This window comes from Abramis brama (assembly GCF_963993115.1).
Source record: "Abramis brama genome assembly, chromosome: 4".
NCBI lineage: Eukaryota > Metazoa > Chordata > Actinopteri > Cypriniformes > Leuciscidae > Abramis > Abramis brama.
In genome coordinates, this window is record NC_139966.1 from 9,196,010 (window position 1) to 9,263,597 (window position 67,588).

At 41.2% G+C, this 67,588-nt stretch overlaps 1 protein-coding gene and 1 long non-coding RNA gene across 5 annotated transcripts in view; both read left to right on the forward strand.

Annotated features, from left to right (window-relative positions):
* LOC311081633 (NACHT, LRR and PYD domains-containing protein 3-like) overlaps window positions 1–27,142 on the forward strand; it is a 172,653-nt gene extending 145,511 nt beyond the window's left edge. For all 3 annotated transcript variants that reach the window (XM_084112219.1, XM_084112220.1, XM_084112218.1), the window contains 2 exons: window positions 25,664–25,710; window positions 26,620–27,142. In XM_084112219.1, coding sequence (XP_083968345.1) covers window positions 25,664–25,710; window positions 26,620–27,140 — 568 coding nt within the window. In that variant the 3' untranslated portion in view covers window positions 27,141–27,142. The remainder of the gene's footprint in view (window positions 1–25,663; window positions 25,711–26,619) is intronic.
* A 23,717-nt stretch (window positions 27,143–50,859) lies between these two features.
* LOC311081704 lies at window positions 50,860–54,940 on the forward strand. 2 transcript variants are annotated; one of them, XR_014605975.1, is made up of 4 exons: window positions 50,860–50,888; window positions 50,966–53,739; window positions 53,817–53,950; window positions 54,043–54,940. It is a non-coding gene; the product is annotated as an uncharacterized lncRNA (long non-coding RNA). The 2 variants fall into 2 exon arrangements; XR_014605976.1 differs by lacking the exon at window positions 50,860–50,888 and having other exon boundaries at window positions 50,924–53,739.
* The last annotated feature ends 12,648 nt before the right edge of the window (window positions 54,941–67,588 follow it).

Sequence of the window (67,588 nt, forward strand, 5' to 3'; positions counted from 1 at the left end):
GGAGATTTAAAAAAGAATGGCTTTTAGATGGTTTGGATTTATTTACAACACAACATAATCCAAAGATACACAACAAATGACAAAAAAACACTTATTGAAAACAATGATCCAAAGACAGAGACCTTTCTGCCATTCCTAAAAACATTGTACATACCTTTCATTTCCAAAGTGTTTGATTTTCACTTTACCATGTTCATATACAGAGACTCATGTGAATGTTGAAGACAGCAGGACTCATCTGGGCCCTGAAAAAAAAAAAAAAAAAGTGAATATACTGTTATCAAGAGAAAGGCCTGCACGATTTTGGGAATAAATTTGAGATTTTTCTGGTTAAAATTGCTTTTTAAAATTCACAGAATACACACACACACACACACACACACACACAAACACACACAAATGTTTCCAACAATATATAATATAATGAACACCAGGTTTGTTGTGCCTTGTAGGCATAGGCTATGCGCAGTGCTGCATAAAATAGCAATAACCTATAGCAGCCTGTAAATCTTCCAAAAGATTTCAGTAACAACTAGAGAAAAATATATTGATTATCATATGTTACTTCAAATGTTTCCATTCGTTATGATGATATGAAATGAGATAATAGTAAAAACATGAAGCCGTTTGGTGCGTTTTGCTTTTCAAACGCGATCGCGTTTGAATGTTTCATATTTTGAAACGCGATCGTGTTTGAAAAGCAAAACGCACCAAACGGCTTCATGTTTTTACTATTATCTCATTTCATATCATCATAACGAATGGTCTCAAATATGAAACATTATGGTTACCATATACATATCTACGTTTGAGCAGATATCCACAAACACAGTAACAGTAAACACGGGTCTACATATTATAATATTCACCATATATCTAGCAACAGTTCAACTGCAATGTGAAATTTATGCAACAATAACAAACTAATATAAGAATTTCTTACCTTACATCTTTCTTGTCTTCAAATCGCGTTCTTCTTCTTCTGATGTAAATCCAATGTAAGCTCACGGCACGTCTTTCAAACTCGATGAAAAGCAGAGACTTATGAAGTTTTTTCGTGCTTTGTGTTTGAGGTAACGAGGGCGTTCGCGTTCCATGTGGAGATTTGCATGTCAATCTCTTTTGCGCGCGTGGTCAAATGAAAAATAATTAGGAAGCGTTTGAGAAGCTGGACATCTTGTTGGTTTTATACAAATTACTTAAACAGAGAATATTTGTTTTCAGTTTGAATCCGATCATTTAAAAGTACACACTTAAATGTTTATAAAGGTATATGGCTCATAAATGTGTGACAAGTATTCGCTGAGTTTTGTTTCAGTTTATAGTCGTGCTCAAGAAAAAAAAGTTCACCGCGACGGGGAGGCAGAACGCACACCCTGTTTATTTTCTTTATTTTACAAAAGCACAATGTTTTGATTTGATTGTAAGTGGACACATACAAAAGTAGAAATATCACAGACTATTTTTTTTATATTTCTTTTTTCTGTATGACCATAAATGATGGAGTAATTTAAGTTTATTGTGCTACAATGTTAAGAAAATCCAGCAAAACGCACCGGCGCGTTTGCCGACCTCAGAGGGTTAACAATACATTTGTAACGCAAGTAACTTAATTTTATTGACATCAGTAACTGTAATCAAATTACATTTATTTTAAATGTAATGAGTTACATTACTGCGTTGTCACGAAAAGTAATTAGAATACAGTAACGCGTTATACCCAACTCTGCTGACAAAGACACATGACAAACATGAGGGCTTAAATACACAAGACTAATGACAAGACAAGGGACACCTGTGAACAATGATAGACAATTAACCAATGACAACATGACACATCAGACAAGGAAACACATGGCAGGATCACATGACTAACAAGGAATCACATGACAAGGACATGAAACATGACTGAGATGAAACAAAACCAAAACAAAACGTGACAGATTTGTAACAAGAAATGTCACCTTGCTTTTATCCACTACAAGCCTGTTGTAGCAGAGAGACCCTGTCCATATGATAGCCAAAACTTTACCTATCAGTTTTATGAAGTTTATTGTACATCACAGTAAAAGATGAAGCATCCGTTTTCACTCCAGAAAATCACTTGAATAAATCATAGTGCAAGAAAGAGAGCATTAAATTGTTATCCATAAACTCTCTCTCTCCCTTTCATTATCATCAACATCAAGAGCCATTTACCCTGCCTTTTCACAAGAAATTTCTGTGATGAATGAATACTAAAACTAAAATGGTTGAATTCATTTGTGTGTGACTCTTTTTGGTTTAGCATCCCGAATGCAATTTTCCAAAAAATGGGGGGAATTGATTTTATATTGTGGTGTGACTATGATTTAAACAAACTACCTGTAAAATTATCTGATTTCCATCAGCATGTTCTTTTGTACTGGAACCTAATGTTTAAACACAACTTTACACCACATAATACACCTCTGTGGAACAACAGGTAGGCTATATTCTGAGTAATAGAAAATCCTTATTTTTAGGAACCATCTTGGATGGAAAAGGAATATGGGCGTTAACACGTTTGATGGATAATTTTGGTAATTTGTTGAATTACAGAGATTTTTGTGTTAAATTCAATTTCCAGTGCCCAATTAGAGAGTATAATAAAGTGTTAAAGGCCATCCAAGCACCCCTGAAAATGATGATTAAACAGTTTGTAATGTACTCGAACTCTCGATCAGAAATGAGACCACTTTGTATTGAAGACATTAATTTAAATAGTAAACAGTTTACAAATAAGTTTATTAGAAATGTGTTATCCAAACAGTTTTACTCTGGTCAACTGAAAAGAAAATAAGTTCTAAAAGATATCAGTGATGATGAAGAGGCTAAAAAAATAAGGAAGCGGTATTTATCTTACCCAATCCTTCCTAAGGCCAAAGAAGTGACATTTAAAATCTTCAATGACATTTATCCATCTAATTGCTTTTTAGATGAAAGATTCAATTGGGAAAACAATTCATGTGGATTTTGTGAGAAAGAAATTGAGATGTAGAACATTTTCTTTCCATGCGAATTTGTACAAGAAGGTTCAGTTTGGAAGGAAGAAGACAGGGTTGGCGTGACTGGGACTCGTACAATTTTATTAAATAAAAGAACAAACAAAAGGTGCGCCCACTGCGCGTTCACTGTAGTTCACTACAGCTAGTGATGTGACATTTGAACCGAGGCGTCGGAGCTTGTGTCGAGAAAAAATTGGCGTGCCAGATGAAGCCGCGATTCGAGGCTTGTGTTGTTAACGTGAAAATCACGTGACTAATGACAAACGAGGCCTCGGTTTGTGTGGATACGTCATCGGTTCGGTCTGAGTGTCGCTTCCGAAAAAAGGGGGTTCGAAACTCGCGCCACCTTGTGGGTGTTGTCAGGAGTAGTAGAAGCAGTTGTAGTAGTGTCAGAGAGTCAGAGAGTTAGATAACTATCATTTTCATTGTCGTTATTGTGTCATATGTGTTAGGGCTGTATATTATTATATTATCAGGTTACAATAGTTGTAGTATATTGTTATTATTAATTATAGTAGCTATATTATAGTCTTGTTATATTAATTAGATACGATTATTTGGATTGCTTTGGATTTTTGGATCTGGACTGGATTGCTTTTTGATTTGGATTGCCCTTTTAGATTTGTTTGCTTTTTGTGACCTCTTCCTTTTTCCTGGTAATGGAGCCAGCAAGAAAGAGGGAATCCTCCCCTGTCTGGGCTCAACAGAAGCATCAGTATCCTCATTTATACCAGCTGGCACTGGCATTTTTATGTTCCCCTGCATCCTCTGTTCCTTGTGAAAGGATCTTTTCCAAGACTGGAGAGATTGTGTCCAAGAAGAGAAATCGTCTAAACCCCAACAACACTTGAAATAATTCTGTCTCTCAATAAAAATCTATTGTAATCCTTCCTCCCAGACTATTCTTTTGCAGTTTATTTTATTACACTCCCTCCAACATAAGCACTGCACTGAACACAGTGTCATTTTTGTTGTTCATATTGTCACTATCCAAACAATTTATGAATAATTAATTAACTGTGTGTGTGAGACTCTGCACAAGTAAATTCAGACAGAAAGATACATATTTGATATTATACACAGGTAATGGACAAATGTCTGCTCATGTCTTTTTATTAATGCAAATGAAAGGTTACAGACATTAACAGTGAGAAGAAAATAAATATTTTTGTTTATAAAAATATGTTATTAATATTTTTCTAAAATATAACAAATTTCTGGTTCAGAATGAATTAATTTGTTCTCTTTCCGCTATATCAGCTCTCTCTTTTCACGTCAGACAACTCTTTCCACTGACTTTACTTTTAACCCTCCTCAATACTACATTTCTTCATATCCTATTAAAAACCCCTATTTCTCTTAAGAAAGTCATAAGAATTCTAGTCTGAACCCTATCACTGCTCAATAACCCTTTTCAGACTGTTCTCATGAAATGGCGTATGTATGACACGCCAATTCGTATTTCCATTTTTGGCGTGTTATCAACACGCATAATCGCTTTTCAGCGTGTTTATCAACGCCGTTGACTTAACGTTACATTACTGTATATATAAATATATATGACCTACCCCAACCGCATCCCTAAACCTACCCGTCACTGGGGTTAATACCATTTAGTGTTCCCCTACCATCCTAGGAAAAAAAATATTGCTCCCCAGATGTAGATAAACATTTTGCTCCGTTTCGCTCGGACATTTAACGGCATACACATACACGCGGAATCACTCTGACGTTTAACGGCGTAGACATACACGCGGAAGATGACGGTTCGTTTCGGCGTGGACATACACGCGGATAGCTCAAAATGCGTATAAATAACACGCCACTTGACTTCAAAGTGGCGTGTATGTTTACGCAAAGTCATGATGTCATGTTGCCCTTTTAATGTAATGTTCTGAACTCCCATCTCCCTCAGCTTATTCCTCATCATCTCTCTCTGAGTTCCATATCTACTGCATCTCAAAACAATATGCTCTACAGACTCCTCTTCCTGGCACCCATCACATAGTCCAGTATTATGTTTCCCTATCAACTTAAGCGGTTTATTTAATAAACAATGTCCCAATCTTAACCTAGATATCACCATTTCTTCTCTCCTATTTCCACTTCCAACCCTTGTATCTTTAACTTCCCTTTGAATTTGATATAAGTGTCTCCCTTTCCCCTCTCTATCCCACCATTCTTGCCACTTTTGATTTATTTTCTCCCATATCACACTTTTAACCTCTGCTTTACTAATACTAACTTGCATTTCTATATTTCCTTTTGTTAATGCCCTTTTTGCTAATTTATCTGCCATTTCATCCCCCCTTATCCCTACATGTCCTGGTACCCATATAAACTTTACCTGTCTACCTTGATTTACTATTTTTGTTACTGACTGGAGTACTTCAAACAGAATATCTTGACGACTTTTGGATTTGAATGACCTTAAGCTTGTTAGAACTGATGATGAATCTGAGCATACCAAAACTTTGTTCTGTCCCGTTCTTTCTACCCATCGTAATGCAATTAATATTGCCAGCATTTCCACTGTATATACCCCTAATTTATTAGATGTTCTCCTATTGATTCCTGTTCCTTTATCTGGTATCACCACCCCCAATCCTGTCGCTTCTGTCTCTGGATTCTTAGCTCCATCTGTATAAATCTGGATATATGCATTATATTTGTCCAATAACCGATTTTTGAACACTCTTTCTAAATTAATATCCTCCTGATCCTTCCTTTTATCTTGTAACACAAACTAGTCTATCTCAGGACAAACTATCTTCCATGGAGCAATCTCTAGATAGACTATCGTGGGACTTATCCTTAAATTATACACTTCTAATTCTTTGGCTATATCATTTCCAATTCGTCCAAAATTTTCCTTTTAATTTTTTCCCATACTCCCAACTTTCCTGTAGTACTGCTTTTGTGAGATGAGTATTATTATCTCTCTTGTCTCTCACTCCACAGCGGCTTATATCCGGTCTCTCCACGCCAATTACTGCAACAAGACACAGGTGTTCGTCATTTGAACTTGATCTACTTACGCACCACTCATCTCCTTTCTCTCTCGTTACAGACCTTGCGGAACCACGCCCCCCTCACCACACTTACATTTTTTGATAAACAATCTGATTGTTTTAGGCAAGCACTTCATCCACAGATGTAAATATTTAAAGATCAACCCCCATTTCAATGGATGGAAGAATGACTTGAAGCCATCTGTTAAATCTCTTCATTGGATGACAGATAGAAATGCCCTAAAACTTCTTTCCGTTTTGGATTTGTTTAGGTTATTGGACTAAGACCCTCACCCCTTTGTTTTTTTGTTTTGTTTTGTTTTTTTGTTCTATCTATCATCTTAAGTGATCTATCAACACGAATACAAATGTATGATTGTTGATTTATGCCTTAATTGTTTGTACTTATTCTCTATATTAATAAAAAATAAAATAAATAAATAATAAAAAAAACAATGGAAGAGAGCAAAGGGGTGTCGTCCATGTTTTATTACAGTCTATGGGTGGCTCATATGAAGAGCATTCAAACAAACATGACGCTAATCACTCGTCTGGTATCTTAACAGACCAACATCACATCATTTATAACCCATAACACTAATCTGCAGCTTCATAAAGAATGAATAATCACACTTTAAATAATATTACTGATCTGAATAACACAGAATGATCTCTACAGGACATGTTCGGGAATGCATGTATGTCACGGACGCATAACTCTGTTCAGATCATGGTAACACAAATATAATCAAATTGGCTTACTTTGAGATCAGTGACTAACATCGTGATATTACATCTGCAGCAATTACCACGAACAAACAGGAAACAACAACAGCTGACATCTCGCACAGACACAACAGATAGCGGCAGCTCAACTAACGTCCTGGTTGCGTATGCAACCCACCGCTCCCTGAAGGAGGGAACGGAGGACGTAGTCGATGTCGACTGAATGGGATCACGCTAGGGAGCCTGTCTTCTTCGAGTACTATTGAACGAGCCAATGCAAATTGGCGTGCGTGATTCGCATCACACACTGTGTGTGGAACTAGTGGATGCACGCACTAGTTGCTTTACGCTGAGGAGCCAAGAGTAATTCAGAGTCAACGGTGGTCCAGCTATAATGGCTAAGGGACTACGTCCTCCGTTCCCTCCTTCAGGGAAGGATGTTCCAGGACGTTCCCTTTCAGTCGAGAACGTCAGACGTAGTCGACGTCAACTGAATGGGATCTTATTATGGGAAGCGCCACTAGAGCTGCCACCTTCCAGTGCCTGGACGAAGGCCTCCTGACCCCCCGCAACTCTGAGGCGGAGAAGGGCAAGGCTTAGGCCAGGGAAGTCAAATGCTGTTCCACAGGACCACTGGGAAAGCGTACCCTGTCAAGGAAGGAAGGGATGCTGCGGAAACCATATCCTGCCCGAAGGGAGGTAACATGTGGAGAATACACATATGGAATGGGCGGAAAACCGGGCAGTACAACATATGGAATGTCACTGGGATGACTTCAGCCTATAACGGGGGGAAGATCAACCGACAGTGACGGCAGAGCGGACTCTGCCGAGGGAAGACACGGGCTCATCCGCAGGAAGCCGTACAGTGGAAGAATACACATATGGGATCGCCGCAGGGATCACAACATATGGACCCAGCCTAGCACAGGTTCCACCAGTGCATATGAGTGATAGGCCTGGCTTCGGACGTTCCGCCATGTCCGTTGCCAAAGAGTATGGAGGAATTCAACAGGGTTTGGTTTAAGAGGGAACTCAACTGGAGCAAGAATTATGCACGTATCCAGTCCATAGGAGGAGAATGGCGCAGCAAGACGACACTTCGAAGCGTGCTTACAGTAAAACTGGCGTCATGTGAAGGGAGCCCACGGGAAGCAACGGTTTGACACATAGGCTAGTTATCTAGTGAACATGTATAGGTGTCGCCCAGCCCCCAACTCTATCTAACATCTGTTCAGTGAGGCAATCTGTGTCAACGCCTAGGAGGGAGCAATACCTTTGCTTAGGAGGAGCTCACCGCTCAGGTGGGCACATGCATCTTGGGAAACTTTCTCACCAAGATGAAGGCAACCACTTGTAGTGGGCCAACCTCTGCTTGGAAACAGCCTTCCCTTCTGCTGGTTTCCGTAACAGACAGAGCTGGTATAAGGTCTAGGCTTTGCATTCTGATTAACGTATAACTGTACTGAAGCGGTCGGACAGAGTCGGACAGTCGGGTCTGGCTCCTCTGGGGCAGCGCTTGCAGGCTCACCACCTGGTCCCGTAGGAGAGTTAGCCGGCCCGAATTCCAGGCACGATTCGTTAACCGAAAATGCGGGCAAGTTCCTACCCACTAGAAATAGACCAAACAAGCAGGAGAACTGTTTCTTTAAAAACATAATTTTTAACTCACTGCCTGTAGGTCTCAAGGGATGTCTCTGCAGTGCAGTAGCAGCAGAGATAAGTCCCAAGAGAGTAAAGAGGGGGGCGCAAGGTGGATTTCAGGTTTTTCCCCTTACTCCCCTCAAGGACCTGGCGATCAAGTCGCACTCCCCACGGCACTGCATCATGATGTGCGTCAGTACAGAGACCGCAACCTTTTGAGGTGGAGGAGACAGCCTCACTTCAACCATTAGCAGGAAGGAAGCACTGAAGTGACCGAACACCTTCGGGCTCTCCTCACGGAGAGAAGACTCAATTCAACGAATAGGTTCCACTTCTAAGGGGGAGCGAGCCTCTTTTTGAGAGGGTGCTCTCACAGAAGTGATGGTCTCTATGGCATAAAAATGATTGCGGTAGTAACCAGAACCTCCACGTCCCGTTCTTTTTAGAACCAGACCTGGAACTCTCCAAGGTCTAGACGTGGGTGCTGTTGTGCCCCATCCCTGAGAATGTACTCAGATGAAGGAGTCAGGAAGGCTGTCGAGAGGAGAGGTCGGTTGGGCCAATAAGGGGCAACTAGCAAGACCCGCTCCATTTCTTCCTGATTTTAGCACCGTAGTGCAAGAAGGCTCATTGAGGAAGTGGTCCCAAATGACCCCGAAGTGGTCCCAAACAGCTGGCCAGCTGGGGACAGAGTCTCCTCTGTATCTGAACCAGAGGCTGTCGTGAGGCTTGTCAGCGGCACAATTGAGCAAGCCAGCAGAAATAAGTGGAATGAAGCGATCTTAAAATGAAGCGACCTGAGGTGGGGCAGCGAAGTGGAGGACAGGAATCCGGCTCAAGAGGCCCACAGGATCTGAGTGTGCAGTGCAACACTTACCTGACTCCACTAGGTGGCAGGGGATGCGTGAGAAGGTGGATGACCGGGTCTTCGAACCGCACCCAGCTGCCAGCTGGCAAACATGAGGGGGCTGAGGGGTGCAAGGCTTTACAGGTTCTCACACCGCCAGACTTGCCTTGGGACCCAGGAACAGAGGAAGTTGCTCTTTCTTTGAAGTGTGGGTACCGCTTGCTCCGCCCTTTTTTTGGGAGCCAGTGGTTGAACAGACGCACACACAAAGACTCCACCCGGCCCTCATCCCGGGGGGAGGGAGTGGATGACAAACTCCAAAGCACCCTCCTCCATTCCTGAGCGGCCCGCTCAGGAACGCTTTCGCTGTCACTTGCCACCTGGCTTGGCAGCGCCTAGAGTGGGCTGGGCATCCCTACTGCAGCCGTCTCTATGCTGTGGCCTGGCTGGAGGCTGCTGCGGAGACCCAGCGGAGCCGGCGGCAGGGGAACACCCTTGGCAACGAGCAGGTGAAGGAACTGCCACCGGTGGCGGCAGGATGTGCTGTATGGCCTCCGCCTGCGCTTGGGCAGCAGAAAACTACTGGGCGCAGTTCTCCGCCGCATCGCCGACCAGCCCAACCTGGGAAATTGGGGAGACCAGGAACTGAACCTTGTCCGCATCCGCCATACACTCAGGCTGAGCCAACGATGGCGCTCCTGGACTACGAACATAGACATCGCCAGACCGATCACACACACCATGACAGAGGGTGAGGTCGGATGCGGTGCAGAGCTCATCAATGAGCGCATGGTCTGGGCTACCCTTGTGCATGTCCATGAGTGCCCTGGCCTGATAGACCTGAAGCAGCGCCATGGCACGCAAGAGGAGGAGGCTTGCCCACAGGCCTTGTAAGCTCTGCCTGTCAGAAGGGGCGAGAGCTCACCGGCTTTAGGGGGAGACGAGGGGCCCCATCCAAAAAGCAATTCCGCCGGACACAGGTGCACCTATGTCGCGCTAGACCGCTTTTTTGGAGGGACAGCCTCGCAAAGCTTATTCAGGCAGTTTCTGGCAGAGAAAGGTGCCGTCTACAACCTGGTAAGCTCTCCATGCACTTCGGGAAGGAAAGGCACTGGGGTGGCGAGCTGAGAACCAGCACGGCCCGTCCCGAGATACCAATCATCCAACCGAGAATGTTCAGGTGGAGGATTCCACTCGAGCCCGACAGCCTCGGTGGCCCGATTCAGCATAGCTGATGTTTCTGGATCTGACTCGGGCAACCTTACACTCCCAGAGGGAGATAAAGCAGTCGAGTCATCATTTCCAGAGGTCAGCTCACTCTCCGATGCTGCAATCGGCATCCTGTCCCCTGGAGACGCCCCGAATAAAATGACTGGTCGGTCCATTACAGAGGGACCAGCGCGCTCAACGGGGGGCTCCACCGGCTGCGATGTGATAGAGGAGTGAGGGGCCCACAGGGATTGGTTACCGGGCGGGGAAGCCTCACTTTGATCCTATGATCACATCCCACATGGCACAGTGGCGGGGCGTGGTAATGAGGACTACACCTTCACGCATGAAGGCGAGTCTCGATCTCAACACCGCGATACTCATATCCTTGCAATGAGAACAAAAACTATCCACAAAAGCTGCTTCAGCGTGCTGCATATAGTGCGTGCATCCACTTCTGTATTTATACCCGCGCCGTGGGGTGGAGTTTGTGATGCAAATCACGCACGCCAATTTGCAGTGGCTCGTTCAATAGTACTCGAAGAAGACAGGCTCCCTAGCGTGATCCCATTCAGTCGACTATGTCTGACGTTCTCGACTGAAAGGGAACTACTGTACACTGCTCACTAACGGCATATTACCATGACTACCATTTCATAATTAAAGTCCCCACTGAATGAGCCTTTAATACATTCATCATTATCATTGGCAGTACATTCATGTTCATAAGCTGCACGGAAACGCTCAACATATTCTAAGAGGTTTTAAGTTTCTGTGTAACTTCAGTCACAGTTGTCCAGGGAAATTATCCCCGACCCAGAATATCGCATAAATAGTTCTGTAAATTCTATCATAAATTAAATTTTCATAACATTCATTTTTTTACTATATTTCTTTTCATCTATCAAATGGTTCGTCTGCAGATACAACAAATATTATCATTATTGTCGCAGCCCCACTACTGTTTTACAGAATTACTCATATCTCAATCCCCAAGTCGCACAGACAGCCTTTTAGCTGCTTGCTCCTGCAATCCTTATCATATAAATTTAAGTTCTCTAGACATCAAATGTCATGCATCCTTTTACTGGATGAAAAAGTAAAAACCTTTTTTCTCCTGGCAGTTCGACTTTATCTTTTCTTTGCGCTCTGCCTCCTCTAACCATCACAATATTTTGGGTTTATAATGCACATACATGTTTAACACAACAGCCCTTCTGTTATTAACTTCCCTCTACAAGCATTCAAGCTAATAGAGCTGTTAATCAAATTAGGAAACAATATGGAACCCTAGCGACAAATCCCAGAGACATCAACGAATGTTTCAAGGAATTTTATGAAGCTTTGTATGAATCCCGGACTTCCATTGCCTCTACAACCCTTTCCCACTTCCTCCAATCATTACATCTCCCCAAATTAGATGATGCAGAACCAGACATCATTAACGCAGACATAACATTAGAAGAAATATTTGAAGCCATCACATCTTTCCCAAGCAGTAAGGCCCCCGGACCTGACGGCTGTGGAATTTAATTTTATAAGAAATATTCTCAGAATCTTGCTCCCCTGATGCTGAGATTATTCATTCATTCTATTGACAACCAAGAATTCCCACAATCACTGACTACGTTTACAAGCTGTCAATATTCGTGTTATGGTCGGGTTAAGGTCACTATTTGGGTTTCCGAAACATTCGGAATAACCCGTTTACATGCGTGAGCAGAGAGAGTTACTCCTGTATACATGGAATTTGTAATCAGTCATATATCCCGATGTAAACGGCGACGCACGGTTAGCGTCTGGATGTACGGACAACCTTAAGACGCAATATGTGTCATTTCCGATTATTTTTCCTGTATCCAAAGACAACAACAACAGCAGCAGCACGCGGATAATGAATAGTTCGGGGCAGATAGCGATCACCTTTGTTTGCGCTTTCCTCCTCGCTCCAAAAGTGTGGTGCTGTGCTGCGTCTCGCCATGTTCACCTCTACTTCTTGTTTACTTCCGGTATACTGCACGCGGGTTTTTGTATGCGCCGTCTCTACTCAAAAGACCAAGATTCCTTGCAAATAGAACATGCGCAGAACACAAATCAATGTTCCTTTTGATGGGGATATGCCGATACGCGTTTACATGACCAAATATTCGGGTTAGAAAAGGGGTACCCCAGGGATCATATCCGGGTTTTTAAAAACCGGGATATGAGCATATTCAGGTTTTTGCCGGTGTTTACATGGCCGTGCGCGACCGGGTTATTGCTAATATCCCGGTTTTGAACGGGTTATTGGCTGCATGTAAACGTAGTCACTGTACAATGCCAACATTTCTTTAATTCTTAAAAAGGTAACGAGGAAAAGGATCCTGCATCGTACCGACCCATAGCCCTCTTGAATTCGCATCTTAAAATTTTCACTAAGATCCTTGCTAACAAATGAAATAAATATATAACAAAAATGATTCATCCAGATCAGACCGGCTTCATCCCAGGGTGCTTTTCCTTCTTTAATGTGAGACGTTTAATGAATAATTTATACTCAAAACATGATTCTCTTTTGAATGTCGCCATCTTATCTCTGAACACTGAAAAAGCCTTCGACCACATTGAATGGAATTATATTATTTCAGTGCTCCAGGAGTTTAACCTTGGAGAATCATTCTCTCTATGGGTGAAAATGCTTTATGCCAAACCCAGGGTCTTGGTGCTCACTAACTTCGATAAACTAGCTCTCTTAATTGCTTCGCCCATCAAATTCAAAAAGCCGTCCAATATGGAATGGTGGTAGCTAAAAAAATAATCCTCAGTCTATGGAAAAAGGCATCAAAACTGCTTTTTTTTCTGATTAAATCTTGTTTGGGGGAGGTGGCGGGGCGTGTCCGTCATGGAGACAATGATATCAAATTAATATTTTAACAATATTTTGGATTACATTTGCACTTTCTGATAAACCAGTATAAACCAGATTTTACAGTATATTGGCTAAAATTACACTTTAGTCAGAGTAAAACTGACTTAAATTACTGAACAACACATGATTGATGAATTCTGAATACAATTTAAAGGATATGTTCATCATCATAAAAATGAACACACATGATACTTTTAGGCTACTTTATTCAACAGTAAATTAAATGTTCTCTTCAGTGTTAGGCTACTTCAGCAGCATATTTCAACTGTGCTTATGAAGCAACAACAAAAACAAACAGCTTAGGTTTTTTTTCAAAGCTAAAGGAAAAAAAGTTTAACAAGTGTAACAAACGTCTGCTATGGGTAAATAAAACAGACGGAATCATTTATTTAAAAACATAAATAAAAAAAAATTATTTACCACAACTGATGAAACTTAAACATAGGCTACAGCTTACATATTGTTGTTCAAAAAGATAAGTTGGTCTACGAGCTCAGGTGAGAGGCGTGTGCGGAGTCTATTCACAATTAGGCATGAACAGATGTCGCGGGAACAGCTAAGTACGACTGGGCAATGATACTCAGCTTTGTAAACCGATTCTCATTTACTGTCCACCACAGTAGAGGGTCCTGGTTTACAGAGATGCATGGCTCACTGAAGTAGCGTTCGATTTCAGTGTCACGGCGAACAAAAATCACTTGCGCCGTAATCCTCACTGAAAAGAGTGTCGAGGGCCGTAGTTGCTGCTGCTCGATCAGGCTGAGGGTCATTTTGAATGGGTGTGACAGAATTTGTAACGGTGTCGTAAAGCTGTTTCAGACTCTTCTTTAATCTCTCTTGAAGCTCTGTCTCAAGAAGCATCAGATGTTTGTGTCTTGGATCCAAAGTTGCTGCAATCAGAGGTAGAGCCACTTTCTCAGCATCCTCAGCAACAGTGACTATGCGCCGTTTCAGAGATTCTGCCACTGCTGTCTTGAATTCCGAAACTCTTGGAGACTCACTGGTCTGTGTGTTTAGGTGTTTAGTGATGAGGCTATGTGTGATCAGATAGACCATCGAAACGCAAACATGCGTCTCCCTGCACATTGTTGTTGTGTCGCACTTCAGAGACTGGAGAACAGGTCTCAGTTCTTCTATAATCTGCCAGTGCTCATCATTCAAATCTTCGCATCTGCAAGTTTTGTAGTATTGCGATCTGACAGAACAGCGCGCACAGTCCATCTCTGTTCCAAAAGACGTTCGAACATATCGCACACTAAAATCGTTCCACCCCGTACGACAGTACTGGATAAGTTTGTGTTCGGGTACGTTCTGCTGTTGTTGTTTCTGGCGAAGTGCCGCTGTAGCCACGGTGCTGTTGTGAAAATGTGCCACCAATCGGCTACTGGCTGCAATCACCCTATTAACAGAAGCAACACTGAAGCCTTCGCTGATGGCTAGCTGCAGGGTGTGTGCGAAGCAGGGCACTGATTCCCAAAGTCCTCGATTCTCCAGAACCATGTTACTAGCGTTATCATGAACACATGCAATTACTTTCTTCGAGCTTGACAGCCACTGTTCTGTAGCATCTTTTAGTAAGTTGGCTATGTTCACAGCGGTGTGTCGTTCGTCAAAACTGCGCGTCTCTAACACTGCACTATGTATTTCCCATTCAGCAATGTAATGACAAGTTAGTGTTATATAGGATTCAGTGGTCAGCGAGGTCCATGTGTCCGTAGTGATAGCCATCCTCGCAGTCTTTGACAGTCTGTCTTTCAGTGAAGAAGCAGTCTTTTCATTTAGAGCTTCTATTCTTCTCGTGACTGTCTTGCGCGATGGGACGTTATACTGAGGCTCAATGTAATTCATCAAATCTTTAAACCCTTCTCCTTCGACAAAACGAATGTGCAGCAAATCTTTCGCTATCATTTCGGTGATTAGTTGTGTCATCTTTTCACTAGAGATGTTCCGATACCCTTTTTTCCTTCCCGATACCGATTCCGATACCTGGACTCAGGGTATCGGCCGATACCGAGTACTAATCCGATACCTGGGTGTATATCTATACAGCTGCAATTCATACTAGCCCTGTATGAATTTATATAATTATTTTATAAAAGGTATTTTAGTTTTACAATATAACTGTATAAAAAGTGCAACAAATAAATCTAGGAATCTAAAAAATTATATATGAATAATAGGGGTCCACAAAATTCACGGTTTGGTTCGATACTATACACTGGTGTCCCGGTTCGGTACGTTTTCAATACAGCAAAAGGAAAGAAATGCCAGAGAAATTTCCTTGATTTACATTTTTTATTAATTTATTTTTTATTAAAACTAACATCATAAAGTATGATAATTTTTTTTACTTTGAGCAATGATGGAGCTATACTTGACATATAAAACAAAAACAGCTCCTTATAAAAAAAATTAAATGTAATATTGTAGTAGTAATAAACAAAGGTTTATTTTATTTCAGATTAACATTTGAGGGCAGCAATTTTATTCATAATGTCAAAATAAAACCAAACGTTACTTGAAAGCACAATGTTTCTTCCAGGTTTCCACTCGCTGTTTGATCCGTTAATAACGGAGAAATGTGAATGCTTCTCACAAGATTTCGCAGCGATGTTATTACTTCAGTGGCGAATTCAAATGCTTTCTTTACTGGATCTCTTAGTGCTGTGTAGTAACAGTGTCGCTTGATCAAGATCGGCTCGCGCTGCACTGGTCCAAACTGATAAACGGTCCGTGAAGCACAAAATAACGAGTAGCGCAGTTTTGTTCCGTTTTTATTACGTTTGCCATTTGATGTTGGGCGCCAGCGTCTCTTACATTATGCGCTTGCCGCGCGCCTACATTTGAAAATTTGTGTTTTCATTTCTTCTTCGCTGCTCTAAACAGTGGTTGCTTGTGGCAACAGCACAACTTCCTGTGTTGCCACAAGCAACCACTGTTTAGAGCAGCGAAGAAGAATTGATCTCCGATTTGCAGCGTTAAGCAAAGCTAGCGTGCATAACTAGGTATTGTGTAATAAAATGGTATCGGATCGGTACATGGGTAGATGTACTCGCCGATACCGATGCCAGAATTTTTATTGGTATCGGCGGCATTTCCGATACTAGTATCGGAATCGGAACAACACTACTTTTCACCTCTGGCTGCGTTGCATTTCTGTCTGACGGTAAAAGATGCAATGCTCTGTCTGAGCGTATTTTGTGGTATCGGAAGACATTTTATGTACGAATACTAGATGATAACACATTGTACTTGTGGTAGATTTGTGTGACAGCTTGGCACTGCATATTTTGCACTGAACTGTTTTTTTCATCTATTTTGTCGAAGTGAAGCCAGACATCACTACGTGACTTTGAAGCCATTTTCTCTGTTTTACGGTTTGGACTTTGGACCGTGCTCTGGCAACGCTAACCAATCAGAGCTCAAGGTGCCGCCCAAAATGCTGCTATAACCAATCAGAAAAAAATTATTCTTATTTTTTTTTTTAACTCAGATCATCGTTTTTATGATCAATCGTCGCTGTCACGTTCGAGTACTCGAGTGATTGCGTACTGTGCCCATCCCTAGGATAGATGTACTTTTATCATGTATAGATGCACTTTTATGATGTATAGATGCACTTTTTATGATGGATAGATGCACTTTTATGATGGACAGATGCACTTGTAATAGCAATTTTTTAACCTTACTGAAAAACAGCATCAACAGGTGTAAGAAACATTCAAGAGGCAAAATTGTAATAAAGAGAAAAGGCTTTATTCTCTGAGGATTCTTTTCACAGACCGCAGCCACCCAGCCATGAAAAACAGACAATCCTAAAAACATAATAAAACTGAGACATTTTATACAGGTTTCTAACATCTTGACCACATCTACTTAGTTTTCTGTAACTTTCCAAAAGATACCCCCTATCTTCAACTGGCCTGGACTGGTTTTCTACCCCCCTGAGCAGGTCACACTGTTCTTTGTCCCTGAGAAGCCAAAAGGCCTTCATTTATGACCTAAATTACCTCCTGCTTCCCTCAGTTGCTAGAAACCCTCACAGAAACACATTATTAAATGGAATTAACAGTTTGGAAACAAATGAATATAAGAAATACTGAATTTTTCCACAACAAATTCCTCCTCTTTATCATTCTCTGATAAACAATACATAAAAAATTCAGCCTTGTTTTCTAATTTAATCAAACCCATTTTACTATTAAATCCCCAAGAATATAATTACTTCAAGTCTTTACATCACAGTTATACCCTTCATATTTGATTTTCGTATACCTGATCACTCTTCTTTAAACTTGTAGGAAAAGAAAGGATTAAAAATGAAATAAGCTTAGGCTGTTTTTGTAAGGATAGGCCCTTAATTTTGTAGCAAGCAAGTAAAGGTTTATATAAGGCCGGGCTAGGTGAACAAGCACTGTTATTGCACCCACAACACTATAGATCGGACCCTCAGTCACCTCAATATAAACAAGAAATAGTGTAGTTATATTTGGTAGGAAAACAACACATCAGTTCAACACATATCAATTTCAGCAAACTATTACACAAAGAAAAAGAAAAAAGTAGATAAAAAATATCCCTCAATTCAAACCCTGTCCTTGTATGCCACCTCGTAACACGGATGGCTACTGTTTTTAACCCCCTTTACACATTATCATCGTCCTTTAGAAAGAAAGAATTTAGAAAGTAAGAAAATCGGAAAATGAAAAAACACCCCCCAATTTACCACGTTACTGTAGCTTCCGCTACTTCCACCGTCTGCCTAATTTTGTCCATCCTTGGGATAAATTGAACAGACATTCCAGTACTCGTATTCACCCATGAATAACAAAATTATCAGAATAACACATACAATCATAACTCCTATACATTCAGCCTTTTCCATTTATCCACACCCATCTACATATTTCCTAACCATATTTTGTTAACTTTTAATTCAATCGGGCAATGGTTTTACTTAGTAAGCTCTATTTAATACCCTATTTAATCAAATCTAACCAGAAGAGTTATATGATTTTATCCATTCTACCCAATTTGGTTGTCAAAATTTTTTTAAACTAATTTAAAAAATTACAGACCGACTGTCTTTTTTTTTTTTTTTTTTTGTTTATGACCGTACTTCACATCATTGAATAGATTTTATACTTTTCCTGAAAACATTTGCACCAATCAAATCATTAGATCTATATCAATACTAAGCCCTAGTTTGATTTAATCAAATAAAATCATCAACATCATCACAAAACAAATTATTCTGCTAAACTTAAACCATTAGTTGGTCCACATCCTCCTCCAGGTGTGTTGACCATCTCGTTCGTCCCATGGACGTTCCGTCTTCACCAATATGACACTTTGCATGCCGTAGAGAGGATTTTCCATCGCTGGCAAGGGAGGGTACGTTACTAGCACGTCCTTGACCCCTCACTGTCCTTCGCGTCGGTGCGTGGGGTTGCTGAGGTTGGTTGGTGTAGTCTAAGGTCAGAGGCGTGGACCCAGGTGTCACCCTCTCCAACCATTTTCTGATCATTACAAGATTTTTCCTTATCCCGACCGCACCTCTACTGGAATTAACCATTTCCTGCCCGCTGTCACCTGTGAATGCAGACCCTAGCTATTTTGTTATTGACCGCTTGTCTAGCCGGTCGTCCCTTTTGGTGTGACCTGTTGAATCAACAGCCTGAAACATATTGTCACCAGATAATTTTGCTCACTGAATGGCACAGAAAAACCTGAAAGGAAAAAAAACACTCAACCCACTTTGCTCATGTTAACAAAACAATATTTATACATTTGGAACAGAATCAGTTCCTCTCGACACAATCCATCCTGACATCCTGCAAAAGGAAAGTTTTAAGTTATGCGCTGCGCAAGGTGTGGCACCTCTCTGCCACAATAATAACCCAGTTTACTGGGCACAGTCTGCCCTGTATCAAAAGTCTGCATCCTCTGTAAAGAAAAACAAACGTCGAGGTTATTGTCAGATAGTAAAGTACACATAGTTTCTTTTGTCTGCTGTGCTGCCGCGTCCTTCGCTGCCGAATCTGCACACTTACAGACAGCAATTTTGTTACGGAGAAAAATGACTTCTTACAGGGCTTTTACCCAGTTAAACGCAGTGTCCTCCCAACATTTATTGTCCCACCTGTACGATGGCTTTCAGCTAATTTGAACCCCTTGGTATGGCAATTGTTACCATCCCCCTTTTGATGCATGATACACAACTCATGCATCAATTTAACAATGGTGTTTGGGTAAACAAAGTTTTCAACACTAACCCAAATGTTGTCCTTCAGCCAAATTTCCCCCAGACATCTTTCTCTGCCTCTGAAACAAAACATTACGTAAGCCACAATCTCATCTTCTTATCTAATAATTTGAATGGCACCGGTCCTGAGTCTCACTGCTTTTCAGGCCTGTTATTTGGTCTCTTAAGTCAGTCATCTACAAACATTTTCCAATGTCAAAGTCATCAATTGTTTCTATCAGGTCAGGTCGTCGTGTACAGACTTGGTCAGTATCAGTTAAACAACATTCTCTGTTCACAATAATCTACAGAGCTTGATGACCAAATTTCTTTCAAATTTGTCATTTGCCTTAACCCATCTGTAATGATAAAACTCATTCCAGAGGTTAATGACACAATATACACACTATGGGGACAGAATAGCTTCCCTAAACTAACACATACCAAACATGAATCAACACTCATAAAACATACAATGCTGTCACCATCCAACACACACACATACCTGACTATGAACCGCTCATATTCTCATATTCATATCTTTGATTTTAACTCTAAACATATTTAAATTTTAAATAAGATTTTAAACTTCTCATTTTCCTGTAGCTTTTATCTAATTTTACATGGTCTCTTTACCAGTTTCAAAGCCCGTTTGTTCATTATTCATTTTCTCTTAGAAAAGTCAGCTGGGTTGTTTTGGTTCATTATCATTATTTTCCTTCAGCTTGCTTTAGCATGCCGATAACAGAAAGACTGACAGAATACCATCCGTTCCTTCACTCAAGCAGTCTCTCTCACTATAAACAAATAATCTTTTCAACAGCCTCCTAAGACTGTAATTTAGACAAAATCTAATAATAAATTCATTTCAATAACCTTTGACCATTAACCTTTATCCAGACTTTTCTTGAATCTACAAAAGCTGTCTTCACCTTTAGCCACCACCATGTCTAACGACCTTCAGGAGTTAAAACCATCTTATTGGCATATTATTTCAATATCAACACTTCCATAATTTTTTCCTTGCCCATAAGGCAACCAGCATCATGTTCCTGATATAAATTAAGTTTTGTTACTGTCTCCACAACAAATAATGACAATAACCTCACAGTCTCAGCTGGCTCTTGAAAGCCCATTCCCATCAGCTCTTTATCTATAATCTTCATCAGGGTGTTGTCCCCTGGCATAGTTTCAAACACTTGTCAATATGAAAAACAAGCCATACAATGAATGCGGTTTCTGTTGAAGTGGTATAGAGTAACTCACATTTTCTGGGTCAGACTGCCGTAACCTCACAGCTCCATCTCCCCTTAATGATCTGCTGATGCTGGTGGCCTCTCCCAGTCATTCAGCGCCACTCTCATACCCAACTCACATAAAACACTGCCATTCTGCAGATACCCAGTGTCGGCGTGACCCTCTGTCTTAGGTTGACCTCAAGCCCTAGAGAATCTTACCCGTCTTTGAGTGATATCACTTCGTGCACACTGGTAACCGCTCTTCCCCATAACAGAATCTTTGACCATTTTCTTCAACATAATCAGTTCTGGAGCTTAGGAAAGGCACACTCAAGAGTCACCAGAGCCATTCGGACTGCCTAATAGTGTTAACACAGGGAGACAGGTTAATAACAGCAGTATTTAATCACTAAAATCTTTTAAACATCTTCAAATCGGCAAAATCGCAATACTGAGATTATACTCAGTGAATGTAGTCATCACAACCGTCTATTCAGTGTATTGTTACATCTGTAGCCGGAGCCATCAGCCCTGTTTCATGGTGGAGGCTAAAATCAGACAAAGAAGTTACTGGTCCTAAACTAGTCAAAAATGTCACTTCTATCGTTTAAGACTTCTTTAAAGTCATTCAGTTTTACTTTTAAAACATTTACAAATTTCCCTTTAAATGTATGAAATCTGAACTGCCTTGTAGCATGATTTCTTTTAACATCCATGTCTATGGTTTTCAACTAAAACAATGTGCCTTGCACAGGCTCAGACAACAGCTTTCAGCTGACATTGAATGAGAGAGACTCTGAGGCATTCAGGACTGGTACACTGTACTCTCATAAACTTCTAAAATCAAACTTTATCTACCATCTTTTAACTTTAGCCCAGCTTAAGGCATCTTTGCCAGAATTTACATGCATTTTCAAACAACCATATTTTACATTTGTCTTTTGCCCACATCAGGGAATTTAGACATTACATTACAAATTTCCTCTCAGATCGTGTCTCTGTCGCACTGGACGTCTCAGCCACAGCACACACCAGATTCAGATAAGCAAACTGTTTCAGCCAATCACAAGCTTATCTTTGGAAAGCAAAACATCAGCTCTTAGTTCTTTCATGGTCAGCACTATTTATCCACGTTCAAAACACTAACAATCTGTTTTTTTAATCAGATGCCTTTCTACACATTTTACATTTATCAACTGTTAATCCTATAACACTGCTTCTGCTTATTTTATCTTAAAGAAAGAATAATTATTCTAATTCTTAATAACGTTTCATCTCAATTTTAGTTGTCAGGTTCTCAATTACCATAATTTAATACCTGACTTCAGTGTTTTATCTTGGAGTTTATCAATCTTCTTTTAGGATTCACACTAACTTTTGAGGCTGCTAGCACTCTCCGCTTTTGATACATTTTTTGCATTTATCATTGTAAATAATCTGTCAGATTAGTCTCTCTATATCATCTAAACCCTTTTAAAGCATTCCATTAAAAACACAATCATCCTTTTAGTTACCGGTACTTTTAAAATATTTTGCAACTCATTTGTTGGAGTCATTATTATCTGTAATTTTACATCAACCTGTATTCATCAATTCACTAGCTCTTTCCTTCAAAAGGATTCCCTTAAGACTTAAATCTTTCAACCTTCTTTTAATCTTCAATCTTCTTACGACTTCCATCTATTAACTTTCCTTTAACTTTCTTTTCTCCCTTGCACGTTCTTTTCACTTTCTTTTAGCACTGCGTTCACATTCTTAGTTCTTTCTCAGACGAAAACTTTAATATCGTCATTTAAATACTGTTCTACTTTCAAAAACCCACATTAATACACGTCACTTTCACGTTATCACTTTCTTTTCTGAGTGTCCATTTACAATTACGGGCTAAATGGCCCCGCTGACCACAATTAAAACACTCTCTTTACCTATAGTTTGATCATTGAGCTTGCAAACAGCTCCAACTTACTGCACACCCTTGAAGCAGTGTGTCCCAATCAGGAATGTAAACAGAGCCACTGATAAGCAGTTCTCTGTATTCTTTTACAGTCCACCAGTGTGGATTCAATCACAATAGCCAAATCATAATCTTCATCATTATTATTGGCAGCACATTAATTTTCATAAGTTGCAAAGAAAATCACTCAACATATTCTAAGGGGTTTTCACTAAACATTTTCTTTTTTAACTTCACATTTCTTTGAAGTCAAAGCTTCAGAGCACAGCTGCTTACAGCGTCTGCTCTCTTCTGTCCTACTGTTTGTTTCAGGACTCTTCATAAAGTATAAACATTTGTACTATATGCCATCAATTTCATTAAAACTGTGTTGAAACAGTATTCCTCTATCAAATGGTTAGGCTGCAGATTCAACTTAACGTTATCAATATTTTCTCAGTCCCACTTATCTCTGCTGTTTCACAAAAAACAAAATATCATATTACTCATCTCTCAATCCCTAAATCGCACAGGCAGCCATTATAGCTGCTTGCTCCTTCAACTCTTGATATGAAAATTCTCTAGACATCACTATTTTACCAGTAAAATAAAATTGTTTCCCATTCTGCTTAATAAAACTTTTGTTCATCTTTATATCATGTTAATCCCTGTTAATCATACTCAATGCCTTATTTTTATAAAAACTCACTTTTCATACCATTTTTAACTTAATTTGACTTAACAGGCGTTCATAAATTGTTCCATGAACTCTATCTTCCCCTACATGCTAGTTCCTTCTGCATCTGTTCTCTTTTAACTGCAATCCAACAATTCTCTGTTTATAATTTCCATCAGGAAAAACATTCTATCTTTCCCTATCTTCTTCAGTTCAACAAACTACTGTCTGTTCACAGTTTTACACACATGCTGAACACGACTACAACAACCTTTTTGTTAAACAATTATCCGTTTCTCAATTTCTTGCATGCATTTCTGGCCGTAATTTTTCATTTGACAAAATAGGTGTGTAAAAATGATCTAATTTACTGTTAGATGACCCCATTTTGGCTGAATCTCCTTTCTGGATTTCACTCTTTCGACACGTGTCTTACAGTATCTGTCAAACATCTTCAACAGATCCGACTTTCTTTCACCCAAAATCGGTCGGGTTTCAGCAAATATGCTGTGCTTTTGTAATTATGTTTTACTCAAAATCTTCCCATGAGCACTTTCTAGCGCTCGATTAATTCTGATTCACCTAATTAATCTGGCGTGGCTCTTACGTCCACCTTTACAAGATTTCCTCGGGTTAGAGAGATTTTGAGCAAAACTAATTAATCAGCAACTGTGATTATCTGAATCACCTGTGGCACTCTTGTCCACCAACGAGCTAAGTGTGGTAGAAACCGGTCTGAATCTGTCAGATCAATTTCTCCCTCAAAAATTGTGATTATCTGAATCACCTCTCGCTCGTACCAAAAGCAAACTCAGCCAATATGGTTCACGTTTACTCACAATTATCATATTACACTCAACTTCAATAAAACAATTTGCCGTTTCTTACCCAGAGATGCTTTTCTGTTTTGCCACGGATTCTTTTGACCCTGGTGGGAGTTCTTCCACTGGCCCTGAATGCGGGTATTGGCTCTCTCTCCCGTAACCTGTTGAGTTTCTATCTCAAACCGTCGAGGTATGAGACGGCCGCCTGGTGCTGCCGGGATTGCGCAATTTCCGTCAAACCCGCTCTCAGGACCAGGAGAAGAAGAGTCCGCACAGGATCCCACACTTCTGACACCAGCTGTAATAGCAATTTTTTAACCTTACTGAAAAACAGCATCAACAGGTGTAAGAAACATTCAAGAGGCAAAATTGTAATAAAGAGAAAAGGCTTTATTCTCTGATGATTCTTTTCACAGACCGCAGCCACCCAGCCATGAAAAACAGACAATACTAAAAACATAATAAAACTGAGACATTTTATACAGGTTTCTAACATCTTGACCACACCTACTTAGTTTTCTGTAACTTTCCAAAAGATACCCCCTATCTTCAACTGGCCTGGACTGGACTGGTTTTCTACCCCCCTGAGCAGGTCACACTGTTCTTTGTCCCTGAGAAGCCAAAAGGCCTTCATTTATGACCTAAATTACCTCCTGCTTCCCTCAGTTGCTAGAAACCCTCACAGAAACACATGATTAAATGGAATTAACAGTTTGGAAACAAATGAATATAAGAAATACTGAATTTTTCCACAACACACTTTTATCATGGATAGATGCACTTTTATGATGGACAGATGCACTTGTATGATGATAGATGCACTTTTATGATGATAGATGAACTTTTATGATGGACAGATGCACTTTTATGAAGGAAAGATGTACTTTTATGATGGATAGATGCACTTTTATGATGGACAGATGTACTTTTATGATGGATATACACTTATGATGGAAAGATGCACTTTTATGATGGACAGATGCACTTCTAAGATGGAAAGATGCACTTTTATGATGGATATACACTTTTATGATGGACAGATGCACTTTTATGATGGAAAGATGCACTTTTATGATGGATAAATGCACTTTTATGATGGATAGATGCACTTTTATGGACTTCAAAACAGAAACAGCCATTCACTGCCATTGTAAAGCTTGGAAGAGCCAGGACATTTTTTAATATAACTATGATTGTGTTCGTCTGAAAGAAGAATGTCATATACACCTGGGATGAGTTGAGGGAGAGTAAATCATGGGCTAATTTTCATTTTAAAGTGAACTATCCCTTTAATCTTTCACAAAGAGAATATACAGTTTGTACAGTATTAAAACCATTACGTCTATGATTGATTGTGTCACTGTGTGTGTTTTCTAGTGTGGATCATGGAGGAGAGATCAGGATTACAGCAGGACCACGAAAATGTACGTCTACACATCACACACACACACACACACACACACACACACACTCACGTGCACACACACACACACTCTTACACATTCGCACACACTCACATACTCTCACACACACTCGCACAGACGGAAACTCGCACACACTCACTCACTCACTCTCTCTCACACACACACACACACACACACACACACACACACACTCACATAAACACTCACACATATTAACATAAACACACTCTCACACACACACTGACATACACACACACTCACACAGAGACGGAAACTCGCACACACTCTAACACACACACACACTTGCACGCACACACTCTCACACACTCACTCACTCACACACACACAAACACACACACACACACACACACACACACACACACACACATGTCTGGTTTACTATCTTTGTGGGGACTCTCCATAGACTTAATGGTTTTTATACTGTACAAACGGTATATTCTATCTCCTTACACTAACCCTACCCCTAAACCTACCCATCACAGGAGACATTCTGCATTTTTACATTTCCAAAAAAACTCATTCTGTATGATTTATAAGCTTGTTTACCCATGGGGACCTCTATTTAGGTCCCCACTGTGACACGAGTCCCCATGAGTCTGTGTGCATTCAGGTTGAAGTCCCCACCGGGATAGAAAAACAGGTACACACACACACACACACACACACACACACACACAGCACCTTTAAGAATCCTATCTTTTCTGTGTGGTAACCATGGCGATTTCAGTCAGAACCTCATTCAGGACAAAAGCTGTTACAGAATGATATTTCTTTAGTGCTTTATTATCATTGGTTGCTTACAATCCTAAATGAACGAGTCAGATCTGAAATGAAGACTCAAGATAGAAAGTTTCTGTAATTCACTGATGTGTGTTTTCTCTCCATCAGATTCTCATCAGCTCACTCTGGATCTGAACACTGTGAATAAACTTCTCCGTCTGTCTGAGGAGAACAGAGTGATTACTCGCACTGACACAGAGCGTCAGTCGTATCCTGATCATCCAGACAGATTTGATTATTATGCTCAGGTGTTGTGTAGAGAGAGTGTGTGTGGACGCTGTTACTGGGAGATTGAGTGGAGTGGGTATGTGTATATATCAGTGTCATATAAGAGCATCAGCAGGAAGGGACGGCGTGATGAGTGTGGGTTTGGACGTAATGATCAGTCCTGGAGTTTGATCTGCTCTTCCTCCAGTTACTCATTCAAACACAATAACATAGAGACTAAACTCCCTGTAAAGCCCATCAGCAGGAGAACAGGAGTGTGTGTGGATTACAGTGCAGGAACTCTGTCCTTCTACAGCGTCTCTGACACACTGAGGCTCATACACACAGTCCAGACCACATTCACACACACACTCTATCCTGGGTTTGGGGTTGGTTCTGGATCATCAGTGAAACTGTGTTGATGAATAAGAATAGACTGATGAGAGACTCTACCCATAATGCTTTGAGCTGCATGATAAATCAGTGACAGTGAGATGTTCTAGAGTCTCTTATTGTCTCTTCATTACATTAATAACACAGCTGAACTTCTGTCAGTGAAATAAAGAGAAACAGACAATGATACACAGAGAAGAGAGAGGAAATATGAGACACAATGAGACTCACTGAAACATGTCTGGATGATACGAGCAAAACTAGACTTTCAACTCTAAACTCAGTTTAAGACATTCAGAGATGTTTTATCTGAACTTCTCGGATCTGTTCAAAACATGATTCTCACACACACACACACACACACACACACACACACACACACACACACACACACACATCGGATCTGTTCAGAACATGATTCCTCTGCTTTGGGTTATGTGTGTATTATTAATCATGATTCCTCTGCTTTGGGTTATGTCTGTATTATTAAAGACGCTTCTGCTGTAATATATTGTGTACTGTACTAAACCTGTTAGTGGGGGGTCTGGATTGATCTTTATCTTTTCATTATTATCTTTGTTTTATTTTTGATGTGTGATTGTTTATTAATTTTACTTTTCTGATTGTTTGTCTCTGTTGCTGTGAAAATTCAATAAATAAATCATAAAACAGAGACATTTAAAGATGATGTCAGAAGACAAAGATGTTAAAGTTAGAAGCAACAATGAAAGAAATACAGGAACAGAAAGTTAAAGTCGAGGAATTAAGACACATATTCAAGAGAATCAATCAATATCACAGTTTGTTGATCAATACGTGTGTGAATGAAGGACCTCATGATTCTCTATAGAAACCTGTGTGTGTGTGTGTGTCAATGATATCATTGTATTCTGCCTTTAATTAATACATTGTTTAAATTAATAAATTTTTAGCTAACTGTGATTTTGAATATGTACATTTCTGAAATACATAACTTAGACAGTCTCTGATAACAGATCACTGTAGATTGTAATATGGACTCATGCATTTTCTGAAAAGCTGCTTTGAAATGATGTGTATTGTGAAAAACGCTGTACAAATAAATGTGAATTGAATTAAACGAGTTTTATCTTATAAATCTGTTACTTCTTCCACACACAGTTTCACACTGTCACACTTTCACACCACATGGACTCTTGGGCTGCATCCCAAACCGCATTCTCAATGAGGAGGGACTTAATTTCAATAAGTACTTACTGAACGAGCGCTAAAAGAGTCGGTACTATATAGCCAGATCTCGTTAAGTATGAATGCGATCCGGACATCATCCGCCATGTGACCTATGACGTTATCTTCTTCTTCTTCTTCTTCTTATTGTTATGGAGGCAGAATTGTCTCAAATATAATTCACACAAAAACATGATTCACACATGCGTAGACAATTTCACATGCATGAAAAAAAATATTCACAAAAAGCAATTCACATGCACAAAATAAAATTATATATTCGTAAAATACATTTCACAAATGCAGAACACAATTCGTAGATGTACAACTGTGCACAAAAACTATGAAGGTATTTTTGGTGCAAATCAACAGAACGCCTGTGACAGTGAAATCTGTAGTTGTAGAGAATCGCCACACATGTGTATCAGTGAATTTGAAGTCACAGAGAGAAATGTTTTAAGAGGGAAATGTGAGCGCACGAGTTTCTTAATTAGTGATTTGTAGAATAGGATTTGTCCGCCTGCAATGAGGAATTAGAGAAGGTGTAACTGTTGTGTTTGTGGAAGAGAAAAAAAAGTCTACAAGTTTGCAACTCTTAAAACATTTCTTTCTGTGACTTCAAATTCACTGATACACATGTGTGGCTATTCTCTACAACTACAGATTTCACTGTCACAGGCATTCAGTGGATTTGCACCAAAAATACCTTCATATTGTTCCTCGTTCCTGCGATGCGAACACACCAACATCTGGGAACTTCCACCAGTAGTTCTGTAGGAGCGATGAAGAGGTTCCTCCGGTAGTGTGGGCCGGGGCTGAAGCCTGAGAGCAGGTTATTCATGCAATCCTGCAGACTGTAGACACTGCTGTCCTGCACATGAACGCCAAAACACATTACAAGTTTTCCGTCTTGAGTTGAAACGGTGTCGTGTTAGCGGCCCCTAAGTTAATAACTAATGATCTTTGCGACGGAAGTGAATCAATCAAACTAACTTTAGCTGGACAATAACTTTATTCTAGAGCTGCTATAAAGCCTAAACAATCTCTGTTACTGTAATCTCCTATTATCACTGTAAATCCGCTGTGAAACAGTCTATATTGTTGAAAGCGCTATAAATGAAGTGACTTTACTTCAGTTATGAATGGAAGCTTGTTTCCACCACAGAATAAAAACATTTTAAAAGATAATTGTGACTTTTTTAACCTCACAATTATATCTCGCAATTCTGACTTTCTAACACGCAGTAACGACTTTATATCATGCAATTCTGACTTTATTTCCCGTGTTATAAAGTCGAAAACTTTAAAATTAATAAACTCGAAATTGCGTGAAATAAACTCGCAATTTACCTTTTTTCCCCTCAGAATTGCATGTTAAAGACAAATAGGACGAGTGGTTGATATTTATATAATAGGCCTACATTAAGATATATATGAGATATCACAATCTGCTCAATTACTGGGATTTTCATGCACAACCATTTCTAGGGTTTACAAAGAATGATGTGAAAAGGGAAAAACATCCAGTATGCGGCAGTCCTGTGGGCGAAAATGCCTTGTTGATGCTAAAGGTCAGAGGAGAATGGGCCGACTGATTCAAGCTGATAGAAGAGCAACTTTGACTGAAATAACCACTCGTTACAACCGAGGTATGCAGCAAAGCATTTGTGAAGCCACAACACGCACAATCTTGAGGCGGATGGGCTACAACAGCAGAAGACCCCACCGGGTACCACTCATCTCCACTACAAATAGGAAAAAGAGGCTACAATTTGCACGAGCTCACCAAAATTGGACAGTTGAAGACTGGAAAAATGTTGTCTGGTCTGATGAGTCTCGATTTCTGTTGAGACATTCAGATGGTAGAGTCAGAATTTGGCGTAAACAGAATGAGAACATGGATCCATCATGCCTTGTTACCACTGTGCAGGCTGCTGGTGGTGGTGTAATGGTGTGGGGGATGTTTTCTTGGCACACTTTAGGCCCCTTAGTGCCAACTGGGCATCGTTTAAATGCCACGGCCTACCTGAGCATTGTTTCTGACCATGTCCATCCCTTTATGACCACCATGTACCCATCCTCTGATGGCTACTTCCAGCAGGATAATGCACCATGTCATAAAGCTCGAATCATTTCAAATTTGTTTCTTGAACATGACAATGAGTTCACTGTACTAAAATGGCCCCCACAGTCACCAGATCTCAACCCAATAGAGCATCTTTGGGATGTGGTGGAACGGGAGCTTCGTGCCCTGGATGTGCATCCCACAAATCTCCATCAACTGCAAGATGCTATCCTATCAATATGGGCCAACATTTCTAAAGAATGCTTTCAGCACCTTGTTGAATCAATGCCACGTAGAATTAAGGCAGTTCTGAAGGCGAAAGGGGGTCAAACACAGTATTAGTATGGTGTTCCTAATAATCCTTTAGGTGAGTGTATATTATATATATATATATTAGTGCTGTCAAACGATTAAAATATTTTCAAATATTTAAAATATTAATGTCATAGTTAACTCGCAACTAATCATACATTTTTATCTATTCTAAATGCCCTTGATTTCTTTTTGTCCCATTTTTTTTCTCATTATAATAATAATAATAATTAATTTTTTATAGCGCTTTTCTAGACACTCAAAGACGCTTTACAGTTAATTGGTTTACATTGAAAAAAAAAACTAAGGTATAAAGACAGGGTTACATAGATAGCACAAGAAATGAAAACACATAGGTACAAGGACAAGCAGAGGCAAAGCAAGAGAGGAGGCGATGAAGGGGATGAAGATGAAGAACTGGGAAAATCTGTTAACAGGAAAAAGCAAGCTCAAAGAGGTGAGTTTGGAGGGCCTGTTTGAAGGATGTTAAGGTGCTTGACTGTTTGATGTGGTCGGGGAGGGCGTTCCAGAGGGTAGGTGCAGCAGCGGAGAAGGCTCTGTCTCCCCAGGTCCAGCGCTTAGTTCTGAAGGTCTTGAGTGTGTCAGCACCAATGGACCTGAGGAGGCGGCCGTGAGTGTGGCAGGTTAGTAGGATGGAGAGGCATCCATGATTTAATGTCAGTGAGGCAGGTTGTAAGGGTTGAGTGGGTGGAGGCTGTGATGGAGAGATAGAGTTGGGTGTCATCAGCATAGCAGTGGAAGTGGAGGCCATGTTTAGCGGAGGATCTGTCCAAGTGGGAGTATGTAGAGGATGAAGAGGAGGGGGCCAAGAACTGAACCCTGGGGGACACCATGAGTGACTGGAGTGGTAGAAGATGTGCAGTTGTTTATAGAGATATAAAGGTGTCTGTCAGAAAGATAGGAGGTGAACCAGGTTAGGACGGAGCCAGTTATTTCAATTTTGTGTGGCTGCACTGAGGTCTAGGAGGATAAGGATGGTGAGGAGACCAGAGTCGGCAGCAAGCAGAATGTCGTTGGTGATTTTGAGGAGGGCAGTTTCGGTGCTGTGTTTAGAGCGGAAGCCAGATTGGAATGGTTCATATAGATTATTGGAGTTGAGGTGTGTTTGAAGTTGAGTAGCAACAGCGCCTTCCAGGATTTTGGACAGAAATGGGAGGTTTGAGATGGGACGGTAACTGTTGGGAATGTCTGGGTCCAAACCAGGTTTTTTCAATATGGGGGTGATGGTAGCAAGCTTGAGAGGTGAGGGGACAATACCAGAGGCCAGAGAGGAGTTGATTATGTTGGTGATGAGGGGGGAAAGTGAGGGGAGGCAAGCCTTGGTAAGAAATGTGGGATAGGAACAAGCGGAGAGGTTACATTTTACATTACATTTTACATTTATTCATTTAGCAGACGCTTTTATCCAAAGCGACTTACAAATGAGAACAATAGAATCAGTTAAACTAACAGTAGGACAACAATATGCAAGTGCTATGACCCTTCTCAGTTTAATCTAACGCAGATATTTATTTATTTTATTTTTTTTGTTATAGAACAGAATAGAATAGAATAGTAAAGAAAGTGTTAGTATTACTGGATCAAGTGCTGTTGAAAAAGAAGCGTCTTCAGCCGTTTCTTGAAAGTGGCTATGGACTCAGCCGCTCTGGTTGAGTTAGGCAGATCATTCCACCAGCAGGGAACAGTCCAGGTGAAGGTCAGAGAAAGAGATTTTGTGCCTCTTTGAGATGGCACCACAAGACGTCGTTCACTTGTATAGCGCAAGTTCCTGGATGGCACTTACGTCTGAAGTAAAGACTTAAAGTAAAAGGGAGCAGAACTGTAGGCAGACTGTAGATATAGTTCTGTAGGCAAACGTCAGTGACTTGAATTTGATGCGAGCGGCTGTTTTTACTCTCTCTTTTATTTTGTCTCTCTATTGCTGTGAAAATAAGAGATATTCAAGAGAATGAATCAATAACACAGTTTGTTGATCAATTCCTGTGTGAATGAAGGATCTCATGATTCTCTGTAGAAACGTGTGTGTGTGTGTGTGTGTGTGTGTGTGTGTGTGCGTGTGTGTGTGTGTGTGTGTGTGTGTGTGTGTGTGTGTGTGATGTATGTAGTTGTCATGTGATTTCCAGCATTTATCATGTTATTATTATAGCTGTTGTCAGGGTTGTGTTTAGTTTTGCTGTTTTTGTTCATATTTGAGTTTCCTCTTGATCTTTATTCCTCTGTTTCTGATTATTGTTCTGTGTATTTATTTACACTCCTGCTTCTGTTCAGTTCAACACACACACACACACACACACACACACACACACACACACACACACACACACACAGTCCTTCATTAATGTTGGTCAACACTGTAAAAGTGAATCAACACCTACCAGTGCTACAATTTTCTAAATCTCATAATCATTTGTTAATATAATTAACCTCATAATCAGAGGTTACATTTTACATTACATTTTACATTTATTCATTTAGCAGACGGTTTTATCCAAAGCGACTTACAAATTATTAGTAATAGTGGCATTTTATGTATTCATTTATTTATTATTATGATTAGATTTCTTTTCTGGTTTTGAAATTTTTTTTTTCAGCACCATATATATATATATATATATATTATTTTTTTTTATTTTATTTTTCATATTAACGCATTTTGAGAAACGGTCTGAAATGAAGAACTATTTAGACAGCGACAAACACTAAACTCAAACATTGTATTTCCTTTCAGCGATCAGTAAAATCATAAATATATGTAGGCCTATATACATTTATAACAAATGATTTTCTTTTCACTTTTCAAGTGCAAATGTTAGGGTTAGTAATTTGTAACATAAACTATAAACTGATGGTCGTGTCAGGCGTTGCGGAAATGACGTAGTCCAGGCGGAAGTGGAGAGCCATTGCTATGGGCCGCTGCTGCTGTTGTGATGCTCCTCTGATGAAGAAAAGCTCATTTCTCCAGCAACATTCAGCATGAACTGATCGCTGCGCGGACTGACAGCTGTGATTGTGAGTGCAGTCCGCCGTGTTTTATTGATTATATGATCCGTAGTCTGTCAGTTTATAATGAAACGCACGAGCAGCGCCTGTAGTTTATCATCCGTGTTCAATAACAATCTGTTTTAGCACTTTGACACAGAAATCTTCCTCTCAACAATCATGAACATCGACTCGATTATCAATGTGTTTTAGTGCCAAACAAAGTGTAATTATAGAAATAATTGTAATAACCAAATAATTTTACAATTACAAATAATACATTAATAACTTATCAAAGTATTTGTAATATTGGTAACACTTTACAATAAGGCTTCATTAGTGAATAACATTAGTTATTATATAACATGACCTAAAAATGAACAGTTCTTCTACAGCGTTTATTAATCTTAGTGCATGTTTTGTTTAACATTTACTAATACATTTTAACCCCTCCTTGAACTGCCACCTTAACGTGGTGGAGGGGTTTGAGTACCCGAATGACCCTAGGAGCTATGTTGTCCGGGGCTATATGCCCCTGGTAGGGTCTCCCAAGGCAAACAGGTCCTAGGCGACGGGTCAGACTAAGAGCGGTTCAAAAACCCCTTATGAGAAAAATTAAAATGAGGACCGTGACGTCGCTCGGTATGGCGCAGCTGGGCCCCCACCCTGGAGCCAGGCCCGGGGTTGGGGCTCGTATGTGAGCGCCTGGTGGTCGGGCCTCCCCCCACGGGGTCCGGCCGGGCTCAGCCCGACGGAGCGACGTGGGGCCACCTTCCCGTGGGCTCACCACCTGCAGGAGGGACCGTAAGGGGCCGGGGCCTCGACAACCCGATCCCTGGACACGGAAGCTAGCTCTAGGGATGTGGAATGTCACCTCGCTGGCGGGGAAGGAGCCTGAGATTGTGCGTGAGGTTGAGAGGTTCCGACTAGAGATAGCCGTGCGTGGAGGATCACCTTGGGCTTGGGCTCTGGAACCACACTCCTCGAGAGAGGATGGACTCTTCACCACTCTGGAGTTGCCCATGGTGAGAGGTGGCGGGCTGGAGTGGGTTTGCTTATAGCCCCCCAGCTCAGCCGCCATGTGTTGGAGTTCACCCTGGTGAACGAGAGGGTCGTTTCCCTGCGCCTACGGGTCGGGGATAGGTCTCTCACTGTCGTGTGTGCCTACGGGCCAAACGGCAGTGCAGAGTACCCGGCCTTCTTGGGGTCTCTGGGAGGGGTGCTGGAAAGTGCTCCAACTGGGGACTCCGTCGTTCTACTGGGGGACTTCAATGCCCACGTGGGCAGCGACAGTGACACTTGGAGGGGCGTGATTGGGAGGAACGGCCACCCTGATCTGAACCCGAGTGGTGTTCAGTTATTTGTGCTAGTTACAGTTTGTCCATAACGAACACCATGTTCAAGCATAAGGGTGTCCACCAGTGCACGTGGCACCAGGCCGACTTTGTGGTCATCTCATCTGACCTGCGGCCGTATGTCTTGGACACTCGGGTGAAGAGAGGGGCGGAGCTGTCAACTGATCACCACCTGGTGTTGAGTTGGATCCGATGGCGGGGGAGGAAGCTGGACAGACTCGGCAGACCCAAGCGTATTGTGAGGGTCTGCTGGGAACTTTTGGCCGAGTCTCCTGTCAGAGAGATCTTCAACTCCCACCTCCGGCGGAGCTTCGACCGGATCCCGAGGGAGGCTGGAGATATTGAGTCCGAGTGGACCATGTTCTCCACCTCCATTGTCGAAGCGGACGCTCGGAGCTGTGGCCGTAAGGTCTCCGGTGCCTGTCGAGGCGGCAATCCCCGAACCCGGTGGTGGACACCGGAAGTAAGGGATGCCGTCAAGCTGAAGAAGGAGTCCTATCGGGCCTGGTTGGCTTGTGGGACTCCTGAGGCAGCTGACGGGTACCGGCAGGCCAAGCGAACTGCAGCCCGGGTGGTTGTGGAGGCAAAAATTCGGGCCTGGGAGGAGTTCGGTGAGGCCATGGAGAAGGACTATCGGCTGGCCTCGAAGAGATTCTGGCAAACCGTCGGGGGGAGGGGGAAGCAGTGCCCTACCAACGCTGTCTACAGTAGAGGTGGGGAGCTGTTGACCTCAACTGGGGATGTTGTTGGACGGTGCAAGGAATACTTCGAGGATCTCCTCAATCCCGCCGTCACGTCTTCCATTGAGGAAGCAGAGGCTGAGGGCTCAGAGGTGGACTCGTCCATCACCCAAGCTGAAGTCACCGAGGTAGTCAAGAAACTCCTCGGTGGCAAGGCACCGGGGGTGGATGAGATCCGCCCTGAGTACCTCAAGTCTCTGAATGTTGTGGGGCTGTCTTGGCTGACACGCCTCTGCAGCATCACGTGGCGGTCGGGGACAGTGCCTCTGGGATGGCAGACCGGGGTGGTGGTCCCTCTTTTTAAGAAGGGGGACCGGAGGGTGTGTTCCAACTACAGGGGGATCACACTTCTTAGCCTCCCCGGGAAAGTCTATGCCAGGGTACTGGAGAGGAGAATACGACCGATAGTAGAACCTCGGATTCAGGAGGAACAGTGTGGTTTTCGTCCAGGCTGTGGAACACTGGACCAGCTCTATACCCTCTACAGGGTGCTGGAGGGTTCATGGGAGTTTGCCCAGCCAGTCCACATGTGCTTTGTGGATTTGGAGAAGGCATTCGACTGTGTCCCTCGCGGCGGCCTGTGGAGGGTGCTCCGGGAGTATGGGGTCCGGGGTCCTTTACTAAGGGCTGTCCGGTCCCTGTACGACCGAAGCAGGAGCTTGGTCAGACTTCTTCCCGGTGCATGTTGGACTCCGGCAGGGCTGCCCTTTGTCGCCGGTTCTGTTCATAATTTTTATGGACAGAATTTCTAGGCGCAGCCAGGGGCCGGAGGGCGTCAGGTTTGGTGACAACACGATTTCGTCTCTGCTCTTTTCAGATGATGTTGTCGTGTTGGCTTCATCAAATCGGGACCTTCAGCATGCACTGGGACGGTTTGCAGCCGAGTGTGAAGCGGCTGGGATGAGAATCAGCACCTCCAAATCCGAGGCCATGGTCCTCAGTCTGAAAAGGGTGGCATGCCCACTTCAGGTTGGTGGAGAGTTCCTGCCTCAAGTGGAGGAGTTTAAGTATCTTGGGGTTTTGTTCACGAGTGAGGGAAGGATGGAACGGGAGATTGACAGACGGATCGGTGCAGCTTCTGCAGTAATGCGGTCGATGTACCGGTCTGTCGTGGTGAAGAAAGAGCTGAGCCGCAAGGCGAAGCTCTCGATTTAACGGTCAATCTACGTTCCTACTCTCACCTATGGTCATGAGCTTTGGGTCATGACCGAAAGGACAAGATCCCGGATACAGGCGGCCGAAATGAGCTTTCTCCGCAGGGTGGTTGGGCGATCCCTTAGAGATAGGGTGAGAAGCTCGGTCACTCGGGAGGAGCTCAGAGTAGAGCCGCTGCTCCACCACATCGAGAGGGGTCAGCTGAGGTGGCTCGGGCATCTGTTCCGGATGCCTCCTGGACGCCTTCCCGGGAGGGTGTTCCGGGCGCGTCCCACTGGGAGGAGACCCCGGGGAAGACCTAGGACACGCTGGAGAGACTAGGAAGAGCTGGAGGTAGTGTCTAGGGAGAGGGAAGTCTGGGCATCTCTGCTTAGACTGCTGCCCCCGCGACCCGGCCCCGGATGAGCGGAGGAAGATGGAATAATACATTTTAAATCAACAATTGCATCTGTTAACATTATTTATTCATTATTGGACCTGAGCTGACACAAACCTAACAGTTGTATTTTTTAGTTACTAAAAGTGATGTTATCTAATGGGATCTTATTGTAAAGTAAAGTATTAGTTACATTTTTTTCTTCAGTCAAACACCATTAATAATCTCACAGTGATTGAGCTGATTGAGTGTTTTGAGCTGTCATGGTTCGGTGTCTCTGAGACGGGAGTGACGTGTGTTTCTCAGGAGTGTGTGTGCGATGGCTGGGAAGGTGAAGTGGGTGACGGACATCGAGAAATCGGTGCTGATCAATAACTTTGAGAAGAGAGGATGGATCCAGGTGATGGACAGCGACGACTGGAACTTCTACTGGCAAGACCTCGTTTCATTTCATCCGTTCACACTGACACTGCAAACATGAACACACTGAAGCACTTGATCAGACCAGTACTAGGGCTGAATCCCAGTTACACACACATTACATGTTGTTCAGATGAACTGTTTGAACCGCTCACGGTGGATTGCGGTCGTACGACTGTGTCCTGAATGAAATACTAGTATGATACTGCACTTTATGCTCTGAGTGGGTGATTCTCACGAAAGCTTGCTTTTAAAAATTTCACAAATGTTTTTTTTTTTCTTCTGACATTAGAAACAAAGTCTGGAGAATTTGTGAACATTATTTTAAAAAACATTTACTTACAATTTAAGACCTTTTTGAACATCATTTCCAAAACTAGTCCTAAAACATCTCATTACTGCAACAGCCTGAAAACATCAACACAATTAGAAAAGCAAACATTTGCACATTTTTAAAAATGAGTTATTAACAGTCATGCACAGTTCCTTAAAATTCTGATAAAATATTTATTTTGAAGTTTTTTTTTATTGATTTCTCTCATTAATCTACAATTTTGATATATATTTCAAATATACATTTTCAAAATGATGTGACAAACCTGAAAGAACCTAATGTGTAGATTCTGTACTTAAAACCAAACTACTATTTGTCTATTAATTTAATGAACATTTAATTAAAAAAACTTAAGTTCTGATGGATAAATTTAACTTTCCACAACCCCATATATTTCCCAACTTCAAATAATATATCAAAATCAGATGTATATTTAGATTAGTGACGTTAAAAATACATTACAAGACTTACAGGTATGCGCTGCGCTTCCCTCCTCCATTGTTTTGCCGCAATGACTTCTGGGACACCAGGCGAGTACTAGCTCAAGTCTGCATTCGATGCATCCTCGGTATCAAGAACACATCCGGGTTCTTTCATGCGTCCTCTGTACTTGCGTTCTTAAAAATTTTGGGTCTGAACTTCGACGGTTAATGATGACGTAAAACGAGAACTCAAGGACGCAAGATCGCTGAAGAACGCATATTGAGAAACACCCTAAGAGATGCATTACACAGCTTACAGACGGATTCAAGTTAAGCTCCGCCCCCTTATTACGTGACAAGAACTCAACAACTCGTCTTCAGCACTTTCCATCGAAATAGGCAAAAATAAGCTATACCTGGAACCTCAAAGTAAGGCAAAGATACCTCGCCAGACATTGTGTCCACATGACAGGCCAGGTGTTGATGTTGACGAGGAAGAGACCCAATCAGCCGATGAAACAGGTAACGTTAGGCTATCGAGCTTATTATCCAGTAGGATTGTCCTGATTATTTGAATACATTTGATTATTAAAAAAGAAAAAGAAAAACTTTAGTAGCCTACATACAGCGGAGGTGATCAAGCAAAGTCTGGCATACTCACTGAAGAATAACTTTTGATTTTTAATAGACAAATAAATAAATAAAAACCCAGAGAAAAGGAGAAGAATTCTCATCAGATATCAAAATAAGAGTCTTCACACAACATATACCTGTTAAATAATAACAATAATAATTGTTTTAGTCTAGGGGGAGGGTCACCCAACTTTTGTATTCATGAAAACAGCAAAATTTTTCTGAAACCGAAATCACACACTCAGATCCACAAACCTGTGTCGGTGTGAGAAGGCAGAATCGCAACACACCCCTTCCACTACCAGAGTTATCCTTCCCGTCCAGATCCAATGCTACCACATCTTTAAATTACTATTAGTATTATTTGAAGTTAACATTATAAAATACGTAGACCTACACTACAAAAACTAGTTGAGGATAAATTCTTTAAAATTGGGCAATTCCAGCATTATGGAAGTGAAATTTGCAGTAAAAACTTGAAATATAAATTCTCAGAAAATGCATTTAATACCAATATAGTGAAACATCTGTTTATACATCCATACTCCCTTAATAAAATAGTCCAGACATTAGAAAAATATCAGTCTACATATGCGGTTTATATTTAATATGAGTGAAATACACATGCGTTACGGACGTGACACAAAAAATCTTTAACTTTTAGGTGCCAAAATATTTATTAGTAATTCAGATAAGATAATCACGACATGGAGGCGCCGGTGCGTGAACTGGAGCTCGTCTCATAAATGAACCGAAACACAGCGTATAAGGTAGCCTATAGAAAAAATATATCAATAGAAAGCTTGAAATGTCTTCTTTTAAACAGAACAATTCAAAACGAAAGAAAACAGACTGCTTTCTGCTTATGTAATCCGTATGAAATGTGCATTTCTCTCTGGCGCGTTCACTACTGCGAGTCAGCATCGTCAACTTTTCTCCTTGCTATATTTGACACATATATGTATATTTGACAAATTCAGAATCATTACTTTTGCTGGTTCTTTGTGACAGCTTTCTGTGCTTTATTGGCAGCGTGATAAAAATCGTGATACGAACCGAATCGTGGGTTTGGTCTTTTACAGCCCTAGTAAGATGAGAAAGCAGAGGTTAAATCGTTTGTCATGGTTGTAAAAAAAAAATGGCTATCTGAACATCTTTGCCAAGCGCAAACCAGTTTATTTTTTGGGTTCCGGTCGGGTGGACAAAGCAAAGAGTTAAAAAAAGACATATCAAATTACCCGAATCTTTTCAGGGAGCTTCACAGTACAGAGAATTAAAAACATGCTCTTACACTCTGAAACTGGACCAGGCTAACAGTTTTGTTTACATTGAGGGTAAAGTTACAAAGCTGCAAAATATAATTTCAGTGAGGGATGAAATTTATGTAGCCTAGAGTACCTTCAACAATCATGAACTTTTTTTTGACTATCCCCTTCCATCTTCGGCACTTGGTATTCATCTAGTTGATGACCTCTCAAGAACCACCAATTTCTGCAAGTTTGAGAACATTGAGGGGAAAGCTTTCTTAGTTCCTTATGACCGTTGTTTTGTTTTTTACACATATATGTGCTCTTGTTTTGTTACAGATATTTTGTACATTTGAATCATGAAAATTTTGAATTGAAAATGTTCATGCATATGACCAACTGAAATGTAAGAAGTGTCTTTAAACATCATGGGGCTCTAGGTTGTTGCAGTAAAAAAAAACATGTACCTGATAGTGGAGTTTGTGGGAGAAGGGACAACTGGACCTATAGCAAAGTCCTGGTACTCCATTCAGAGACTTGGACCGGTTGCTGAAGAGTGTCAGGATGATGGAGGCACCACAGACAGACAAAGGGTGGACCAAACATCAGACCAGAATTGTACACCAATCAGGTAAGAAGGTTAAACTACACTGTAAATGAACATTATCAAAAAAGATTGTAAAATCACTAATACATGACATGGCTTAATGCTTGCATGAATTAAATTCACGTACTTCGTTTCTTTCAACATCTTTTGACAACATTTCAATACAAAGGCATGCTACACTTCTGACATCTCAGAAACAGAAATGCCTGGAAGAAGAATTCACAAGTAAGTTGTCATAGCATATTTTACTTTAAGAATAGATACACTTAAATGTAATAATGTAATGGCTTGGAGCAACGTTTGGGGAAGGAAATTACATTGTAATTATTTTTTTTCTTTTAGTTGACAAACAGGCCAGTGTTATTACTTATCTAATCCTGCTTTGTAAAATAATCTAATACCATGATTTTACTCTTAGAAAGAAATCATACACATCAGATGATGAGCCTCATGATACCCCCCACAAAAATAGAAAATTATTAATAGAGAAAAAGTTCTGCCTACACCAAAAGCCCCACCTGCAAACATCAAGACAAAAGGTAAAAATACAATGAAACCAGTTAGATGATTGCTAGACGCAGGTGTATGTAACTGCTGAGTGCACTTTTTTTTTCCAGGTCCTGTTGTAAGACCCCTGCTCACACCAAGTAGAGCAGGAAAATCCTTCAGCAATTGTAAGTTTACGTTTTTTAAACTGTTATTTTTGTAAATATTTTAATTACATACAAAATTGACCAATTCCACCATTCTCAGCTCCAGATGTACCAGTGAGCTTCTCCCAGGCAGACGAGTCTATGCATGAACACCATTCAAGGTAAAAGAGCATTAATTGGTATATGGAGGAAATCAAAAACACATTCATTGCAAACGAGTCACAGCCTAACACAAAGTAATACAACATTTTTTTTCTGTATAATTAATTAGAGAATACATTCTCTGTCCCGAGACCCAATCAACACCCGAGACCATCTACACATCAGGGAAGTCTTTTAAAGTCAATTTCAGTCATTATTGAGGTATTACTTAAGAGCCTTGTGTACCAGTTTCATGCACTGTCATGTTAGTAAATGCAACTTACCAACTTCACCTTTCTCAGCTCCAGTTGCTCCAGTGAGCTTGTCCCAGGCAGATGAGCCCCAAGATGCTTGGGGTGAACACTCACATAACATTCAAGGTAACAGAACATTCGCTAGCACATGCAGGAAACACATACACTGCCAATGAATAACAGCCTAAGCAACACTAGGAAATGTAAAATTTTCTGTATAATCCATTAGAGGTCACAATCTCTGAACCGAGACCCTCAGGGTGCTTTCACATCTGTAGTTCGGTTCATTTGGTCCGGACCAAGGGGCGAAAAATTATACTTTGTAGCATTTTAAAGCGTTTTGGTTCCTTTTCACACCACACTGATCGCTCTGATCCGAATCAGTTTATGATTTGATAAAACGAACCAAAACGTAGTCACGTGACAAACTACTACTCAGAACGCATTTCCATAACTGCACTTCGTTTGGTCAGAATTAACGTGCGAGAAAATTCCAACAGAACTCCCGGAACTGGTAAACAAAGAGGTGGAAAATCCGGCAGACAACACACCGCTGTTTACTATGGAGAGACGACTGTGTGGGCTGATTGTATCCTTGGTCATATTTTATTATATTTGTCTACATCACTTTAGACAAACAATAATATTTGAATGAACCGAGGATGTGGCTCGAAAATAATGTAATAATTTGTATCAGGCTTCGCACCTCCTCACAACTCCAAGTTTGTCCTCGAGCTGCAAACTGTCAACAAACATTTCTCCTCATCCTATAATGCACAGCGCAGCTGACGACGGCAACTGGTTTAGTCCAAAAATGCGCAGTTCTTTGGCAGTTGGTTCTGTTCGAGGTCGGATCACGTTCTCACCACAAACGAACCGCTCCAGAGTTCGTTTCAAAGCGTACCGAGACCACCTCTTTCAGGAGGTCTCGGTACGCTTGTTTGGTCCGCTTTTGGTGCGCACCCGAGTGCGACTGCCGCATTCACACCTGCCCAAACAAACCGCACCAACGGGGGAAACAAACTCTAGTGTGATTCAACCTAACTAAATGAGGCAGGTGTGAAAGCACCCTCAAGTACCCACCAGGCAAGCACACAGAGTAAGTCATTTGTTTTTATAGAAAAAAGACTGATCTCAATTATGGCCAGAAGTGTAACTTTTTGAGATTACATTTTAGGTTCATATCTCTGTGGCTGGCTACATTAACTGCTTAGGTTAGTCTTAAAAGTTTGTCATCTAGTTATTTTCTTCAAGACAGGTCCTAATGTATTAAAGTCAGTTACATAAAGAGGTAGACTGGTCTGATTAGAATTGGAAAAGTAAGACTAATTACCCCTGGGTTAACTGCAAGTAAACTAGTTATAAAATAACATTTCAGTTAATTGAGGGTGGAGGGTAGAGAGACGAATCATTAATGTATAAAATATGTTAGCCGAATGAGTAATGTAACATTAACGCGAGTTAGCCGGAGAACTGCACAATGTAAAACACAAAAGTACATATTTTGAACACCCGGTAGAAAATATATACATCATTAAATAATCATACTTAGTGATAAAGTGTATACTGTCCCGTCTTTAATGGATAAGCGTTTTGTAAACCTCATTTAGACCTCATGGAGATTTTAGAAGCATTTTAGACTCGTTTAGGCTGTTCAGAGTCGATTTGAGAAAAAAATTACTTTATTTATTGCATGCTCTTTCGTCTTCATAACTTTGCAGAAAGCTGCATTACACAGTGCATCAAAGGGAATATTCGAAAAAGCATAATAGGGGCTCTTTAAATATGATCTGAAAATCTACAGAGGTTTGGAAATTTGAGTCTGGAAAAGTATGGAATATGGAAAATGTGTAAGAACCCTGTTAAGAGCTTTTTGTGCTTGCAGGGGCTTCTGGTGTGAGGCAATGGAGTTGCATCTCTGATCAATTAAAAATTAAATTGAAGTTCTAAATTTGTAAAATTATAAATTAAGTTTAATAAAGATACTCTCCCAGATAAACCAAACCTACTGTATTGCAGCTGTTGAGAGGGTGATTCTGGAGACACTACATGAACTGGACATGAAGATGAATCACCTGACTTCAGTGGTCTAGTCCCTTGCAAGCCGTTGTTCCAATGTTCCAGTGCTAGTGGTGGACAGTGAGGATGATGTCTTTCCTCTCACATCCATGGAAGATCTAGACAATCTGGAAAGACAATTATCTGAAAGAGGAATGATGCAAAAGATGGTTCACGAGTTCACATGTTAATGAAATCTGATGTAATATTATAATGCGTATTTGGCTTGCTGTCCGGGGGGAGGGCTTCGAGCTCGGAATTCGGCCCGACCCCAGAGTACTCCCCCCTATGAATGTATAGATCATAGGTATCTATGAGCAGGCCCATCTGAATGTGAGGTGATGGGGTGGTGGCGGGATGCTGAGAAATTTGTCATGAGACGGGAGGTAAGGGAAGGCTTTATTTATACTGGCTTCTTCTTGTGCTGATTGGATGATTACCTGAACATGCTCCTCCCGAACTTTGTTACATAAAACTTCATTTCACGAGTTCACATGTTAATGAAATCTGATGTAATATTATAATGCGTATTTGGCTTGCTGTCCGGGGGGAGGGCTCCGAGCTCGGAATTCGGCCCGACCCCAGAGTACTCCCCCCAAAAAGCCAGATGAACGCAGGACAGCGAGCGTAGAATTAATCCCCCCAAAATGTGAAGGGTATGTATTTACCAAGGAACGAGCTTGCCTATTCGACTGGGAAGGCTCTCGCGACGTCCGACGGGAACTTGGATGCTCACGGCATCGGACGGATGAGCCCGTTCTGCAGTTGAACTGACAGCTCGATGACGCAAGAATTATGCGAGCGTAAATTTGAGAACGAGTTTAACCGTTCACCCAGGAGGGCTCTCGCAGCATCCGACGGGAACTTATATGCTCACGGCATCGGACGGGTAAGCCTCGCTAGGTTGAACGGAGGGCGCCCGCTGGACTCGGTCGGGAGGGTTCGACCGGCGCTTCGACGGGGCTGGGGCACGGGAATAGACCCCTCGCGGCCCGACGAATGGGGAGCCCACCTAGCGACACGAGCGCGGCCGTCCGGCGACGACTAAGACAGGCAGGCTCTCACTGCAATTCGAACAGGAGGGCTCGACCGGCGCTTCGGAAGGGGGACTGAGCCCGGCCCACGAGCGGGGAGCCGTCACTGCGTGCGAACGGGGGAGCCTGCAATTGATTGTAAAAAAGTTATAATTATTGAAGCGAGTGTAAATACGGCGAGCAAAATAGATTCGGAAAGTGGGTTTGAACTGATATCGGTGCGGAAGGTGACGAAGGATGTGATGTTGCAGGTGATGGAAATGAATGATCTAATTAGTTAGGGCTTGGTGGGCGTTTCTGATGTGGAAGCGGCTGGATCTAATGTAAGTTTTGAAAGCTTCAGATGACCAGCGACCGAGGGTCTGGATTTGTTGATGGGAGAGACCTTTTTGTGCGGCTGTGGTAGCTGCTCCGATGCGGAATGAGTGGCTAGAGAAATGATCTGCTGTGACGCCAGCTTTGATGAGGACTGCTTTAAGGTGCTTTTGGAACCAAAATCTCGTAGCTGGATGATTGGAGTCGTTAGTGAAGAGTGGGTCGAGTGGGGATTTGGACGTGGAACGTTTGTACTGCAGGTAGTTAAAAAGAGCATGGTACGGTTGGATGGGAGTTTGTAAATTAAAAATATATACGAAGTGACCTTTTTTTGCTTTGTCAGTTTTACTTTGTTTGATGAAAAATGATATGGTTTCATGATCTACGATCTGTAGATCTGAAATTGTAGGATGAATGTTTGGGTCGAATAAGGAAGTGATGGTCAATTCGGAGCAGCGGAGGAAACCGAAGAATGCCAGGATGAACATAGCTTCTAATGTATAGGCGGTGTTGGTGGAGTGGTATCCTAGACGGAGTGATGAAATGCATCTGGTGAGTATATCAATTGTGATTGGTTGTCTGGTGTCTGGGCGAGTGGGGCGGGTTCTTTGGATTCCCTTAATTAGAAGGGACGTTTGGGAGTTATTAATTGCAGGTGCAGGTTTACCGTGGATTAATTTATGGAAGAATTGAATGCCGCTTAGATAGCTTTTGATGGATCCGGCTTGGAGACCTTTAACTGAATTAAGGTGCGATATGAACGAAGTAACTGTTAGAAGAGAGAATTCGGGAAACGGCAGGTTGTGAGAGAGGTGGAATGACTTGAACGATTTCCACGCGGTGTAATATGTTTGCAGGGTTCTGGGAGAAACTGCTTGGAGGATGGAATCGATGGACGTGTCCAGGAGGGATTTTAGCGGATGATTTATGGGAAGATCAGCTGAGAATAAGGAGGTACTGGGGTTGGAGTGGGGTCTGCTTCTGGTGCCAGCATCCTGAATTTCTGAAAAGAGAAACGGGAGAGAGAGTCAGCGATTTTGTTTTGAGCCCCTGGAACGTGTTTTGCAGTTATTAAGAACTGGTCACATGCGGAGATCCAGATAAGGCGTCTGAGGAGTGGCATTAACGCAGGAGAGCGAGAACGACCTTTGTTAATGCAATGAACGGTTGTTTCGTTGTCGCAATGGATTTGGATGCTTTTTGATGACCACTCTTTCCCCCATAGGGAAGCTGCGACAACGATCGGGTAGAGCTCGAAAAGGGCCGAGGAGGCTGAGGACTGGGGTGTGTCTAGGAGCTGAGGGGGCCAGGGAGACGCGAACCAGCGTCCTTGGTAATAGCCGCCGAAGCCGGTCGAGGGAGCTGCGTCTGTAAACAATTTGATGTCGAGGGGGAGAGAGATAAAGTCGTCGTAAAAAAAAGTTAAGCCGTTCCACTGGTTAAGGAAATTCATCCATAGTTTTAGCTCGTTTTGGGACTCGTCAGAAAGGAAGATCCGATCTTCCAGCGCGTGAACGGATGAAGTGAGGGCGAGAAGATGCGCGATAAAGGGGCGGCCCTGAGGAATAATGCGTATAGCATAATTTAGGTGGCCCAGCAGCGAGAGAAGTTCGCGTTTTGAACAATCTGAGCTGTCTGTAAAATTGGATGCGATTAAGATGATACGATCTATTTTTTCCTTAGGCAGTGAGGCCTGGAATTTTACTGAGTCCAAATTGATGCCTAGGAACTCGATGGACGTAGTTGGACCCGATGTTTTCTCCTGGGCTAACGGAATCCCTAGTTCGGCGAAAACTTTTTGCACTGTGAGGAGGTGAGCCTCGGGGATGGCGTTGTATGGTGAAATTATTAGGAAATCGTCGAGCAGATGGAGAAGATGAGGAATTGCGTAATTATTGGAAAGGATCCAACATATAGCTTCAGAGAGAGTGTCAAAGATTTTCGGGCTGCTTTTGCAGCCGAAAGTTAAGCGCACGGCGAAATAATACTTGTTCCGCCAGTTTACACCGAACAAGTGCCACGAGTCAGGGTGAATTGGCATTACTTTGAAAGCAGAGGAGATATCTACTTTTGCAAGCCATGCGCCTCGTCCGGCTATTTTAATCATGGTTATGGCTTGCTCGATATCATGGTAGTTGAGAGAATATTCTTCGAGAGGGATGAGACTATTGATGCTCGGATATGGAGAATTATGGGGGGCTGAAAGGTCTATTATCAACCGCTTTTTTCCCGAGAATTTCCTGGTAGCCACGCCTATAGGGCTGATGCGAAATTTGTCGAACGGGGGAGCCTCGAAAGGGCCTATCATAAACCCGGATTCAATTTCTTTTTTAATTAGTTTATCTACTACTTCAGGCTCCGCTAAGGAGGACTGAAGATTAGCGCAGATAATGTTTTGTGTGGGATGACTTTCTACGCCGGGTTTAAAGCCTTGGTTGAGACCTGTCAGCAAATAATTTGTGAAGTTGACATCTGGGTGGTGTGATAATTCCTTCGCCAGGCGGAAAACATTCACAGGAGTCGAGAGATAGTTTTTTGCATTTTTATTTACAGATTTTTTGACTGGGCAAACCACGCGGGCGTGTGCGCCGCCACAGTAATCACAGACGTGGAGAAAACGACAACGTTGTCTTGGGCATCTCCCTTCATTGAAGTTTCTGCAAACTTGTCTGTCGGGTGCCGTGTATGGTGCTCTGATCGAACAATCTTCTCTTGCGGGTCGCGGAACGTAACTTGTGGATTTTATGGCATTTTGCTCTGGGCAGGGAGGGATCGATGGATTGATTTGGGGGCATGCCGTGGTGACATGGCTTGTGGATCCGCAGATTGCGCAGGAAATGTTTCTACACCCGAGGAAGACTCGGTTATGGAGATCAGTGTCCAACGCTCCCCAATAGGGACACTGATTCCACTGGGAAACGCGGACGGCGCATTTTGCGGAAAACAATTTATGGTAAGTATAAAAATGACTACCCCCATAAGACAACGCGAGCTCCGCTATGATGGCAAGATAATCATTTAGCTCGCGCCGTCTATGGGGGAAAGTCGAGCATATAATTTCTGTGTAGCGGCTGAAAGCGATACAGAATTCGGCCAGTGATAATGTGCGTGATGTAACCCGCGAATTATTTTTTAGAGTGACTGAGATATCGCCACAGTCCACTTGGCGATTGGACTCGACTGGGGGAAACAAGGACAGGAGAGAACCCAAATCTACGTCTGCACCTGCGAGGATTTGGGCTCTGATGTTGTTCGTCACTGGAGGAGGTTCTGCGGCAACTGCATTCGGAGGGGCTGGCTGAGGAGTGGCTGAGAAGAGAGAGAAAGGAGAGCGCACTTGGAGTGGGTTAAAGGGAGGAAAAGTCGGGGCTGTGGCCGATTGCGGAGGCATCCTCGCGCAGAGATCGGCCCCCGGGATAGAAGGAGGAGGAATGGGAAGAGCATAGTGAGGAAGAGGAAGGGGAAGGAAATGCGCCGGCGATTGACCAGCTAACGGAGGCATCCTCACGTTAGGGTGAGCACCTGGCGCTTGGGAAGGAGGAAAACTGAAAGAAGTAGAAGGGAAGAAAAACATTTGGGGATCTTGTGTCAAAGTAGAATTGCTGAGATCTGGAGCATGAGGTACCACGGTGGGAGGGGCAGAGGAGAGGAGTTGACCCGGAAAGGTTTGGCGCCCTTCCGCGACTGGATCCGGGGCGCGGCCCAGGCTAGCGGAAGGTCTGCGACGACGTGGCGCGGGGGCGGGGCCCGGCGCTGCGGGTGAGGAAGGTGTAGACGCTGCGGGACGAGCGATCGGGACCCGGCGGGCCTTGCTCGTCCTAGCCGATGAGTTTGGAGCTGAAACAGAAGGGTGAGAAGATTGTAAGGTGACATATAAATCAAACAACTCTGCTTTTTTCATCCTGCGGGAAAAATTTGCATCTGAATTAATTAAGGCTTGTCTCAGCCCCTTAACTGTGGGAGGGATGTTTGGGGGCGCTGAAAGGTGGGAAGGCGCAGAGGAGGACGATGAGGAAGAAGATGAGTTCCTCGCTGGTGGTGGTGAGGGAAGTTTTCGGCGTCTCGGAGTGTGCGGAGAGGATCTAGAAGGCCGGCGACCCCTGTTAGAGGATGGAGGCTCGATGTTGTTAGCTGCTGGAGAGGAAAGGGCCGCTGGATCAGCGGTTTGCGACAGAGACATCTCCGTGCTGAACGAATCATCGTCGGAGGGGAAGAGCTCTAACTCGGACATGACGGCACGAAGGCGGAGTCCGATGCTGAGAAATTTGTCATGAGACGGGAGGTAAGGGAAGGCTTTATTTATACTGGCTTCTTCTTGTGCTGATTGGATGATTACCTGAACATGCTCCTCCCGAACTTTGTTACATAAAACTTCATTTAAGAATCATTGACATTTTTAGGTTTAACAACTGTAATGAAGAAAATTGTGTCCAGTATATTATTTGTGTTTTGTTTGTAATGCTTTGATATTACCTTTTATTTTTTTAAGGCGAACAGATTATCCATCAGTGGAGGACACACAATGAAAAAAACAGCATGGAGAATATGTTCCAAGGTCTTTGGTCCTGAAGCCCAACAACTGAACTGGTGTGGAAGGGGACAAAAGCGAGGGATAATGAAAACATACACTGTAAACCCAAACAGTTTAACTAACTTAAAATGGAAAGTACCTGTTACTCAAAATGTGCCAAAAAGTTTAGCTAACTATTATTTTTCAGTTTATTCAACATCTATCAGAGATTTAAATTAACAGTAATAGTTTTTTTGAGTTTTTACAACTACACTAAAGTTAAGAGTTTAGGGAACTTGAAAAATAGATTCAACCATAATCAAATACTTTAATGTCAAACATACGTCCTCTAGTGGCGTAAAAAAAAAAAGTGACGTCATCGCTGAACATGCACTCAGACGTATTCCAAACAGATGCACAGAAGTTCGCGCTCTGAGGGCGAACTGTTTGGATGGCTACAAACATATGCAAGTATTCAGCGGTTTCAAATAATGTTGCCATCTAGTTGGTATCAGCTACACTAACACCCACGTTAGGTTTTCCATTTTTCAAAATATTTAGAATAGAGCTACCAGTTAAAAGTGTACAAACATATGTAAATTTCTCTAACGTTAGGATTTTAAATGATGCAGCGCACATGAACATTTTTAAATCATATTAAGTTGTGTATTTTTTCTATACGTGAAGTCAGCTGCAGGTTATCTGGTGAAAGTGCGTGTTCTATCTCTTTTCTTTGTGTTATTGTAGTGAAGTTGTGTGATGTCAGTACAATTTGGTAGGTGGCCAATGAGCATTCGCCCATTGGGGCATATAAACCGTTCATTCATGCCTCCTGGTGTGTGTCATGGTTGAAAGCCCGCCCCTTCCTGTCGCAACTATGGATTGAGTGTGCCGTTGGGTGGCTGAGGGCTTGTGCGCGTGGGTGGCTGCTTACTCCCAGGTAGGCTTGGTACCATCTTGGGGTGTAGTGGGAAGTTTTATTTTTGTCCTGACTTGGGTTGTGACAATTTGTTTCAGTACGGTGTGCCTTCAGGGCTTCCATCGGTGTGGCATTGCAGCTTAACTGATCGGAACACCACCTGTTGCAATCAACAAGGCTGTTACATGATTCTCTTACGGTATATGTTGAAGTGTAACGATCGTATTCTCTGGTAGGTAAACTGGGATAGTACTTTATTGTATTATCAGGTGGGTAACTGGTCGATAACTTTGTTAGTCGTAACCCTTGTTTATTGTTTTGAAGATCTTCACGGATGCTAAAGTGGGTTAAGTGAGCAGTCGCATTAAACAGCGCGCGCGCTCTCTCTCTCCGCCACTCGCTCTTTAAAGCCACGCTGCTGCTTTCTACACACCATTACATTTAAGTCAAACATGTTTATGCGGGCTTGAAAGATTATTTTTTTTGTTATTTGATTCTGAGTGATTGTGTTTGCTTGGAATTATTTTTAGGTGTAATGTTATTACTGTTAACGTTGTATTTGGTGTAAGTTTCTGCCGCGGTCACAGTAGATCTGTTTGTTTCTCTTGAATGTGAATGTGTTTTTTTTCTTTAATGTGAATGTGAGTGTTTAGAGTATTTATATTTTGGGATGCATTGTAAATTGTTTATTTTCTTGTTGGTTTCCGTCATGTTAGAGTCAACAAATTGACTTTGAATGTTTCTGTTTTCTTTGTTTATTTAAATTTAGTTTGATTATCTATTTTTCTTTTTTTCTTTAGGAGCTGAGGACTTCCAGGAGCGGGCTGGTTGTCGGTTTCACCGCAGGTTTTGCTTCACTAAGAGTGTTATTGCAGTTTCATTGCCGTGTCACTACCATTGGTTATTTGCAGTGAATTTGGTGGGTGTACGTTGGGTTGGCGTGCTTCTTATGGTAGACCTGCTGCCAGCACACTAGCCTGCTCCTGACCGGAAGCCTCAGCCCCTGTGAAAGTTTATTGTGAATCTTGTGATGGTTTATTGTGAATCTTGTGAGGGTTTATTGTGAATCTTGTGAGGGTTTATTGTGAATCTTGTGAGGGTTTATTGTGAACCTTGAAGGTTTAATTTTGTCGCTTTGTCCAATTCAATCATGACCCATGTGAACTACTGATTTTAAATTATTGATCAACTTTTAGCTTTAAATAAACATTTTTGCACGGAAGCCCATGCCTCTTGCCTTTTCTAGGTGGAACGTATTTGTGTGCTTTATTTGGGTTGTTTTCCCCGTTAACCTGGGGTGGCGTAGTCGCTAAAATTGAGCCACTTGCTACATGTGGCGCAGTCGGCAGGATCCACAGGATTTTTTGGCAGAGGCGTGGGACCGTATAGTAGTTTGTTTTGTAATTGTGTTTTTTTCTTTTTTTTTTCTCTTTTGTAGGAATAAAGCAGCAGCGTGTGCTCTGGAGACGGTAGTTTCTGGTTTGACTCCCTTCGGTGACGTCCCTTGGGGTTGGGTATAAAATATATATATTTTATAATAATGGAGGGAGAATTACAGGAACTTAAAGAGCTGGTGGCTCAACTTCGAGCTGATAACGAGAGATTGCGACGGGAGGGGGCGTCTGAGTTGCAGGGGGCTAGTGTTGCTGGACCTAGCACCTCTGCCACAGGCCTTTCCTCCATACCTCCACCATTGACTGGTACTAGGAGGTGCCCAAGTTAGTGCATATAGCCGTCAAGGCAGAGAACTTGTGTATCACTCGTTTCTCGTTGTATAGCCGTTATGGCAAGAGCACTTGTAACCAGTGTTTCTCGTTGTATAGCCGTTATGGCAAGAGCACTTGTAATCAGTGTTTCTTATTATGTAGCCGTCAAGGCAGAGAACTTGTGTATCACTCGTTTCTCGTTGTATAGCCGTTATGGCAAGAGCACTTGTAACCAGTGTTTCTCGTTGTATAGCCGTTATGGCAAGAGCACTTGTAATCAGTGTTTCTTATTATGTAGCCGTCAAGGCAGAGAACTTGTGTATCACTCGTTTCTCGTTGTATAGCCGTTATGGCAAGAGCACTTGTAATCAGTGTTTCTCATTATGTAGCCGTCAAGGCAGAGAACTTGTGTATCACTCGTTTCTCGTTGTATAGCCGTTATGGCAAGAGCACTCGTAATCAGTGTTTCTTATTATGTAGCCGTCAAGGCAGAGAACTTGTATCACTCGTTTCTCGTTGTATAGCCGTTATGGCAAGAGCACTCGTAATCAGTGTTTCTCATTATGTAGCCGTCAAGGCAGAGAACTTGTGTATCTCGTTGTAGAGCCGTCATGGCAATAGCACTTGTAACCAGTGTTTCTTATTGTGTAGCCGTCAAGGCAGAGAACTTGTGTATCACTCGTTTCTCGGTGTGCAGCCGTCATGGCAGAGAACTTGTGTGCCACTTGTTTCTTGGTATGAGTGTCAGTTAGTCTGAATGATTTGAGTATGATGACGCCGATCCATTGTTCTCTGTATTCTCAGATTTTAGGTGCGGTGAAGCATATCCATTGCCTTTTTGTAAATGATTTTAAGTGTTGTCGCTATGGTGGTTTGTTTAATTTTGTCTCTACCTACTTTAGGCCCTGGAGTTGAGTGGCAAGGGTTTGCTTATCGTCGGGGCGACGACACAAAAGTAAGGGGTAGAATGTAGTGAAGTTGTGTGATGTCAGTACAATTTGGTAGGTGGCCAATGAGCATTCGCCCATTGGGGCATATAAACCGTTCATTCATGCCTCCTGGTGTGTGTCATGGTTGAAAGCCCGCCCCTTCCTGTCGCAACTATGGATTGAGTGTGCCGTTGGGTGGCTGAGGGCTTGTGCGCGTGGGTGGCTGCTTACTCCCAGGTAGGCTTGGTACCATCTTGGGGCGTAGTGGGAAGTTTTATTTTTGTCCTGACTTGGGTTGTGACAATTTGTTTCAGTACGGTGTGCCTTCAGGGCTTCCATCGGTGTGGCATTGCAGCTTAACTGATCGGAACACCACCTGTTGCAATCAACAAGGCTGTTACATGATTCTCTTACGGTATATGTTGAAGTGTAACGATCGTATTCTCTGGTAGGTAAACTGGGATAGTACTTTATTGTATTATCAGGTGGGTAACTGGTCGATAACTTTGTTAGTCGTAACCCTTGTTTATTGTTTTGAAGATCTTCACGGATGCTAAAGTGGGTTAAGTGAGCAGTCGCATTAAACAGCGCGCGCGCTCTCTCTCTCCGCCACTCGCTCTTTAAAGCCACGCTGCTGCTTTCTACACACCATTACATTTAAGTCAAACATGTTTATGCGGGCTTGAAAGATTATTTTTTTTGTTATTTGATTCTGAGTGATTGTGTTTGCTTGGAATTATTTTTAGGTGTAATGTTATTACTGTTAACGTTGTATTTGGTGTAAGTTTCTGCCGCGGTCACAGTAGATCTGTTTGTTTCTCTTGAATGTGAATGTGTTTTTTTTCTTTAATGTGAATGTGAGTGTTTAGAGTATTTATATTTTGGGATGCATTGTAAATTGTTTATTTTCTTGTTGGTTTCCGTCATGTTAGAGTCAACAAATTGACTTTGAATGTTTCTGTTTTCTTTGTTTATTTAAATTTAGTTTGATTATCTATTTTTCTTTTTTTCTTTAGGAGCTGAGGACTTCCAGGAGCGGGCTGGTTGTCGGTTTCACCGCAGGTTTTGCTTCACTAAGAGTGTTATTGCAGTTTCATTGCCGTGTCACTACCATTGGTTATTTGCAGTGAATTTGGTGGGTGTACGTTGGGTTGGCGTGCTTCTTATGGTAGACCTGCTGCCAGCACACTAGCCTGCTCCTGACCGGAAGCCTCAGCCCCTGTGAAAGTTTATTGTGAATCTTGTGATGGTTTATTGTGAATCTTGTGAGGGTTTATTGTGAATCTTGTGAGGGTTTATTGTGAATCTTGTGAGGGTTTATTGTGAACCTTGAAGGTTTAATTTTGTCGCTTTGTCCAATTCAATCATGACCCATGTGAACTACTGATTTTAAATTATTGATCAACTTTTAGCTTTAAATAAACATTTTTGCACGGAAGCCCATGCCTCTTGCCTTTTCTAGGTGGAACGTATTTGTGTGCTTTATTTGGGTTGTTTTCCCCGTTAACCTGGGGTGGCGTAGTCGCTAAAATTGAGCCACTTGCTACATTATGGATAGTTTTCTTCGACGTTTTGAAGCATAAAAGTAGTCTGAACTTAACAGGCCTGTCCGGTCCACCTGTCCACGCTGTTCCCGCAATTTCAGTTCCCAAGGTGAGACACGAACATTTTTGCTACATAATCCTTACACGAACATAGATTTTGTTTAATGAAAATTGCCCGGTTGACGCTAAATTTTGACGTAAATCTGAAGTTAAAGGTTATTTCATTGGCATTATGTGTTTAGGATTGTCACTGCCAGTTGAAATTCATGTTGTTGTTTTTTTTGGATAGTGATAGATAAGGTTGTCTTTTGTTTGGATGCATACTTTTTGTGAAAATTAAATGATGCAGTGCACATGCAATCTGTATGTTAGGCCTTTCTGTTTTTGTTTTTTTTTAAGTCGTTTATCTTTCTATACGTAAAGTAAGCTGCAGGTACGGTGTACATTTTAGGACATCCTCAGACCTCAGACATATGGAGACAAGGCATCATGCCTCAGACTAAAAGGCTTCAGTCATTGGACAAAACGGCATCGCGCCTCAGACTGAAAAGCTTCAGGTCTCAGGAAAAACAATGTCAGGTGTCAGGTCTCGTACAATTAGGCATCAGATGAAACAGCCTCAGACAAAAAGGCATCAGACATAAAGGCATCGGACGAAACGGACTCAGACTAAAAGGCATCGGACGAAACGGAGTCAGACTAAAAGGCATCGGACGAAACGGAGTCAGACTAAAAGGCATCGGACGAAACGGAGTCAGACTAAAAGGCATCGGACGAAACGGAGTCAGACTAAAAGGCATCGGACGAAACGGAGTCAGACTAAAAGGCATCGGACGAAACGGAGTCAGACATAAAGGCATCGGACGAAACGGAGTCAGACTAAAAGGCATCAGACGAAACGGAGTCAGACTAAAAGGCATCGGACGAAACGGAGTCAGACTAAAAGGCATCGGATGAAATGGAGTCAGACTAAGGCTACGTTCACACTGCATGCTCAATTTTTTGAAAAAAATCGATTTTTTTGCAAGGCCGTTCACATTTCCAATTAAATGCGACCTTTTGTGATCTCCTGTGTGAACGTGAAATTACCCAGAAGTGACCCGCATGCGCAGAAGAGTACTCAACGGTCAACGACGTCACTTGTTGTTTGCGGAAGTAGCTAAACTTGAACTAACTGTGATTCCCTCACACACACACACACACACGAGCGCGCGCAGCGACCGTTACACAAGAGCCAGACAGCAGCCGCTGACCCATCTAATATCAGATTCAGGACAGATAAGTTAACATAACGTGTATATATAATGGCCGTGGGCTTTTTTTTTTTTTTTTTTTTTTTAATTAACGGGCTCGTCGAGGTCGACCCGTTCGGCAGATTTACCTCAGCTCGACGAATATGCAGTCCGTTTTCAAACCGACGACTACAGAATTATGACGTTTTTCGCGTATCAATGACGTGCGGGTCGGATACATGCGACCTGGCCGTTCAGACTGAAGTCGCATTTCAAAAGATCGGATATGTATCGGATTTGGGACCACATACCCAAGTGGCCTGGGTCGCATTTGAAAAGATCGGATCTGTGTCGTTCAGACTGTCATGAAAAGATCAGATACAGGTCGCATAGGGGCAAAAAAATCGGAATTGGGTCGTTTCAGCCTGCAGTGTGAACGTAGCCTAAAAGGCATCGGCGAAAACAGACTCAAGTGGAGTTTGGAGATTCGCATTGCCCCGCCCCATATGACGTCACATGTACGCGGTTCATAGCTCGAAAGAACGCTTTAACTCCACGATAGTTTGCCAACATACAAACTAGCTAGTTGAAATATGTCATCTAACTTTTTAAATGTGCAAATAAAACTTGTATATATATGCTTTAATTAAATGTTACACTAATTATGTTGTATACAGAAGAGAACATGCATTTCACGAGTTTTGTTTAAAAAGTTAGATGACATATTTCAACTAGCTAGTTTGTATGTTGGCAAACTATCGTGGAGTTAAAGCGTTCTTTCGAGCTATGAACCGCGTACATGTGACGTCATATGGGGCGGGGCAATGCGAATCTCCAAGCTCCATCTGAGTCGTTTCGTCCGATGCCTTTTAGTCTGACTCCGTTTCGTCTGATGCCTTTTAGTCTGACTCCGTTTCGTCCGATGCCTTTTAGTCTGACTCTGTTTCGTCTGATGCCTTTTAGTCTGACTCCGTTTCGTCCGATGCCTTTTAGTCTGAGTCCGTTTCGTCCGATGCCTTTATGTCTGATGCCTTTTTGTCTGAGGCTGTTTCATCTGATGCCTAATTGTACGAGACCTGACACCTGACATTGTTTTTCCTGAGACCTGAAGCTTTTCAGTCTGAGGCGCGATGCCGTTTTGTCCAATGACTGAAGCCTTTTAGTCTGAGGCATGATGCCTTGTCTCCATATGTCTGAGGATGTCCTAAAATGTACACCGTATGCAGGTTATTTGATGAAAATACGTGTTCAATCTGTTTTCTTTGTGTTACGGGTAGTTTTCTTCGACGATTCGGTGAATAAAAGTCGTCTGAACCTAATAGGCCTTTCCAGTCCAGGTTGTTCCCGCAAATCTAGGTCCTAAGGTGAGACAAGAACCTTCTTGTAAATATAATCTTATTAGACTAACATTAATAAATTGGTAATGAAAATTGCCTCACTGATGAAAGTTTTGTAAATTTGAAGTTAAATGTTATTTCATCTGAATTAGCCCTATATGTTTTAGGATTGTCACTGCCTGTTAAAATTCAAAATTTCTTTTAAAAAGTGCCAAATAAGGTTGTCTTTTGTTTTGAAAGATTGTTACAAAAAAAGGATATTAAATGATGCAGTGCATATGCAGTCTTACAGTATGGCCTTTCTGAAAATGTGTGTATTTTTGTATAGGTGGAGTCAGCTGCAGATCATTTGATGAAAATTATTTTTCTTTGTGTTATCATTTCTTCGACCTTTTGATGCACAGGCCTATTGAGTCCACGTTCTTCCTATTGCAGTTCCTAAGGTGAGACACACATTCTTGCAAATATAATTCTATTACCAAATATAAAAATTTGTAACCCCCCCAAAAAATGTGCTACTGAATTAAATGTTTATTTATTGCATCTGAAGTTTAGGTTTCATTTAAATTATTTTTTATTTTTAGGATCTCTGCCGAGCAAGTTGAAAGTTACAGTTACAAAAATTGGGACTACTTCCAGGTAAATTTGTCTAAGATTTTTGTTTGGTGAATTAGAGGGATGGCTTGGGACTGTAAGCTGTGTACAGCCTCATTTCAATCCAGAACACACTTGTTCACACACATTCGATTGCAGCATAGTCATTATTCAAAAGTTAGTCCGTTGCCATGTTTACATGAAGACTGTGCATGTTCATTTTACTCATTTAATGCCCTGAAAACCCATTTATCTCGATATCACATAGGAGACAGTATTACACAAGAGGCTCAAAATCCGGAACCTTTAGTTTTTATCTGTCCAATTTGTTTATTTAAGCAGCCGTTCTCAGACACCACTCTCTTCAGGCACCTGAGAGTCCATTTAAAAAGCCATGAAGTGGTTGAATGTCCATACAAGAATTGCCAATTTAAAAGTAATGTGTACTTGTCATTCAATTCACACAAGAGCAAGAACCACCAATTTCATTCCACCTCAGATTATAAAGATGGTCTAATAGTCAGTCAGGAATCAGATGTACCACAGTGCTCTCATGCTACAGCATCTGACACTACAGAAAATGAACCTGGCCCAAGTAATGACAGCCTTGATGTAGCAGAGATGCAGTGTGATATTGACAAGTTGAGATGTCAATTAAAATGTAATTTGTCCTCATTATTTTTGAAGATGCAAAGCATCCTCCATGTCTCGGACACAGCTTCACAGGAAATCATTCAACACTTGAATGAGATATTTTCCTTATCAAAGCCAATAGTAAAAGAGACCTTAACAGATACACTTCAGAAACATAACTTGGCTGTTTCTAGTTCTGTTCTGGACGAACTAACGGAGGCTGTTATGGACTGCAATGTTGTAGTTAAAGCCACGTCAAAAGACTCAGATTTGTCTACTGCAAAGCGCAGAAAGGTCTTTGTCGAAAAAAATTACCCTCTGGTAAAACCTGTTCAGTATGACTTGGAGATGTCAGGGAAAAAATGGTTTATGTGCCTATTCTTAAAATGATTCAGGAGCTGTTCAAAAACACAGATATTCTTCACAAACTCCAGGAGTCTGTTAGTTTACCTGGTCACTATACATCCTGCTGTGATGGTTCATATTTTCAAACTAACACATTGCTTTCATCAGGAGAGTTCAGTCTGCCACTCCAACTATACATTGATGAATTAGAAATAGCAAACCCACTTGGAACATCAAAAAAAATCCACAAACTATGTGCTGTTTATTGGGTCTTTGCCAGCCTTCCCAGTAAGTATCGCTCAGCCTTGCATACAATTCAGCTGGCACTTCTATGTAAAGTAGCTGACCTTAAAAAGAGTGGGTATAAAGCTGTGTTCTCTCCACTGTTGAAAGACATTAGCATTCTTGAGGAAGAAGGTGTGTTTATTGAGTCATTAGGGCAGAATGTTAAAGGAACTGTCTTTTGTGTGTCTGCAGACAATCTTGCAGCACACGGATTGGGAGGCTTCACAGAATCATTAAGATCCGAGTATGCCTGTAGGTTTTGTTTAGCCACTAGAGATCAGATGAAATCTATGAGTGTAATTCAGGGGGATTTCCCCATGAGAACAGAGACCAGTCATGACATTCATGTTCGTGATGTTTTGCAGAGTGATACCCAAAGCAGTAAGTTTGGTGTAAAAGGAGACTGTGTGCTGCGTGAAGCATTGAAACATTTCCACCCTGTCACCGGATTTGCTCCAGACATTCTTCATGACCTATTGGAAGGTATTGTACCAGTTGAGTTGTGTTTATGCCTTCAAAAGCTGGTTAACAAGAAGTACTTCACTTTAGACTACCTAAACAATAAGATTGAATTGTTTCCTTATGAACACACTGACAAAACAGACAAACCACACCCAATACCAAAAACCTGTTTCACAAAAGGTAGTGTTGGTGGAAATGGTCATGAAAACGCCACCTTACTTAGACTGTTTCCTCTGATGGTAGGTAGCAAAGTTCCAGAGGGAGATAAGTCATGGGCTGTCTTAATGGATTTAAAAGACATCGTTGAGCTGTCATTATCACCAGCATTTACGGAAGAAACTATCCAGTATTTGCAATGTAAGATCAGTGACCACAGGCAGATATTTTCTGAGATTTTCCCTGAATCGTGTTTCCGCCCTAAACATCATTTTGTGGAGCACTACCCGAATCTTATAAGGCGTTTCGGGCCGCTAGTGCATCTCTGGACAATGAGGTATGAGGGGAAGCACAGATTCTTTAAAAGAGTTGTACATGACACCCAAAACTTTAAGAATGTGACTTCTACTCTTGCAACTAGACACCAGAACATGATGGCGTATCATCTGAGCTCACCATCATATTTTAAGCCACATACACATACTTCAAGTGTCTCTTCAGTGCTAGTCTCAACACTGCCTGATTGTGCTAAGGTTTTCATTCAGGGACAGACAACTACTAGCATAGTCTACACCACATCTAGGGTCACCATAAATGGCACTGACTATGCCCCAGGAATGTTTGTGTCTGTAGAAGCCTGTGGTGAATTGCCTCAGTTCTGGAGGATTGATGAAATCTTTCTTGTCAATAACAATGTGTCGTTGCTCTGCAGTTCATTTGAGTCATGGTATGTTGAACATGTGCGCTGTTATGAGCTGTCACCAATGCCAGGAAGACTCACTGTTTTTCAGATTTCGGATCTGAATGACACAATCACACTTGCTGCGTACTTCATTGATGGTCGGCTAATGCTGTCTCCCAGAAGATACATCTTGCAAAGGTATTGCTGAAGTTCAACATGGGTAGTTTAATGGGAAATGTTTCTGATCTGTGTTACAAAACACATTTTCAGATGTTGTGCATGTGATTGTTCATTTCTTTTTTTTATTACTACTCTTCAGTCCATAGAAAAATGGCAGCTTCCTCCTGTTTGATGCTTCGTGTCATTGTTGATGCGAGGACTACTCGGAAGATCACACTCGCCTCCTATCCTGAATCCACCGATGACCTGAAAAATGTTTTAAGAGAAAACCTGGACTTGGATAAGAACTTCAGCATACAATACGAAGACCCAGATTTCGATGGACAACTTGTATCTTTGGTGGACATCGACGAGTTGCCACCAAAAGCTACTGTTAAGCTTTTTTTTGATGGAGGAAGTAGTTCTACATCAACAACAGACAGTGAATTATTAACTGATGTTTCCACACCTGAACGTGTTTCAGGGTGGCCTCAAGACAATTTTCCAGTGCCTGCATTTTCTTATGAGGTCGAACACATACTTAGAGAAGGAAATTCTGCCTTTGAAAAAACAGGAAAAGTGCTGCAGCTAACCAGAGACCAGAAGCATGATGTCCTTGACAAATTAGCAGCTGCAATCTATAATTTTAAAGCCTACCCAAGTGACAAAGAGCTGTCAAAAGCAGCAGAAGCTCTGGTCACCAAACACCCATGTCTGAAAGAGCTGGGTTCAGACACCGGATGGTTTGGATGGAAAACTAGCATCAAATTTAAAATGGGAAACTTCCGAAACAAGCTGAGGAGAGCAGGATGTATGGAGGTTGCAGTGAACGCTGGAAAACGAAGCAAAAGCAGTCCAGACAATGAACCATCACACTCGAACATAAAAAGGGCAAGACGTGCCGAGGTAAACTACTTACCAGACTTCCCCCAAGGTCATGATTCTTCGACTCTAGAGCAGCAGAGGGTTGAAATTACAGAAGAAGTTCAGAAGGCTGAAAAAAATCTTGTTGTTGTTGATAAGAAGATGCAGATGACATTTGCATTACGCAGGAATGAGATCATTACCAGTCCATCACCAGTGAAAGAGATCCTTGGACGCTGGCCAGCTCTACGTTTGGAATCACAGGTATAATTAAATTGAATTATGTGTTTAAAGAATTTATTTAATAGTTTCAGTCGTTTTGTGACATGCTTTTCTTGTCTTCTGTTTCAGGTATGTGCTGAATTTCAGCGCATTACCAACCAGAATTTGACAAACACATTTTATGCAGAGCTAGACCGCCACAGTGTTCGCCTGATGACTTTATATCGACAGAGAGCAGCGAAGACTGGAAAAACTGCTGATGCACTTGCTGAATTTCTTAGGGTTCATGACTTAAAGGTATTATCGTGGTATTATTGTTGTTTAATGCTTCAACAGACATTGTTTTGACTGTATATACTGAATATTATCACTTGATCTAAATATATAAGTCTAACTATGACTTGGATTTATTATGTACTAAGTGATGAGTAAACCTTTTTCAGAATTTTTTGTATTTAATTTAGAACAGTGGTTCTCAAACCTGTCCTGGAGGACCCCCTGCCCTGCACATTTTGTATATCTCCCTGATCAGATGCACCCAATTTAGTTCTTGCAGTCTCTACAACGAGCTGATGAATAGAAACCTGTGTAGATGAGGGAGACATACAAAATTTGCAGGGTAGGGGGTCTTCCAGGACAGGTTTGAGAACCGTTGATTTAGAATACATTAAAAAAAACTTCTGATGTGTCTTTGTGTCCTTTTAAAGGGATAGTTCACTGAAAAATAAAAATTCTGTCATGAAATACTTGCTCGTTGTTCCAAATCTGTATAACTAACTTTGTTTGGATGAACACAGAGGAAGACATTTGGAAGAATGCTGGTAGTCAATGGGTTTGGTTATAAACTGGTAGTCAATTGTTTGGTTATAAACATAATTATAAACATGTGTTCATCAGAACAAAGACATTTATACAGATTTGTAACAACTTAAAGGTGAGTAAATGATGACACAATTTTTATTTTTGGGTGAAGTATCCCTTTAAGAGTCAGGACTCTTACCGAGATTACTTGTTTTATCTATGCCTTGATCAACGTTTTGGCATTCATTCCGTTTTAAGCTAGCATTGTTTGGTTTTGTGCTGGCTAAAATGTGTGTTCCACTTTTAACATTGTTTTCAATGTGAACTTTAAGGATCAACATGATGTACACACAAGGCGAACAACAGTGCTCTGTGCACTTCCTGTGTATCTGAGAGAAGACACTTCAAAATTCTTTAAAACATGCACGGTAAGTCACTTATTCTGCATATTTTGTAGGATTATATGTCAACATTTTTTTTCACACTGGTAAGATAGCATTTGGTAATTGTGTTTCAATACTTTTTACATCCAGATTGAAGATGATTCAGAAGAGCCAGATGTTGATTCATCAGTTGCCCTTTTGACAGTCGTCCGAGAACTCCCAGACATTGCTGTTCAGTACAATCCAGAGAAGATTTCGATCATCCTTGAGAATGAAGTTGTCATAACAAACCTTCAGAGACTCTCTGATGCTTTCCTTTTGATGTTTTTCTTAATCTATGCATTGGATCTCTCATATCCAAAAGAGATGGGCAACACATTTGAGTTTATTCAGAAGGTTCTTTTGGGTCTTGATGATGGCAAACTTAAGCCAAGGGTGCTGGCTCTAAAAAATGACTTGCTGATTCATGCACAGTAATTTTATACTGTGTGCCTGTGTTGTGTTGTTTTCTTTGGCATATGTGACATCAGGCATATGTGCAAGATTTCAACAAGACAACAATTGGTGCTCTGCCTAAAATATAAACAAAAACAAAAATAGCAATTTCTTCTGTCACAAAGTTAAAAAAAATTGAAGACAGCAGATCAAGAAAGCTTAATTCTGCTTTGTATTCATTAAGGTAATATTTTAATTTATTATTTTTGACCAGGTGTGCCTTTTTTTGTTGCACAGAACTGTTGTCACAGTTTTTGTTGGCATAATGGCTGTTTAGGTAATATTTCAATGTATTTTCTTTGACCTGGTGTAACTTTTTATTGCACATTACTGTTGTCATTAATTTTGTTTGCATAATGCCTATTCCTTTAGGTAATATGACAATTGATTTTCTTTGACCAGGTGTGCCTTTTTTTGTTGTTGCACAGAACTGTTGTCACAGTTTTTGTTGGCATAATGGCTGTTTAGGTAATATTTCAATGTTTTTTATTTGACCTGGTGTGCCTTTTTATTGCACAGAACTGTTTTAATTTCTCATGTTTTATAATAAAGTTTTGCACTTTGTTTAATGATTTCAGATTTGTAATTTGTACTGTTAAGTTGTAAAATGTATATATTTGAGTACAGGAAACTTAAAAAAAAACAAGGCAATCAGTTGCCACAAAATATTTAAGTAACATTACTACTACAATTTAAGTTACGTAAATTATATAATTTAATTTAATAACACTTAAAGTTCTTTAAAGTAAGTTTAGATAAATTAAAAGTGTTGATATATATTGGAGGGATATTTTAATTAAGTGAAATAATTAAAGTTGTCAGTACTCAAAACTTTGAGTTGCATTAAAGTAAAGATGAGCAATACACTAAATATATATTTTGATTTAAATGAATGTTTATTTATAATTTACAGGTACACAAAGTAAGTAGCTATATGCTTACTGATGATATTTAAGTTTGCAAACTTACAAAAATAGCGGCAATCAGTTGCCTCAATTTTTTTGAGTTAGTAGAACTTATCCGGGTTTACAGTGTATAGGATCACTCTTAATAAGGTACGTCCAAAATGTCTTACAAATATATATATATATATACACACACACACACACACACACACACATATACATATATGTGTGTGTGTGTATATATATATATATATATATATATATATATATATATATATATAGCAGCCATATGCTGTTTAAATGGTGTAAAATGTTGTTTTACAGACTCATGAACGGTTTAGATATGGACATTCATGAGGTAAAACAACAACTGGTGATAAGTGACAAAGAACCGTTGAATTATAGCTAATGCACGTTTATAGTAATTTATTCGTAATGTTTTACAGCAAGTCTGTCGTCAGTTATTACTCTTTTAAATTTAAAGAACAGTTTGTTAGAACTTAAAGGAGTAACGTTAGACCTAATCCACTTCAACAAACCATCAACCGTTACCGCAAACGCTAAACGTTACATGATTAAACCACAGAAACACATTCGTCGCAACCTTAATTAAGTTAGAACTTTATCTATTACATTTATTTGATATAAAATCAAACATATATTTGACTGACCATACATATTAATAACAATTAATCAGATTAGCTACGTACCTAGTTTTCCCGCTGGGACAGCCGTCTTCCACGTGTGATGTGCTGAGGATCTGTGGAAGCACATGCGCTGTAGTCCAAAAGAGTCGATTTCCTGAATCTGACTATCCCCATATTTGGAGTAGACGCGAGTACGATATTTTTGTTCTTCACAAAACAAATGGTATATTTTTCTAATGTATTATCATTACAGGACATTGAACGTCTCAACCCAATTGGTGGTTGTGATCTTTCGCACCTCTCTCTCATTTCTATTTGACAATAAAATAATATTCGACCCTCCTGACTAATTTGGGCAGTCACACTAAAAGAGTCTGAAACTTATTATATGAAAGACAATAGCATACTTACTTGTATCTCCCGAACTATCCTTAAGCAGTGTGGAAACACACGGGTTGAAACCCTTTTCTGAGAATATACTATCGGTTATCTACTCAAAATATATGTAGAAGTTTAAAATGTTAGCATTTGTTGATGCGACAGGCGCGCATTTGTTGATGTCTGTCTAGTGGCCGCATGAACAGACTTTGGGGAGAGCTGATGATTCTATAGCAGGAAGCATGACCTCTGACCTCCTCGATTTTGGAGGCTTTTTTTGTTGTTGTTGTTAAAGACCTTACAAGTGCTCTTTCCACCTGGGAAAAGCTATCCCAATATTTACCCTCGTTTTGAATTTGCTGGTTACGTTTCCTTTTAAATAAAATTTTTGATTTTTGGCTATGATGATTCCTTCTCCTGTGGCGCTGCATAACTATGATCCAGCATTATATTGTGCCGTACAGTTCAGCCTTTCAGATGTGCCGGGGCCGTGACCAGCGCCTCTCACTGATCTCCTTGTCCGCTTCAGCCGGTCTCAGTCAGCCGGCTCTGCACGAACACGCGTTGATGATGACACGTGTTGAGGTAGGCTAGTGCTTTTGGTCCCTCTTTGCTATTATAGTTTTTCAAGATGGCGGAACGACATGGAAGCCTCCATGGACTTACCCGCCCCATGTAAATAAAGATAAGAAATTAAGTCAGATCATTGGCAGAGGTCATTTTACACCAATGAAAAGACAATGATTTTAGCTAATAAAATACATTTAAAAAACTACTGTACATTTAATTTCAGATGTTTAAATGACAAAATACCATTCAAAATACCATTCAATCAACTGAGTCAATCTACACATGAGAGACCTTCAAAATTATCATAGTCATAACTTCAGGGGTCAACAGCTTAGGTCAGTTGGCGAAAACACTACATGTGTAAAAATCAAATACTGTATTACACTTTACAAAGGATAATCTAGCTTTAAAGTTAGAATAAAAAGTAAAAATCCAAACATATCTTCATACCTGCTGTGTTCTGACACAAGGCCATTCACTTGTTCTTTTTGTTTTATAAATGTATTTTATTAGCTAAAATCATTGTCTTTTCATTGGTGTAAAATGACCTCTGCCAATGATCAATTATACTTTAGGTCACCGTTAAACAAAATCATTACAGTAATCTTCTAAAAGATAAATAGAAGATGTGTATGTATTCAAACTTTAAAGATTTAATTTAAACAATGTTTTGATCATTGATTAAACTTTTACGATTATGATTTGAAATAAATTTAGTATGAACAAAATGTTGGCTCTGGAAAGGCGTTAGCAGACTAACATGACATACGCTCTGACACGATGCACAGAGGCTCGGTCTGTCACCCGATATCCTGAAGCTATCATTATTGTCAAGTAACTTCTTTCTCTGAAGACGCAGCGCTGATCGGAAGGGCCTTATAAGCAGCCTATCAGTGGGACAGTCTGAGGGTTTCTAAATGTTTTCATGGTTGCTCTCTCTGAAGATAGGCCTATGTGGTCATTTTCTCACAGATACAACTTAAGGAATTATTGAACATTTCACAGGCGTGAGATGACTTGTGACGCTTCAAATGTCAAATTATTTTACATACCCATGATAAAAAAAAAAACATACTTTAAGTTCAAGTCAAGTTTTTCCACAGACCATCGTTGTAGAATATTTGTTTTTATTAAGACTTTTAATAATGTATTTAAAACATCTGTTATTTTTAAAAGATATCAGTTAAACTTTTAAGATTTTACTTTGAAGTAAATTCAGCACAACATTCACAATGTCTCATCCCATCACTGAATACACTCCTCTGAGTCAGAGATGCTGGTGTGAGAGAGAACCACTCTGTGATTTATGTTAACTCTCTTAAGAGCTTCTTGAACATGTAAGTTCAAGAGTTGCAACTCTCTAAACATGTAAGATGAATTTTATGTATTCAT